Source organism: Zingiber officinale, chromosome 6B, assembly GCF_018446385.1.
Source record: "Zingiber officinale cultivar Zhangliang chromosome 6B, Zo_v1.1, whole genome shotgun sequence".
Classification (NCBI taxonomy): domain Eukaryota; kingdom Viridiplantae; phylum Streptophyta; class Magnoliopsida; order Zingiberales; family Zingiberaceae; genus Zingiber; species Zingiber officinale.
Window position 1 is genome coordinate 125,709,541 of NC_055996.1, and position 72,089 is coordinate 125,781,629.

The following is a 72,089-nucleotide window of genomic DNA, read 5'->3' on the forward strand; positions in this document are numbered from 1 at the left end:
GCATACGCCATTTGCTACAGTCCATTACTTTCTTCTCCTAGACTGAGCACTGACTTTAACATCGAAGGGCCAACGTCGGGACCCCTTCCCTGGCCCGGCACTAACGCTCCTAGTTTTGCAAGACAGCTCGGAGTCTTCATCGAGTCAATGTTCTTCACCGATTTCAGACAGGATCAATATTATTACCCAATATGAAATCCCTTTATAATTTACATATTTCCACATGAGCCCATAACAATCTCAAACAAATTTTCCCTTTAAAAAAAAGAAGTTTCTTCCATTTCTCAACTCTTCCTTATTTTAACATGTTGTTTGTTATTAGATCTAATGTCTTCACTCAAATAAAAAAATTAATTTCTATTGTCAATGGATTCCTTCTATTTCTCTTCCCTTTTCTAATGTCCTTAAATCTGCAAGTCTTTTTTATTCTTCTTTGCATGACACCCATCTTCTCATGAGGCCTTTCTCCATTCTGTTTAGTAGTACAAGACTCTCTTTTGATTGAGTATCCTCTCCCAATACATCTATGTGTTGTGTGCTTCTATATACGCCACTATAGTCTACAAGGAAAAACTCACTCAAGTGACTAGGCTTCTTGGGATCAATCTTATCATTTTAGTCTCTCTCTCTCTCTCTCTCGTCTAGTTTTTCCTTTTATTTGTTGCATGTTGTGGTATATGTCGCCTTATGGAAAGGACAATTCAAGATACCTATGCTGGCGCAACGGGCCGGCAAGAGGAGGGTGAACTACCTATAAAATAAAATTAACCTTTCTCGATCTTAGGACTCTAATTAGTAGCACAATTATACTAAATTAAATCAACAACTAAAAAGAAGAGGCAAAGAAATTACTTAGTTACAACCTACGTGGTTATTAATATAAGATAAAAGAAAGCACTAAAAATCTCCTTTAAAGGCGGAGAAGCCTCTTACACTCGTTGAATGCTCAAAAAGTTGCTAGGAAATGAATACAAGAGTTGTTGAATATTTCTTAACTCCAGGGGTCTTTTTATATGCCTTGAAAAACTCTATCCGCAGCTTGAAGGCGCCTTCAAGATGGTCCAAGGCACCTTCCATTAGCTAAGTTTTATTCGTTGAAGATAAAACTTATCTGTGGCTAACGACTACTAGAAAGCGCTTTCAAGAGCTGGAAGACGCCTTCGCACTGCTCATTGAAGGCGCCTTCTAGCCGTGGAAGGCGCCTTCCAACTGGTAGATCAACTCCACTCCTTAGTGGTTGATCTCTTCACGTGGGTAATTCTCCGGCTAACCGGAGTTGAGCTCACCCGAACCCAACTCTGACCTTCTCCTTGAGCAGGCTTCCTCCCAGGCTTCTCGTCCCTCGAACGTCGCACGCGTCCTTCTCGTCCACCGGTGTACTCTTCCACAGTATCTCGTCCCTCAGATGCACCAAGCCCGTCGGCTCCCTTCCCATGCCATCCTTCTCGCTAGCTGCGTCTTCCGCTCAACTTCTTGTATTTCTAAGCTCCTTTACACTTTGACACAAGGATCAAACACAACAAGATCTAACTAAACTTGGTTGACAACATCAAAACTACCAGGAATGCTTACAATCTCTCCCTTTTTGATGTGCATTAACCCAAGTTCAAGTTAGGGTTAAAAATGCAATAACATAACTAAAGTAGATAAATTGCTTGCGAAATAAGTAAAAATTCTAAATTCAAAAAAAAATCCTAACTCCCTCTCAACTTGTATCTATTTCTCTCCCTTTGATCACATCAAAAAATAGGGAAAAATACAATAAAGTGTTAAACAAATATTTTTAGGGCTACATTACAAACATTACTAGTAGGCTAATAATTAAGCTTCTATTTTGACACAAATAATATAAAAATTACTTTTCTATTTCGAAAAAATCTTGAAAATATCTGTCGCATGTAAACAGAATAAGTTAGAGTAGTAGAAAAATTTACATAGAAATACCTTGTATTTGAAAAGAAATAAATTATTTCAGTACAGAAACTAATTTTTGAAAATAAGTCTTTAAAAATATTTTTTCAACTCTATTATTTTTCCTGGATGTATGAGACACATTGTTTAACGGCAAAAAAGTAAAATTTTCAAAATTTCTATTTTTTTGAATTTTTAATATTAACAATTATCTTTTCGGAAAATAATTTATAATACATCAGACATAAAAAAAAATCAAAAATATTTGTAAGGATAGAGAATATTATGTTTTATCACATAAAAATGAGATTTTCAAAATTTAAATCTGCAAATAAATTTAAATTTCAAAGTATGATTTTTGTTAATAATTTTATACTCAACAGTAAACAAAATTTGAAAAAAAATCTATTTGTAGATTAAATTATCAGATAGCATAGAAAAAATTTTCAACTCGAAATAAAAATTTTAAAAAAATATATTTTTCTGATTGAGACAATTCTTATCCTAATAATTAAAAAAATTGGAGTTTAATCTAAAAAAGATTTTAGAACCCAATATAAGTTCTGTCTATTGGATTTACTAAAAATTTTGGAGGTACATAATTTTTAGAAATTTTCTGATTTCTAATGTATCAGTTTATTTACCATAATTTCTAAATTTTGATTTTTTAAAATCGTTTGAACATGCATGGTCATTTTTTAACTGTTCGATTTCTATTTTCAATTTTTCGTTTTCTATCTTTAAATTATCAAACATATCCAAGGAGCATGATTTTACTAAGTTTAATTTTAACCTACCATTCTCTCTTTCTAATTGTACTATATTCTTAGATAACATTTTGATAAATTGGAAAGACGTTTGGCTGCAACAGCATTTTCTTTCTCTTTATTTTCATCAACAACAAGCCACTAACAGCAATTCCAGCTTCTTCTCTTCATCTTTCCAACAACAGTAGCTCTCCCTCATATTTTTCCAGCGAGCACCAGAAACAGCACCATCTTTGTTGTTTTTTTTCCAACCACCAGCCCTTCTATTACCTATTTTATGTTTATCATCGGAGTCAAGAGAGAAGCCAGTCAACTACTTGATTTTCCTCATTTCGAATCTTCGTTCAATGAGCTTATCATTTCCAGGATGGCAACAGCAAAGTAAAGGTAAAATTGGTAAGGAATTGGCATAAATGATATTGGAGAAATAATTGATTCATGATTATATTTATTTAGGTTCAATTGGCTCGTTTAGTATCAACGAAACATCCCCTCTCCCAAAGAAAAGTTGTGAGGTTTAGATTTTATTTTATTAGATTTCTATTAAGATTGGTTAAATAAATTTGTTATTCAATAGTAGAAAGAGATGTCACGTAGGATCAATGGTGCAACGGTAGAGCGCCTTCTCAATTTCCCAGACATCTAAGATCAAATCCCAACTTCGGCGAATTAACGGATAAATTTTCCTTAATGAATGGTTCACTTAAGAACGCTGGGTTGATAGGTCGTCCGCTGCCAGCGCTTCTTGATTTATCTTGATGACCGATGGAAAATTTCCGTGGGTCGGGTTGGTCACTCCTAAGATTAGTCAGCGTAAGCTGAATACCTGATGCCAACTAAAACAAAAACAGAGTGGAATCAAGATCTGATCCGTCTTGTATTACTATGTTCTTATATATTATTTTGGGTTTGAATTATTTTTGTATTGTAGTTGTAAATATGAGTTCGATTAAAGCACATTGATTTTTTTTTTTTTTGACACTCGTTACTTTTTATTGTTTATAGAGGTACATATATCTATCCTATGACTTCCATACATTTATCCTTTTGCATGAATAAATAGATAAGATAGATTATATATATGTGCTTTATAGAGGTTTCTAAAAAATGGGATTAAAATAATATTTAAAAAAAGTGAAACGGGTTATAAAATAATTAAATATGGGTAAATAATTGATACTAGTTCAAGTTCACATATGGATTTTATATAGGAATTAAAATGGGAATGGTTGTTTTTAAAATTTAAAATAGATATTCTGAAATGATCTTCAGTTGTTCTCTATCTTTAAAGTGCTCAACCTTTCGTACTGTTAATATTTCATTCTTTTGATACTCGTAGCTTACCCTATGATGATACCTAAATGAATTCACATGACTCATATTAAAAGTTGACTTATGTTGGTTGTTCACACGAATCGATAAGATGTGAACTTGGAATTGAACAGTTGTGGTAAAAAGGAGTTAAAGTAAACTAATAAAAATGTAAATGGGAAATATTAAAAAGTGAAAACTACGAGTCTAACCTTATACTAGCCCGTACGTCGGATGACGTATGAAATTGCGATATGAAATTTAAAGAACTTATTGAACAATTTAAAATTGTGATATGAAATTGCAATGTACTTTACTTTCTTGACCTCTAATATGGGGAGTGTTAAAAGTTGCCACAAATACAAACGAGGATCAATTGGATGTTAAGTTGGATCAAAAGTTAAGAGATGTCAATGTGACCATCTCTATTCGACTGAGCCAACCCGCCAGTCTTCCAAGGCCTACCCAAGCCGACCCACCAGTCATCATGGCTAACCCACCGGTCTTCCTGGTCGACCCGTCAATTTTCCTGACCGACCAGCCAATCTTCCTAGTTGAGCCAAACAAACCAGTCTTCCTAACCGACCCACCAGGATTTCTGGTCGTCCCGCTAGTCATCCTGGCTGTCCCGCCAGTCTTCCTAGTTGAGCCGACCCGCCAGTCTACGGTTGGTCCTATACAGACCGAGGGGCTCAGCTTTCGAATCAAATATCTGGCTTATGTCCGACCGACTATGCTGCTCGAACACTCCGACTCACCTCCACTCTGACCCGACACCTCTCCCAGGCCCAAATATCCAGAATAGCACATGCCCCCCCCCCCCCCCCCGATTAGTTGTCAGAATGTCAGAATACATGAGTTATCAAAACGCATGTAGTATGCATGACATAACATGATCCCCTCGAGGTCTCCACAAGACAAGACATGGATGACATGACCACACTTTTGACATGACACATTCTTTAATGGGAACATGACATCTTGTCAAAAATGCAACCTCTCCTCTCCCCTCTCCTCTGATCATCACGGATGTGACACATCACTCCTTCGTGCTATAAAAAGCCCCGCCCCTGCCCGTGAGCCAAGGTATCCGGGATACTCCTTACTACATGCACTCACATTTCATTAAGCTTTTGCACTATTTATCTTCTCCATTTTTGACATCACAGAAGACTGACTTAAGCGTCGGAATAAAAGGTCAGGGAGCCCCCGGTCTCCCTGACTCCCTCTAACGCTCCGTCTATCTTTTCCTATCTTCTAGCAACCTTACAAGCACCATTGACGAGATCTTTTTTAGCACCTTCGGTCCCTTTTTTCTTGGCTTTCTTGGAGGTCCAGTGATTCAGTCAACCTAGAAGACAGCTCACCTTCCTCTACCTCTTCCTCCTACCAGCCACTTCACCGACATTACATCTCTCACCACTTCCAGACGGGATCAAATTTGGCACCGTCTGCGGGAACCTCTCCCCCTGATCTAGAATGTGAAGATGGATGATGCCGGAAAAATCTGTCATCACCATGACCGGAGAATTTCGATAAACACACCACCGCCATAGTAAAGAGCTTGGTTTTTTATTTATATTCTCTTCCCAACTCCGTAAATTTTCAGGAGTCAGAAGATTTAATTATTCACTCTATCAGCAATCCCGATCGGCAAATCATTTGGCAATTCTCCACTCAAGTTCCATTCAACGGGGTAAATTCCGGTAAACTTTCAATAGGCAAGTTACCCGGCTGTAATTGGCAATCGGTAGCCAAATCTGCCAATTGTAAAAGTCCGATTGGTAGTTATGATGGGCAAATTCGAAGGCAAATCAAATGCCCCTCCGAGCAACCAATCAAATTCCCATTTGACAGTAGAAGCTTCTCATCCAATCAACAGATGATTTAATCCGCAACAAATCTCCAAAAGGACAGTCTGATTTAATCCGATCGGCATCTCAAAAGGACAGTCCAATTAAATCTCGAACGGCAGCTAGCCATCTCCAATTATCATTCATTTGGCCATCCTAACGGCAGCTCCAACGAACAGTTCAGTCATCCCAAGAGACTCATTCGTATTTGCGTGGCAGCTTGAAATTAGCAGTTTAAGTCATCTTGATAAATAAATCTGAACTTGAATTTTGGAATTTAAATTCAGACTGTATCCATATTCTTATCAGACAGGAAGTTCATCTCCAAATGACCACTCGGCCAGTATCTTCAAATAGCCACTCGGCCAATATTTCAAAATCAAATGGTCACTCGGCCGATCAAAGGTCAACTGAGCAAGTCAGATTCTGAGCAAGCTCACCAAATGCCCATCAAAAGTAACATTGGCATTCGATTCGGCGAGTCCCAAGCAGGAACTCCATCAACAGGCCGAGCAGACCATTTTGTTTTTTCTCAAATTATTCAATCAGCAAAGTCCCATCAAATTCAAAAAGGCCAAGTCAAAAGTGACGGTCAAAATTGGCAACAACAAAGGACCTATCTTCCAATCACCTTTAAAGTGGCAAAAACCACTTGGCTCCAATTGGGAGCAAGTGATCAAAATAGATCGGCGTCTTCACCCGATCGGCAAGCGCAATTAAAAAAAAAATCATTTGACCAAACAGCACCAAATCCGTTCGGCTGCAAAGGGACAAAAAGTCAAATGAGCAAATCAAATTCCAACCCACGCGGCTTCACAAAGCTCCATCTCCGTTCCAAAACACCAAAATGGCAACACCAATGGGCAAAATCCGATCGGCATGGTTTAGTGAAATAATGGATGATTCTAGCGAAAGGGCAGAAATGATAGTCAAAATAATATGACAGTTAAAAATCAAGAGAATGTAACAGTTAAGATTAAAGACTACTTGTGCAGGCAGTCCACTCTCCTAAGACCAACTGACCTCTTGGCCGGTTGAACCTCCAGGGCTCAATCCCCTTCTCCTGAACATCATCCCAGTCTTATTCTCAACCGACCACTTGGCCAGTCGGACCTCCACCTCCAGGACTCAATCTCCTTCTTCTAGGCATCATCCCAGTCTTACTCCCAGTCCCCTTCTCCTGAGCATCATCCTAGTTTTACTCCTAGGCCTCTTGGCTAGTGAAACCTCCAGGGTTCAGTCCTCTTCTCGTCTTACTCCTGGCCGGCCTCTTCACCGGTCGAACCCAGAACTCAGTCCCCTCACTTCTACTAGGCATCATCCTAGTATTACTCCCAGCCGACCTCTTCGCCAGTTAGACCTCCAAGACTCAGTCCCCTTCTCCCAGGCACCATCCTAATCAAATCCCCGGACGGGTTTACGCAGATCGGACCTCTAGGGCTCATTCCCCTCACTTCTCCTAGGCACCATCTCAGCCTTACTCTCAATCGGCCTCCTAGTCAGTCGGACCCCTAAGAGGATAACACTGTCAGGGAATCGCAACAACTTATCAGGAAGTAACAGATATTTGACAAGAAATATTCCAATACTCTGTCACATACAAACCGCGAAACCCTCCTCTACCCAATGAAAGCCCATCGTACATCTTCTTTCACCCGACACCCCCTGATATGCGACATTCTCTAATGTCTTATGATTGCAGAGGTTACAAAAGGCAGTATAAAAAGGGAGGTCCTCTCCGTTGGCCAGGCACGCGCTAAACAGCAGTCTTAGGCGCACACATTTATGGTTCTTCATCTTTTTCCACTCGTCCTCTCTTCTGACTTGAGCGTCAGAGGGCCTGCGTCAAGGACCCCTTCTCTGGTTCTCGCTCTAAAGCTTCAGGGTACTTGGTATGTGGTGTTTGCAAGGCAGTGGGTACCATCAACAATCCTCTTCCTCCAAGCTCCGAATTTCCTCTCTTCGTCGACATTCTCGCCATCATCACCGGTACCCTCATCTAACTCAGCTTCCGGACGGGATCAAATTTAGCGTCGTCTGTGGGTACACATTCATCTGTTCTGGAACGTGAAAATGGAGGGCACTGATAAAATCAACCTCACTATAATGCTCGGGGAATACGAATTATTCATGGAGGCCAAGATACGAGCGGCCTCAGAAAAACAAACTACAGATTTTCACTCGCACCGCGCTCTTGTGGCCTCGAAGGAAGTGCTCTTCACCTCGGATGGAAGATCCAAGAGGAAGCGGTCATACGACTTCTCCCAAGAGCTGTATCGAACACCTAGAGAAGGTGGCAACAGAATGGAGCAATCTCAAGCCTCCTCAGCCGGGAACTCGCGTGTAAGAGACCCAAAGAGGGAAAAAGCCCTAGCCATTCAGGAGATGTCTGAACAACTCAGTGTCCTTTTCTCCCAAGAAGTGCTAGACGAGAATCTTCCTAAGGGTTATAAACCACCATCTATTGGAGAGTATGGAGGTAATAATGATCCAGAGGATCACCTCTGAAAATTCTAGAACACTGCTCTGTTGCATCAATCCAGCGACGTAATAAAATGTCAAGTGTTTCTGAACACTCTCTTCGGCTCAACGCAAAGATGGCTCGACGGGTTACTAGTCGGATTCATTACTTTGATCCATTACTTGTTTCCAAGAATTTAGGAACAGTTTCCTACACCATTTCGCTAGCAGCAGAAAATAACCAAAGACCAATCATAGTTTGTTTGCGCTTAAACAAGGGGCTATGAAGTCCTTAAGACCATACATCAAGCGTTTCAAATAAGTGGATGTCCCGTCCGCCACTTTTGAAATATTAATAAGCGCCTTCTCTTAAGGCCTATCAGAGGGAGATTTTTTTCGAGCCCTCATCCAAAAGCCCCTAAAAGATTTCAATGAGCTATTAGGAAAAACGGTCAAATACATTAATATAAAGGAAGCTCAGACCGCTCGAAAAAGGAAGTCAAGAGGCTCCAACCAGTTGAGTAGAGAGGAGGCCACCATCGCCTCCTGTTCGTCCTAAGGATCCCGCGTCGAATTATCCGTCGGTTCAAGAAACAGGGGTGGCACGGCAAGTCGGAGCCATTCGAGCTCCTGTCAACCAATCTACCCCATGGGAGGCCCAGTATTGCACTTACCACCGGTCACCCACTCATGACACAGGAAGTTGTCTCCAGTTCAGGACTTTCGCCGAGCAGCCGAACTAGGTCTTCCTCCGCTCGAGATCGCGCCTCAACTTCTGAGACAGGCCAGCAATCCTAACATCTCAGCCCGACCAACTAATTCGCCTCAAGGGAAAAAAAGATTCGGGTAGCTCATCAAGCGATAGACGAAAGGAAATGAGAAATCCGGGAGAATCGAGTAAATGCAGCAATCCGTGACATTATAAAGATGGGTTCTCTAATCGACAGAGAAGCTGTGTAGGGTCGATCGAAGATGTAACTAGGCTAGTATTGCAGGGAAGGCGATGTAAAATCCTCAAGAAACTTGTGTTCAACTACTACGGTCCCCGCAAAGGTCAATGGTGAAAAGCTGGATCACCCATGTAGTGTGGTTTAATTCTGGCCTTACCCTAACTGAGGAGCATTCTCTAGCTACATTAACCTTTTTCTAATAAGCGGATCCCAGACTCTCGCCCCGTGTGAATTATAAGCGAGCACGGCTCTCACATCCCAACGACCTCTGATCGGACTCCAGACTCTCGTCCCCATGCGAGTTATAAGCGAGCACAGCTCTCGCATCCCAACGACCTCTTGGTCGAACTCCAGACTCTCGCCAGCGAGTTATAAGTGAGCACGGCTCTCGCATCCCAACGACATCCCTGTCGGAAACCCAGACTCTCGCCTCCGTACGAATTATAAGCGAGCACGGCTCTCACGTCTTAACAACCTCTCGGTCGGACTCCAGACTTTTGCCCCCATGGTAGTTATAAGCGAGCACGATTCTCGCGTCCCAACGACCTCTAGATCAGACTTCAGACTCTCGCCCCCGTGAGAGTTATAAGCAAGCACAGCTCTCGTGTCCCAACGACCTCGGTCAGACTCCAGACTCCAGACTCTCGCCCCCATGTGAGTTATAAACGAGCACGACTCTCGAGTCTCAATGACCTCTCAGTTAGACTCCAAACTCTAGCGAGGACGACTCTCGCATCCTAATGACAATCTAGTCGAATTCCAGACTCTCACCTAATGCAAGTTATAAGCGAGCAAGGCTCTCACGCCTATAACTTCTCGGCCAGGATAAAAATCTTCTCGGCACTTATCTCCACAATCACCCTGTCCAACTCTTATCTCTACAGCCGCCTTGTTCGGTTCTTATCTCTACAGTCGTCCTGTCCAGCTCTTATCTCTACAGTCGTCTTGTCCGGATCTTATCTCTACAACCGCCCTATCTAACTTTTATCTCTACAGTCGCCCTGTCCGGCTCTTATCTCTACAACCACCCTGCCTGGCTCTTATCTCTATAGCCGCTCTATCATACTCTTATCTCTATAGCCGCTCTGCCCGATGCTCATCTCCACAGCCGCCTTATCATGCTCTTATATCTACAGCCGCTCTGCCCAGCACTTATCTCCATAGCCGCCCTATCAGGCTCTTATCTCCACAACCGCTTTATCAGGCTCTTATCTTCACGGCCACTCTACCCAATACTTATCTCGATAACCGCTCTACCCTACACTTAACATGATCGTGGCAACACTCAGCAATACACGCATGTGGTCAACCTTCAACACCATAGCCTCAACCTCATGATTCAATTAACGCTCAAGCACGAGAGTTAATCACTCGTCTATGAGAGAGGAAAAGTGTAAACTGAATGACGATTAAGAATAATAAAGTACACAGAGGTCAATGAACCATCAACAAACATACAACACAAAGTCTGATTAATCAAAACCCAAAAAGTAGTTTCTGGTCTCCCTCCTACAATTCTTTCATATTACAAAATATTCATCTAACAGACTAGTCGTTAGGCGTCCTTCCTCGCGAGGGTGCCGGACTGCTCCTCCCACCCTAGATACAGACGAGTCGCTGATCTGCAGCCCGAGCAGAAATAGGTCGCTTGCTCGAACGTTTGTTCGATTCACCCTGGTAGACCTGCAAGGAAGACGCCAGCTCAGATTTGGTTCGGTTTAATTCGGCTCGTAAGGAGCTCAGTTCGATCGCTCCCAGGTCCAGGTCTTGCTGTTGCTATAATATTGTTAGATCCTTGGCCTTTACTTCCCTAATCAGGCTGGAGATCGCGGAGGCATGCATCATTTTCAGGTCATATAATTCCGTAGTCCTTTGCGCTAAGTCCATAGAGACTTTGTTCTTTATGGCAAGTTCAGCTCGAGCTTTAGACTGGGAAGCAGATAAACGCACCTCGAGTTCCTTCCAGTTTGAGTGCAGGAGATTCAAGGCTTGCAACGCCTCTACTAAGGATTCCACCTTCTCGACAAGTAATTGAGTTCGTCTTTTTGCATCTTGTTGTAGCTGTTGGATCTCTTCAATCAGGATCTTAGGGTGAGATTCTGACGCCATTAATTAGAGAGATTCGCCAAGGAAGAAGCACAACGAGGTCGCTGACGAACAAGGAAGAAGCACAACAAGGATAAAGGAAAGGTAGGGGTTAAGAGCCGAAAGGGGGCCCCTTTGTAAAAGAATGATCGTGAGACAAACCATACGATCCCATGGGAAAAACATCCTCCTCCTAAGACATGAGATCAAAGGACAAGTGGATCCTTCTAAAAAGTTGTATGTTGACTGTATTGGGAAGGAGCGATAGTTAGTAAACAGACTATGGTCTAGTTAGTCGGGCATGAGTCTCCTTCGACTAGACTTGAAAGGAAGGCTTTTGATACGGAAAATAATAAATGACGCCGGCAAAAGGATAGAAATGATAGTCAAGATGACGTGACAGTCAAAAGTCAAGAGAATGTGGCGATTAAGGTTAAAGACTACGTGTACAGGTAGTCCACTCCCCTAATACCGACTGGCCTCTTGGCTGGTCAAACCTCCAGGACTCAGTCCCCTTCTCCTTCTCCTTGACATCATCCCAGTCTTACTCTTGACCGACCTCTTGGCCGATTGGACCTCCAGGGCTCAGTCCCCTTCTCCTAGGCATCATCCTAGTCTTACTCCCGATCGGCCTCTTGATCGATCGGACTCAGGACTCAATCCCCTTCTCTTGGGCATATCATCTAGTCTTACTCCCAGCCGGCCTCTTGGCCGGTCGAACCTCTAGGGCCCGATCCCCTTCTCCTAGGCATCATCCCAGTTTTACTCCCGGCCGGCCTCTTGGCCAGTCGGACTCACGGCTCAGTCCCCTTTTCTTGGGTATCATCCCAGTCTTACTCTCGGCCGACCTCTTGGCCGGTCAGACCCACGGCTCAGTCCCCTTCTCTTGAGCATCATCTCAAGTCTTACTCCCGGCCGGCCTCTTCGTCGGTCAGACCTCCAAGGCTCAATCCCCTTCTCCTGTGCACTATCCTAATCTAATCCCGGACGGGTTTATGCCGATTGGACCTCCAAGGCTCAGTCTCCTCACTTTTCCTAGGCATCATCTCAGCCTTACTCCCGCCCGGCCTCCTAGCTGATCAGACCCCAAGGCGAAAACACTTCAGGCGCAACAACTTGTCAGGAAGTAAAAGATATTCGTCAGAAAATATTCCAATACTCTGCCACATACAAACCGCAAAATCTTCTCTACTCAATGGATATTCATCGTACATCTTCTTTCACCCGACACCCTCTGACATGCGACATTCTCTGATGCCTTATCATTGCGAAAGTTATAAAAAGTTGTATAAAAAGGGAGATCCTCTCCATTGGCTAGGTACACGCTAGACAGCAGTCTTACTTAGGCGCACACATTTACTGTTCATCATCTATTTCCGCTCGGCCTCTCTGCTGACTTGAGCATTGGAGGGCCTGCGTCAGGAACCTCTTCCCTAGTTCTCGCTCTAACGCTTTTGGATGCTTGGTTTATGATGTTTGCAAGGCAGTGGGTACCATCAGCTATCCTCTCCCCCAAAGCTCCAAATTCCTTTCTTTGTCAACATTCTCACCATCATCACAGAACCCCCATTGAACTCAGCTTCCCGACAGGATCAGTCAGCAATTCCAAAATCGGCAAATCCAAATTGGTCGTCCAGCGTCAATCGACAGCTCAAAAGTCGATTGGAAAATTCCCCCAATTAGGAGCTTCAATCGACGGACTCCAAGCCCATTGAAAAACTCCCCGATAGCAAAAATCAATCGACAGCTCCACTAGCGGAGTTATCACAAACTGCGCATCAGGTTCGTGTTTATATAGTTCTGTCCTTCATATACGAATCATTACTCTTCTTCGCAGACACAGAGAGAGAATGCATTACGACGGGCACATCAGACTCTCACATCTCTCGACCGAGTTATAAGCATGATCCTCACGCACCCAACGACCTTCCGGTCAGCAAAAACCTCCAGACTCTCACGTCTCTCGAACAAGTTACAAGTGGATCCCCACGCGTATCCGCCGCTCGATCGACACTCACACAATTAGTCGCCCGCTCGAGTTTCGCACAGCCACTCGCTAGGCTCCACTTTTGCAAGCAGATTGGCAGCTCTAAGAAACACAAAATGTCAATCAGCCAATCTGTGGCCATTTCAAACAAGAATTTCAATTGGTCAAATCCAACCCAAAAAGACCAAGTGAAAAATCCAATTCAGCTTGGCAAAATAAAATTCTAACCGATCGGCAGAATTTAGGCAAATCCCAATCAAATTGGCAATCCGTGGCCATTTCAAACAAGAATTTTCAATTGGTCAAACCAATCCCAAAAGGTCCAAGTGAAAATTCCAATTCAGCTTGGCAAAATAGAATTCTAGCCGATCGACAATTTAGGCAAATTCCAATCAAATTGGCAATTCGAGCGGCAATCACATGCAAAGGGCATGTTAATGGGCTAATGCTGATCGGCAAAGTCCAAGCAAAATCACAAAGGACAATCAACTTTAGTCGGCCACATTCCAATCAAATTCCCATTAGCGGAATTCAAGTGGTCAGGTTGACACAGTCAAGGTCCTAGCCAATTTCCCTTGACTAGATTTAGTCGGCAACTAGAACGGCCCGGACCAACAAGCAAAAAGACTCGCGCGTCTCTTGATCACATTAGTAGCATGGTCCCCACAATCGGCAAAAACCTCCAGACTCTCACGTCTCTCAATCGAGTTATAAGCGTGGTCGTCACGCGCCTCCAGACTCTCACATGTCTCGACTGAGTTATAAGCATGGTCCCCACGCGCCTAATACTCCATCGCTCACTCGGCATTCATCTGCCGCTCACTCGGCACCCATCTGTCGCTCGCTCAGCACACGCTCCGCCGTCCACTCGACACGCGCTCCGCCACCTGCTCGACACCCTCTCCGTCGCCTGCTCGACACCTGCTCCGCCGCCCAATTGACACCCACTCAGCCTAGCGATATGCTTAGTCTAGTCAGTCGAACTCAGGGAGACTTGTGATACGATGAGTGTTGAAAGTCGCCACGAATGCAAACAAGGGTCAATCGGATGCTGCGTTGGGTCAAAAGTCCAAGGGAGATCAATGAGACCATCTCTATCCGACTGAGTCAACCCGCCGGTCTTCTAAAGCTGACTCGCCAAGGCAACCTGCCAATCCAATCTTCCTAACTCGACTCGCACCACCAGTCTTCCTGACCGACCCGCCAATTTCCTAGCCAATCCGAGCCAACCCGCCAGTCTTCTTGGCCGAGTCGACCCGTAAGTCTATGGTTAGTCATATATCGACCCAGAGGCTCTGCTCCCTGATCGAATATCTAGCTCATGTCTAGATGCTCCGGCTCACCTCTACTCCAACCTGATGCCTCTCCTAGGCCCAAATATCCAGAACAACACATGGCCCCCAATAGGTTGTCAGAATACATGAGTTGTCTGAACACATGGGTGTCAAAACACGTGGAGTAATATATATGACAGTGTGATCCCTCAAGATCTTCATAGTACAAGACATGGGTGACATGACCCTCTGACACTTTTGACATGACACATTCTTTAATGTGAATATGACATCTTGTCATAAATGCACTCTCCTTTGACAACCATGGATGTGACACATCACTCCTTCATGCTATAAAAAGTCTGGCCCCCATGAGCCAAGGTATGCGGGATACTCCTTACTACATGCACTCACATTTTATTATTCTCCTGCACTGTTTATCTTCTCCATTTTTAATATCGCCGATGACTGACTTGAGCATCGGAGTGGAAGGTCAGGGCACCCCCGGTCTCCCTCTAATGCTCAAAACAAAATTAAATTCATTCGAATCTTACATCTTTTCTTGATTACCTACTTAGCAATTTATGTTTGCTTTCTGCTTTCCTTAACCTCCAATTTTTGCATGCGCAAATACCCTTTTAATATTATAGTTGAGTTCAGCTTCTACATAGAGTTACTTAGAGATCTCGATCCACTGGTTCGTTGATTCCTTGTTTGATTTTTTGCTTTGTTGTCTTTTCATCAGTGTTCTAAAAATCGGCCTAAGCGGCTGCCTAAGTGGTAGGCATCAACCAGCCACACCTAAAACATGCTAGTTGGTCAAGCTAGGCGGCCTTGGCGTCTAGGCAGGATTAGGCGACCCTAGGCGCTGATTAATCGGTCGAATCGTCTAGGCGACGCGAAAATAGTGCAAGGTTTTCATGATTTCTTTTAGTTTAGAATTTTAAATTTAAAGTCCAATTAAAAAAACTAAAATATAACTCTTTTTTTTGTTGGGCTTAAGTTTTATAAGCCTAAACTTTGGTCCAACAAAAAAATTAATTTGTTGGCTTGCCCTGACAGCTAACACCAAACTTCATCTTCATCAAAGCGAATGAAGAAACCCACTTTTTGGAGAAATATAGAGTTAAACGGCTGGAGAAATCGATTTGAAAAAAAAAATTGTTGTCAGATCTTTCCTCAACTAAGCAATATGAAAGGGATTGAATTGAAGGTTGGCCAAAGCCTAGTCCTTTGGAAAAGTTATTTCATCAGACAATCCCGAAAAAGCTCTAGAGTGAAAGAACTTCATGTGGATGATTTTACATCCAAAGAAGAAGAAAAGGATCGCAATGATAATATTGAGTTTGTGTCTAATGAAGAACATGTCGTTGAAAATTATGGAAAAGTAGAATAAATTTGGGATATTTTATTAGTTGTATAATTTTGAACTCATTTTAAATTTAATGTTATTGTGTCGGAGTTATAGAATGTAAGTTATTATGTCATATGTTGATACCGTGGAATCTGCCTAGCAACGCCTAGTCCCCACCTAGGTGTCCCAGGCGCTAGGCATTGATTTGACGCCCGATTAGCATCTAGCGAATTTTAGAACCTTGCTTTTCATTTTGGTTCATTTGTTGTTTTATCTGTATAGTTTTCATTGTAAACAAAGGAAATGATATATAAATAAATAAATTTGATGAATTTCTTGGTTATCCTATTTATATGACTCCTAGGTCTCTTTTATTATTAGTGTCACCGAATGGGGTACCTCTTGGTGGAATTATGCCCTCGGGGCGTGACAATAAGTTCATCATGAAATGTGGGATCTAAAAATAAACGTAATGATATTTTTTGGTTTATTATATTGACAATACAAGTCAAAGTTAATAAAAGAGACGGTAAATAATTTAAATATATATATTATAAAAAAAAAAGGGAAACAATTATGTTTATCAGGTTATCAAACAAGAGAGCAATTTCAGACAAAGTTGTATAGGTTGGAACCATTGAAATTGACTCGCAAACAAAAGAATAAACATGCAAGAATCAGACTAGCAACTGGGAACTATTACCTAAGAATTATAAAGGTAGGATAGAGAATTGCAGATGTCGTATTTATCACATGAAAAGCGATGGCCAGCTGCATACAATCACAATGATGGCAATAAGTGGTATAAACTATATAATGTAATGCACAATAAATAACTTGCAAGAAGGTAGTGGAGCAAAGGAAAGAACTTAAATCAATCAAATCCAAGGAATGGGAATCAAAGCATTGGCACCTAGAATACCTAAATCTGCTGACAATAGATCTAGGCTACAAAAACACTATCCAAGTGGTATCTAAGCATGCAAGAGCACAGCCCACTAACATCAAACATGTTCATATCTTTCACCAAAACATTTTGAAAAGTTATCCTCTTTTCTAAATAAACAAAAGCAAGAGATTTTACTTGCCAATGTAATATGCAGACACATGCAAAGAAGCTCTGCTATGCTCATGATGCAAGCATGCATCACCTGTAATGTTAAAGCACACATGCTCGTTCAATAGCAATTCCAAAAGTAGGGGAAACATCTTCTTATATGTCTCCACTTTGGCTAATAAAGCAAAAGACAACAATTAAGCTTGAAGAAAGCCAGTATTCTATTGCATTGATTAAAGATGCCTATTATAAGGGAATACATAAGGACTAATGACACATTTAAACCACAAAGCAGTGTAGGATTAAATCCACTGCACCAATAATCATATTGACTCATTCCCTCTCAAGTTAGAACATATATATATCCATATTCAACTTGTTCCATAAATTAGAAAACTCCTCAAGATCATTAACTAAGACCATGATTATAAAAAAGAAAAACAAACAAAGCAAGACTTTGAAAAATTGTCAACGAAGCATGGAGACAATAATCCCTCCAACCTTCGAATAGCACATTGACAGAGAGGATAGAGAGAGATAATGGACTCTAATACAAAAACCCTGAGTGGTAATATAGGTAAAACAACAAAGTGCGACTGACCATTGGATGGAAGACACGTATACAGGGTTTGTATAAATTGTAGTTGATCCGAGGAATCAATAGTCATTCCTAGAGCAACACAAAAGGGAAGAAAATACATGAACCGACCTCATCATCTCCATCCCGTAAGAACTATAAGATCAGCCCAAGGATGCCTTCGGCATCCAGGGGTCATGGACAACAGAATTAAAACAACAAAAAACAGCTGAACCCACCATTCTTACAGGATCACCCCAAAGACGCCTTCGGCATCCAGGGTTCACGGACAACAACATAATTAAAACAACAGAGAACAGCTGAACCCATCAATGTTAAGCGACACCTGGCAAGAGGCTCTGGGATGGGCACTCAGTTTTAGAAACTATAAAAGACAATACCACCAACAAATTGAGGCTCTCTTGGAACACGTGCAAGGCATCAAGTTTTCTCTAGCTCACACTCTTCTACCTCACTTTGGAACGTAGCACACTTTTAACCTCTTTTCAACCAATGAGTCAACCCCAGTGTTTAGAATGGATGTATAAACTTGATGTGCATGTTTGCCCTTTATCCAGATAAAGGAATGAATATATGTTATGCTTGTTCTATGATGACGAACTACCCTCTAAAGAATGGTTTTTTAGTCGATTGTTTCAAGTAATTCAAAGAGAGAATAAGGAATGAGCCTTCAACTACCTTCAACATCCTTTAATGTAATGCATAATGTCACTTCCCAACTCCTTTCTTTCGGCTTACACCCCCTCTTAAGGCATTTCCTTGGCTCTACCGAGCTTACTCAAACTCTATAGTGTGTCTCTGTGGAAGCCTCTTTTTCCATTCAACAAACGAAGGAACCCAAGCTTCACCAACCATCATAACTCTTCATTTTTGTTGAATAACTAGGTTAAACTCCTAAACAACTTGAACCTCATTCGAATAAATCCAAATTCCAATCAAATTGACTTCTTCTAGTCATGTTCTCTATTGCAGTCGGGGCTGGCATATTGTAATCTGTCGAGAAAATACTACTATAAATTTGGCACAATTTGTGAGAAAATTGCAGCAAAAATTGAGTCAAAAGTGGAAATGGTTGGCCACAAAAAAGTTTGTTTGACACACCTATGAATTAGATTCCACAGGGAGTAGGGCAATGGTGTGGAGAAGAGACAACAACTTCTCCCATACTAATGAAAGATTTGTTCAAACCCACATCTTAGGTAGCGTAGTAATAATGAATAGGTACCCACGGGAAATAATGGATTCATAATTGTCAATGATGACCCGAATACTGAAAAATGCATTCTCGAGATTGGAGACAAACATTAAAGGTTAGAAAATCTGGGAACCAAGACTAGCATGAGCAAGATGATTATATATTTGCATTAGTGACTAGGTCATGAGAAGAGCAAAAGATGATAATAACGCATTTAACTAGTAGAATCTGTGAGACTCATGTCCTATATTAATCACCTTGCTCGTCCTCAAATCCTTAATGACAATAAAAATGACATTAAATGTTACAAGACAATTTAAGAATTTAACAAGTTTACGTATAATAAGCTCAATCAAAACTAAGGCAAGGATTGGTTAGTTTTTTAATGGATAATAAACAAGAATCTAAGAGGAAGATCAAGATCTATGAAATAAGTAGGTTATAAATACACCTACATGAACCACATAGATAACTAGTCGACATGAGACACTAGCAATAGCTTGAAATTAAACATAGCTCCACAGGAATTACATTTATGGAACTAAATCTAAAGTAGGTTGGGACTAATGGATCCTCTTGGGAAGCAATATTTGGCTGTCCATATAAGCTAATGTTAAAGGATAGTCGAGTGGGCAGTCATGGAGAGAGTAGCAAACATCCTTGACACATCTAAATCTCCTTCAAGGTGAATGCTTAGGCTTGCCTTCTCCGCCAATAAGCATTGCTAACAACCTCCAATACTATGAGGCAGATCAAATGGCAATTAAGCTACAAGAATGATCTATCTTGCGGGAATAGAGATAATAAGGATGTAGCAAAAGCCCGCAACATCCATATGTAAATATCCAACATGGGTGGAATGGAGGAGTTGCCTCATGACGGGCAATGTGAAAGAATATGATGGTGAAGAGTTTGTCAAAGTGGCATGATCTAAAAATGTCTCTGAAATCAATATGAAATGCTTGAAATTAGTGAATATGTAGTCATCTCAGTGCTTGAATGTCACAATCGCAAGAAATCATCAATCATATCATATGCTCAAGAAAGGTTACCAACATGCAAGTCTCAATTCTAGTTTCCAATTCTATGTTCAAGTCTTATAGCAAGAGAAAAAGAATAGGATATACTCATGAGTTCATGAGACAAAATCAATCAATTACCAAAAGGAGTGTGGTTAACTAGGTATTAATCTTGTCCACAAGGCTTTTGTAGCCTCAAGAACTTAGCAAACTAGATAATGAGTTGATCTACCAGACCCTGAAGCAAATCTGGATTATGCGAGCCTGTAAAGCATAATTCTACTTTATCATCTTCTAAGTGATAACCAATACAGAGTTAAAAAGGCTTGGGAGATCAACGCTAGGAGACAATCGTGAAGTATCACAGAATCTAAAATTTAGGGATTGAAGGAAGTTGTCGATGAATGTACCAAAAACTAAAGACAGACGAGAAAGCAAGTCAATACACTGCAGTTGTTGTTCATATATAGGCAATAGCTAATAGTGCAGGCAACAGCAACTACAAGAGGAAGCAAATTTAGCAACGGTTATTGTGTGAACTCACAAGGGGAAGCAAATTTGCTTTCTACAAAAGCAAGGATAATTGCCATGCCAATCTAGGCTGGTACAAGAATCAAGCAATTATTTCCAAACTTGGACATGCAGACATTGAAATCACAAGCTACATGTGCATTGAAGGACCTTGTTTAAGAGGAGGTTATTCATCAGGGAAGGCTCGGCTCAGGATAGAGATGATATATCAGTCATAGATAGTTCTGATACCATGTTTCATTATTGTAACTTTACACTTTGCACCTTCAATATATGGTCATTACAATTAGATCCCTAACCAAGTTTTGGGCTAATTCAACTTGGCCCACAACATTCAATCAATAAATTTGTATGATTCTGCAAGTTGAAATTCCATTTTAACTAAATCATGGAAGTGGCTTTCAAAGACAAAGCCATTTTATCTACATTTGGAACTTGGAAGTGGCTTCAACAACAATAGGCTAGAGGTTTTTTTAATAAGATCTTGGAGATTTAAAAAACATACACTCAATGGTACTGCCAAATGCAAGCAACCAAAATTTTAGAATATGATTCTTATTGCATACAACTAATGGTATATGTCATCCAGCAATATAATGGAAAAGAAACATTCTAGTATAGTTCTATGCATAGGCAGGACGAAAATTTTGATGATTCAATCAATCCTTTAAGCATTAATCACATTTCCAATCAACTAATATGATTACTCTATTTGATAAACAATGTAAACCTTATAATTTGATCATGTTTTTCTAATCCATTAGGGTTATACATGGAGGACCTCGCGTCATTTATCATTTTTAAAAAAAAATCAAACCATATAACTTAGTAAAATGATCAAAAAAAATTTTTGATTTAAAAAATATACTAGTTGCTGATGATAAAATAAACACATCTCTGAGACAAAATTTGTAGTTCAGAAGTGATCCCATGCAAACACTCATTCATCCAAAATGAACTAGTAATTGGTGAAGATAATTGGATACATTGGAAGATAACCAACTTACTGGTTCAGATATAAGCTTTCTCCATGCCAGTTTTTCGATCAAGAATGCAGCAAGAGGGAAAAGGGACAGAGTAAAACTGGAAATTTGAATGTCAGATAAAACATAACTGTGCTAGGAATTAGCAGTTGAAACTGAAATTTTACCAACACATCAAAAGTGGCCAATCTCTCAATGATTTTGAACTGAACCAAAACCCAGCCTGAATAAGTAAACCATACTGCAAAAGGCAAACAGTGTCAACTGATCAGTGTACGTCATGCAGTGCACAAAAAAAATATGAAGAGCCACAACACAAAAACTATTCTGCTGAATTCTACTGGCATTTGAAACTACAAGAAGAGAGAGAGACAAACTTTTACATTCAAGTTGGGAAAAGGAGCAAGAAATAACCAACCTTCATCAAGTTCTCAATGATAAGCCTTCCATTGACTGCAATCAGCACTACTATACACAGGTTAAGAAGACCTGCATGGCTCTATAATGCAAAAGGAAATTAGTTAGAATAAATACTTATCACAAAACAGAGAAAATTAAAGAAAACAACAACATGTCTTCCTCTGCAAGTTGCCATGTAGACTATATCCATATGTCTGTCGGTTTGTAACAATCTCATAGTGAACAAACTTTTCAGCATACATTGTCTTCCATTGCGAAGTTGAAGCTTAGACTATATCCTTCTTATATGTATTAGTTTATAAGAATCAATTACATAGCAAATGCACTATCCAGCAGCATGATGTTTGTATGTCTTACTCTTTGGCGCTTGATGTAATTGCATTGTCCAAGAGGCGAGTGAAGTTGCGCAGGTAGTTATTTGGGAACTCATGTTTAGATAGTTAAGGTGTTAGTTTCTAAGTAATGGAGTTGACAAGTCAAAATTGATGTATCTGGTTTCTTACAAGATGATTGTCCACAAGGGGAGTGGTGAGAGGGAAGTGAGTGTCCTCTAGGTAGTTATCTAGGAACTCATGTATGGATAATGGAGGTGTTAGTTTCTAAGTAATGGCATAGACAAGTCAAAATTAATGTAATTGGTTTCTGAATATAGGTACACCAAACAAAGAAAAGAAAGCAAGCTTTAAAATCTTTCAAAGATCACAGTTATGCATCAACTTGAGATGTGTAAGAAATCATAGTATTATCAACTTAAAATATGGAATTCTCTTACACCAACACATGTTAGTGTTACGAGATCCTTTTGTTCTCTCCTTCACAATGAGCCTTATGTTGGGATCACAAGAACTTTGTGATGAGGTTGGTGATTGCTCTAGCACTGCTTGCTATAATTAGCAGGCTCAAACTACACAATTGTAGATGCAAATTTGGTGACTCTAAAATGTAAAATCGCCTCCACAAAATATAATGTAATGGAATCTTTGTCAATCATGGTAGAATAGCACAATCACAAAAGAAAAAATTGATAATGAGAACAATTTAGTATGGTTTGATGTAAGCATACTCCACGGAAAGAATTCATCTATATAATATGGGGAAAAAAGTAGTGAAAACTACACAAATCAATGTACAAAATCTTACAAAAATGCCTTCTTGATCCAAACTATTCAGGAAAAACAAACAAAAATCTCAATACTAGTGCTCCTCGCCAAAAAAGCTCCCATGTGAAAAAAAAAAGTTCTTTTTTCAACTAACAATATGATATTTAGTATACTCCAAACACATCCAAAGACATCTCCTAAGATCTAGAATGCATCACTGGTGAAGAATTGTAGCCCTTCAGAAAACAATTGAAAAGTTACTAAAATCATGAGGAAAAAAAAAGTAGCAAAACATCCTACTTCAGCTTCCCAAGCAATTTGGGCCATAATTAGAACAAATCTAGCCCAGTATTAGATCCTAAATGACTTTGAAACCTAGAGCAGGAGAATGGTGGGCCTGGGCAGCCATCTTGCTGAAGTCTTGCAGGTGGTGATGCGGACTCTGGAATCTGGATAGGTTAGTTTGCCCAATATATACATAACTAGAGTACTAGGGACGTATGTGCATGGAAGAACCCGTATAATCAAAATATAATAATAACTAGAAGCTAAAATATTCCTCAAATGCGTCTTAAAGTAACATGATCTCGTTCATTATGTTTTTTTAACAAATGTTGGTCGATGTCAGTGACCACTGACTTGATCACATAGAAATGCAGAAAAGTAGTCTACCTGCTTGAAGATAGCATCCGAGCTCAATGGACTCTCCTTGATTCTTTGGTGAGCCGGAGCCGACGCCCGGTACAAGAACATGGCCCGGACCTCGCCATCGGATGCCGGACCCTTTCCCCTTCTGATTCCATCTTCGTGCTCTTTGTCGTTCGAAGCCATCGGCGTCCTCTCCACTTCGTCCACTGGACCATCGCCTCCCCCCACCCGATGGGACACCTCCCCATCGGAGCTGCTCTCTACGCTGGATTCCTCTCCGAAAAAACCGCCCGAGGTCGACCTCGCGGGGGATTCTGCCACCACTCCCGGGGTGGCGGTGGGGGTGGGACGTCGGCGGAGAAGGTCGGAGGACGCCGTCGCGGATCGTGTTACGGTTGGCGTCGCTTGGTCAAGTGAAATCGCCATGAAATGGAGGACGGCCAACACCCAACACGGCCTCGCTCAGTTTCCGAATTCCGACGCACATCGCAGACGGACGGTTTTATCAACACGGGCATTTGCACGGAACCACCGGATTTCAAATTAATTACCAGGAAACCATGCGCGCACGGCTTTCCCGTTTGAGGTCGTTAATTGGAAAGCGACTAATTAATTATAGATTAGATTGGAGTAAAAATTTAGGGGGTGTTTGGTTCTTTCCTACGAATATGAATCGGAATGGAAATTATTGTATTATGGAATGGAAATGGGTATGAGCATGGATATCACTCTTAAAAGCAATGTTTGGTTAGTTGTATACCTTCTATCGGAATAAATCAAAGTTTCCTTTTTTACCCTTAAAGGAAAATAAGAGAAAAAATTAAATGTGAGAGAAAGATTAATGTGAGAAAAAAATATGATGAAAGAGAATGATGAGAAAAAAATACTATGAGAGAGAAAGTGTGATAAGAAAGAATGAAAAGAGAGAAAGTGTGATGAGAGAAAATGAAAAAAAAAAGAGTGTGATTGGAGAGAGCATGATGAGAGAAAATATGATGTGAGAGAAAGTATGATAGGAGAGGATAAAGAGAGAGAAAATATAGTGAGAAAAAATGAGGAGAGAGAGAGTCATGAGAGAGATTGAGGAGAGAGAAAGTATGGTGAGAGAAAAAGAGAACAGTGAATATGATGAGAGAGATTGAGGAAAGAGAAAGTATGATGAGAGAGAAAGTGTATTGAGGAAAAAAGGAGTAAGTGTGATAAGAGAGATTGAGGAGAGAGAAAGTGTGTTGAGGAAAAAAGGAGGAAGTGTGATAAGAGAGATTGAGGAGAGAGAAAGTATGATGAGAGAGAAAGTGTGATGAGAAAAAAAAGTGTGATGGGAGAGATTAAGGAGAGAGAGAAAGTGTGATGAGGAAAAAAAGAAGGAAGAGAGTGCGATGGAAAAGATTGAGGAGAGAGAAAGTATGATGAGAAAGAAAGTGTAATGAGAAAAAAAGAGGAAAGAGAGTGTGATAGGAGAGATTAAGGAGAGAGAAAGTGTGTGATAAAATGATGAGAGAGAAACTATGATGAAAGAGAAAATATAATGAGAGAGAATAAAGAGAAATAAGTGATATGAAAGAAAAAATAAATAAATATATTTTGATATTTGATATTAATGGAGAAAATTTTAATTTTAAGTCAAGGGTATTTTTGGAATAAGGGAATATTTTGATTGATGAAAATAGGGTAATGACTCATTGAAGAGGAGGTACATGGGAATGAGTTATTACCCAATTTTAAGAATTCATTCCCTTATTTGTATTCCAATTCCTATAATCCAAACATTAACAATGGGAATCATTGATTCTCATTCTCATTCCCCACTTCTATTACCCTAAACCAAACACCCCCTTAGTATGGCTCATCTTAAGTTTTTCAGTGTCCTACGATACGATACGATAAGATAAGATAAGATAAGATAAGATAGTTAAATTACGAGTGGAATTAAACTGATAAAAATATTTAATTGGATAGGATCGTGAATCACTTGGAAGTTGGAACCGAAACAAAAATTGATGGTTGTTAAAACACTAATCCATTGGTTATTAAATCATATGAGTAACCAGCATAGCAGACTAAAGTTGGCCGGGCGCCAGCACAGCAGACTTGGAACTCCCAATCCATCAAAGTGGTTTGAGGATTAGGTGATAAGTTCATGATCCCATAAAAAAATTAAAATATATATATATATATATATATATATATATATATATATATATATATATATATATATATATATATATATATATATATATATATATATATATATATATATATATTAAAAAAATAATATTTTAAATTCGGATGGCATATTGGACGGATCAGATCATAAGCCCATTAAATTTTTATTTTAATTTTAAGTTTTAAAAGGTTTTTCATCTCAACGAATGGGCCAATACGAGCCTGTCATGGATCAGTCCATCTGATCCTAACCCGTACAAGGTGGTCCATTTAAATGTGTCGAATGATGGATCAATAAAATTTGAATCTAATCTATTTGAATTATTTTATAAAGTGGATTAATACTACGGGCCTAATCTAAATTCTAGAAAAAAAAGGTCTAATCGAGTTTCATTCTAAAGTAAAGGAAGATTGAGATTTCACCCAAGACGAACTCTAATAACATTCAAAAGTTACAAAAACTAATAATAATAATAATAATAATAATAATAATAAAAAATAAAACAGAGTTCAATAGACTTGGAAAAGCAATTACTTGGTTACTACGTAATTGTTTGAATATTAATATAAGACACACTCCTATTGGATGTATAACAACAAAAACAATTTATTGTTTTTATATTTACAATCAATAATTTTTCTCATGCTACTTGTCTACTTTATCATCTGTTAAAGTGTTGTGTGAGTTAGGATCTATTAGCTTGCTGGTAGGGTGGTAAATGAACTAAATTGAGTTAAGTTTTGTGATATTTAAATTTATTTGATAAGATAATCGAATTAAGTTTAGTCGAGTCTAAAATAAATTAAGCCGTTTGATTTTATCCGAGCGCTGAGTCGATGGACGCTGGGGACGTGGCACGCTCCGCTGTCTCCGGCTGTTGGTGTAGATCTCCGGCGAACCTGCAAAGAAGCCAAGTCGGGAGGGGTTTCCCGGCGACGACCCTCCGACGCTCAAGTCAGGCAATGAGGAATGAGAGAGGCAGTGTAACTGTGGCTACAGTAAGAGATCGCGCATACCTTCATCGAGGTCTGGGGGTCCTTATATAGGACCCCGGGGAGGCGCGGTCACGCTTCTTGATGCGTGCACGCTTCCCCCAAACATACCTTAACAAGCCCGTGTCGGAAAAGTACATCTGACGTCATTCCGCAATCGTCCGAGCATATCCCGGATGTGACGGTGGAAGCTTCCACCGTATGACCCTGTGTACGGCTCGGTCGCCAACTCTGCTGCTTATCGGCGGCAGATGTCTCGAGGATGATGTTATCCCCTGTCTCCTTAGTCCTCTTGCATTCCCTGTCTGTTCCCGGACCGAGCGGTTCAGCTGCTCGGCAGGCGTGTCACTTCTGTCGCCGGTTATAGGTATCGGTCCGACCAGGAGGACTCCCGGTCGTATGCTCGGATGAGATTGCTCTTGCCTGTCTCTGTTGCCTTGTGCCCCGGCCGAACGGACAACCCGCTCGGCCTTGAAAACCTCCTTACCTTAAGCATCGGAAAACCCGACCCTTAGTCGGGTTGTCTTTCATTCGGCGAGGGGATTCACGGTCGGTCGGCATGCTGCGTCCTTTGATCTCCATGTACCGTTGACCTTCCATCAACGAGGATCCCCCGTCCTTACCACCGGATCACCATTAAAATAATTATTTAAGTTTGGCTTAATGTTTTTCATGAGGTTGAGCTTAGTTTAAGCTTCGCTTGAGCTTAGTTGGTTAAGATATTATCGATCAAGTTTATTTGTTTGTTTGAAATTTTACATTTAACCTTGTTTGGTTGGTAATTGAATTTGATAATAAAAATTTATTTATTTAATTTAAAAATTTCTTTATTTATTTAATATGTTGATAAGAGTTTTAATCATGGACATTGTTCACAAATATTGTGGCAAAAAAGTGAATACGCTCGCCCCAGTGTCTCCACCAACCCGTCCCAAGGCCAACATGGAGGAGGTAAATCACAGACGGCTACTAGCCTTTGGAATACTGATTAGCACATAAGGGAGGTATTTACCTCAGCTTTGTCGAGATTCAAACCCCAGACCTCATTGTGACACCACCTCATGCGCTAGCCACTAGACTCATCCAAGATGACAACATTGTTCACAAATATGTTCTATACAAATGTTGTTTATAAACATGTTTTACACAAATATGGTTCGAGAACGTTATCCACGAATTTTGTTCATGAACATTAATGAACTGAACATATATATTCAAGGTTAATTGTTTAGTTTAACAAGTTGTTCAAGTTTATTCATTTTATTAATCTTGTGTATATTAAATAAATTGTTGGGATTCAATCAAAATTCCACATTTAAATGATTTGAAAATTATCATGGGTTTAAAAAATATAAGATATCTTCATGGCATGAAGACTTTTGGGAAGAGCTCAAACGTAAAGTCATAAGAACTATGCCAAAAGTTGAAAAATATCATTTCATTATAAAGATATATGAACATTCTTTTACTTGGGTTACTTTCCCTTCTAGGGATGTTTGGTACATTTATTCATAATATGAAGTTAACTTCTGAATACCTATCAAAAATAAGATATCCTTACACGAAAATATTACTTTTTTATTTCTAATTTCTTAATGATCCATGATATATTACTAAGTACGAGATTATGGAAAGTAACTCAATTATATATTAAAAAAATTGATTTGAGTATAGAAATTGAGAAAATTACGTTTTTAGTCCTGTAATTTATATTTTTTCCAATTTTAATCATGTTATGAATCAATTTATATTTTTAGTCCTGTAACTTGTAATATTTTTCAATTTCAATCTATTTTCCTCTAAAATTAAAATTTTTCAACGGAAAATGATGAGTTGTAAATTTAATTTGGAAATTTTGATTTTTTATGACTCATGTGTTTTTTATATTCTAACAACAAACTAGACATTTTCCGTTGAAAATTTTCAATTTTAAAGGGAAAAGGGCTAAAATTAGAAAATATTACAAGTTACATGACTAAGAATATAAATTAACTTATAACAGGACTAAAATTAAAAAAGATGTAAATTATAGGACTGAAAATGTAATTTTCTCATAGAAATTAGAAGAAACAAATTTGAGTAGAAAATTAAGTTAAAGTAGATGATTGAAAATATATAATTTTATTTTTAAAACATATCATAAAATACATTTATTTAAAAAGATAGAAATTAAAATGATATAAATTATTTAAATATAAGAGAATTTAAAAAAAACTAAATAAAATATAATTTCAAAATAATAACTTTGGCCAAAAGTGACTATGTACAAATTTTGTCCAAAAGCTAATATATAGTTATTTTTACGTGATTTGGGCATAGACAAAACTCGAAACAAACTTGATCGATGGTGACTGATGGCGAAATTTAATAATCAAGGTTCATCAACTTGTATAGTGGCCCATAGACGGATGGATACAACATATCATCATACGCAACCACGGAAGGTAGGCCTTGGGTCTGTTTACTTGAGATGACACCAAAATAAAAATAGTGAAAAATTTATATGACAATTTATTTTCCTATTTATTTCGTAAAAAAATGAATTACTTTACTCGTGAGGCACGGGCAACCCCCCGCACGGCCGCCCCATGCCGCGGGCAAGTTCATTGGGTTTCTTCTTCCTTTTCTCTTCTCTGTGTTTTTCTTTCTCAACCATTTCCTTCTCTTTTTTGTCTTCCCTAAGAATTGTTCTCTTTCGTCGCTGCAGGATTTTTTTTCCTTCTTGAATTTCTTTCTCTCCTCCATTCACAACTCAGAGTAAACAGAGATTGCTATTTCCAGTAGTATGGAATCATTAATTACTTCTCCAACGTATAGATTTGATCATCATGCATGAAATGGTTAATTCAAGTTCAACTAGAACTTCAATCTTACATAGTTGCTTTCTTAGCAAAATCTACGTCACAATAGTACGGTAAAAAAATGATAATCCTTATTAAGGAGGTAGAAGTGAGATAAATCATGAGGATATTTATCCAATAAAATGGTCTTTTGTATGGGGTCAGGTGGCTTGTAGAGGTGTTAAAATTGAATTCAACCTGCCAACCTGACCTGAGTCGACCCAAAAATCAAGTTTGGATTAGAAATTTTCAGATTATAGTTGAGAGTTATTGGATTGATTTAGTTTAGGGTCGAATTTGAGTTGATCCAAATTGACCCGGGCTCATGGCGGAGCTAGAAATGATAGTCCATTTGGACTAAAAATGCCATCTGAATGCCCCTAGCTAAAATCCCTTTCTTCCCATTTAAAAATTCAAAATGCATTGTGTGAATCAGTCAAATTAACTTGATAATCAGTTGGGCCCCCGGGTTATAGCTCGGGTAAGCTAATACTTGGCTCTGTCTCTGCTGAGGTTGACCTAAATTCATGATTTAGGTGTTTTTTAATATTAAATTAAATTTTATTTTTAAAATTAAAATATTTTAATGATGAAATATCAAGATAAAAGTAAGAAAATTATAGAAAAATAATAATAATAAATAGATTTTTTTTTGGATTGAGAGACTTATTCAGGTTATCTGAGTTCAGACTCAAATTTAGGATTTTCAAGTTGAGTTCGAGTATGAGTTAGATTTGGATTGAGATTTTTTTTAATAATTGATCTTCAATCCATCCCGAACCCACTCAATTTATTCGAATTGATACCCCTAATGATCTGTGATACATTTCACATATATTTAAAATGAATCTCATGATCTATTATAGTAACATTATATATAAGTACCAACCGTGTTAATTCTAAGGGGCAAAATCTAAATCACACAAGAAAAAAGAGGATGGTGGCAATTATTATGGATGACTAAAAGCTTAAGTATAGTTCATATAGAAAAGTAAACAAGAAAATACTTATGAAATATATTTATGCAACGTGTCTCCATAAATAAAAACGTGTGTGAATTAAAATTTGAATATCACCTACTCTATCTTCATCATGAGTTTCACTGTCAATTAGTTGTGAATTCAGAATGACACATGAGTTTCACCGTCAATTAGTTGTGAATTCAAAATGACACATGAGTTTCACTGTCAATTAATTGTGAATTCAGAATGACACATATATTAGTTTTGGAGACATCTCCAAACAAGTCGATAGATTTTTTTTTTCAAGAAAATGACAATGTTGATAAAATTTTAGATGATATTTGATTTTCTCTTAGGAATCGAAATAGGAATAGGTATCATAGTATTATGGAATGAGAATAAGTGTGAACTTGGGTATCATTCTTAAAAATAATGTTTGGTTAGTTAAATATATTAAATCAGAATGAACCTAAATTTTCATTTTTACCCTTAGAGGAAAATATGAGAAAAAATTAGATATGAGAGAAAGTTAAATGTGAGAGAAAAATATAATGAGAGAGAATGATGAGAGAGAAAGCGCGATGAGAGAAAAAGTATGATGGGGAAAATGAAGAGAAAGAAAATATGATGAGGAAAAATGAGGAGAGAGAGCGTGACAGGAGAGAAAAGTAGGGGTGTAAATTGTAGGGGATCTTGTGGTCGGCTAGAAGGGGGGTTAGATAGCTAGGTCACCCCCAAATCGATAGCTTCCCACACTAGTTAGTTTGCGCAGCGGAAATACAAACTAATATGAATACAAAGAAAGTTAAAGACAAAGAAAAACAAGTAAACTAATACACGCCGATGTAACGTGGTTCGGAGATAGCTTGCTCCTACTCCACGGTTGTCCGTAAGGTGGACGATCTCTATCTGTCAGTGGATGACTCCCCGACAAACTCTAGCTGGCTCACGTAGCTCCTTGTGAGTGGAGAAATCTCACCACAACTCTCACAAGAACTCTTGAGATGCTAGGGCACAGGTAGACTACTAATAGGGGTTAACCACCTTTATTCCGTCAGTCTTAACCAAGCTCCAAAGACTTGGTTTTATAAGCCACGGTTTAAAAAACTCCGCCTACCAGTCGACTGCCAAAACCATCAGTCGACTACTCTCCATAGAGATTCGACCATTACATCCCAACGGCTCGATACCAGTCGATTGGTAAAAGTACCACTCGACTGCACCACACTGGTCGAGTGAACAAAAGCATTATATTCGCTCACAGTCAACTATATAGTTGACTACACCAGTCGACTGATGAAACCACCAATCGACCGGTACTTGAGTTCAATCTCTTAGCACTCGGACTCTCACCCTTTCGACTCACTTGACTCTTTGTTACAGCTTTGACCTCTTGTCTTATGCCTACTTCCTTTGACTCTCGTCCCTCAGATGCACCCAAGCCCGCGGCTTGTCCCAACGCCATCCTTCGCGTATGCCTCAAAGTCGTTTCCCGCGGCCCTTGTCCTTGTTGCCTTGTCCACGGTCCCTCGGATGCTCCATCCTTCACCGGAACCCGAAGTCATCAACCTGAGTCATATGTGTATCTTGCAAACCTGTAAAACTCAAATACATATATCAAATACAAGGGTGAAGCTAACTTAAACTCTTTGCCCAAACACCAAAACACATAGTCGCACAGACCATTGGGATTGCTCCAACAATCTTCCCCTTTTTGATGTTTAGCAATATGTTTAAGTTAGGGAAAATAAACATGCTACAAACAATGAACTTACATTACCAAGGTTAAACACTTGGACTTACACCATTGAATGGACTTACGTTGCCAAGGCTACACACTTGAACTTATACCGCCGAATGGAAAATGCAAACATGCATTGAACCTATCCCAAGACTCCCCCTACACCTAGGCTCCCCAATGAGCTAGGATTTTACCACATGAATTTTTAAGAATCTATCACAAGGCTCCCCCTACGCAAAGGTACCCTCCCCCTACGCAAAGACGCTCAAGGTTTTCCTAACTAAACCATATTTCTCCCCCTTTGCCTAACATTAAAAAGCTCCAATAATATCCCAATTATTGAAAACTTGGTCACCAAACAAACCCTAAACTCGTGTATTTATTCCCCATGGATCTCATACACCTATAATAGTTGACCCGGTCAAAATCCAGTGCTGAAAGTAATTTCATGTTGGTATCAGTCGACTACTGTTACACACCGCAAGTATACGGTTACGTCGTCAGTAATAATAAAAGATATCATATCCACAGGGATTGGTTATAAGCACTAAAGATTTCTCAAAATGAATTAGCTAAAAAAATAATTAAAAGATCATTTACAACTAAGATCAGAGGTAAGGGTTAAATGCAAAGATTTAGTTTTATAAAGATTCTAGGAATCTTGGTTTCTTTGTGATAATCATTGATGTAATGTAATCTACCAAACCTTGCCCTCAATTGCAATGTATTCGTAAGAAGTCACCGGTTGTTTTTTTGCAGAAAACACCGGTTAAGGACTTATATCTAAACCCTAAGCAATCAAAGAGTTATGAATCCCTATGAGGTCCGTTACGAGGCAGCCCTGTCACGACGCCCCTCGGTCATACGACATAGAAACCCATCCCTAATCAATTAGCATTAAGATATAGAATTAAGCATGTCCGTGCTACTCCCTTGCAAGTTCTTGTTTTATTCCTAAAGGTAATCCCCTAAAAGGTCCGTGAGCGGGGCAACCCTGTCATGACGCCCCTCGGTCATACGATTTAGCGAATTCCTCTACAAGATTCCACAAGAGATACAAACAACCAATCAAGAATAGGAATTAGGCACAAAACACAACAATCCAATACAAGATTGATTGATATAAAACATAGCAATATCCTTGGATCAAGAAGATGGCAAATCCATTGACTCTTACATCAAATTACATCACAAATATTCCCTCCTTCCTAGAACAAGAAATCTACTCCATAAAGAATAGAAGAAGGACCGAAGACAAGAAAATCCAAGACATTCCAATCCAAGAACAAAAGAATAGAAAGGAACGCTTATCTCTTTACGATGAGTGATCTTCGGAACCAATCCTCCGCTCTTCGAGTCGAATCTTGGACAGAAATCCCCCTTTGAATGGCTGGAAACCGCCCCAAGAACATATCTCCCCCAAAGGGAGAGCCTCCCCTTTCAAAAGGGAAGAAGCTCTATATATAGAGGGGGCAAATTTGGGCGCCACACGACCCAGGGCATGGCCATGTGAGATCCACACGGCCAGGGCAATCCTCCTCTCGGCTAGGGTCGCACGACCGTGTGATGGTCACACGGTCATGCCATGTACTGCCTCTGCTTGCTTGTGCGACCGTGTGAAACCACATGGCATAGCCATTTCTCCTATCTGCAAGTGTTGCACGGCCATGTGGCACACACGACTATGCCAATTTCTGGCTCTGGAAAAGCTACACGGCCGTGTGAAACCACACGGCCTAGGCAATCTTGGTCACTGGAGGGGTTACACGACCATGCAATTATACACGGCCGTGTACTGGTTGGCTGAAGGAGGGTGGCACGACCCCTCATCACCACACGGTCGGGATCATTCCCCTTTGCAAGGCCGTGTGGCAGTCATTGCCCAGGTCGTTCTTCTCCGTTTGGTTGTAGAATCATCCACGGACATCAATTCTTCTCCAAATTTGACTCCTGAAAGCATAAAATACACAAGAGCAGATCTCCAAACAAAGAGAAGTATTTATGCTAAAAGCAAAGCAAGAAGCATGAAAGTGCATAGACAAAGAATGCACAAAACATAAGAATGTACGTCAAAATATGCTAAACAAGTGTATAAAATCTATGCACATCACACCCTCAGACTTAGACTTTTGCTTGTCCTCAAGAAAAATGTCGCAATCAAGATTTATGTATTCAATAATGCATCATAATCCTTAGTGCACATTCCTAATTCTATCAAGAAGTTTCATTGATGAGCATGCTCATGGAAACAACTCAAGTATGACTTAAGCATAAGTATCTTGTGCACAGTGCAAAGTAATCCCCAAACTCTTAAAGTTTTCAATCTACGTCCTAGCCAAGTCATTATCCAATTGAGTTCCTAATATTTCTCGTGATAGGCACTTACCTGCCACACATTTGGTTCATATTTCTCAATCAACCCAATGTCTCAAAGACGTGCTCGATATCAGGAGAACCATAAGAGTCATTTCCCCAGTAACCTAACTCGGTCTCAAATGGATGACTAGCTAGTTTTCACTCACGACAACTGTTTTTTATATCCCTTTTTCAATACTTTTTTTTCATTTCACTTTTTTTTTTATTCAGCACCCCTTTTTTACATTAAGTGATTGCATTATGCAACACTTAACACACATAAGCTCATAGGCACATAAGTTGGGATATTTTGATTTTTTTTCAAATGAGCTTTTCAAGATTCGAGCCTCATCCAATAACCAAAATGAAGTTTGAGAAATCACCATGGAAACCAAGTACTAAACAAATAGGATGAATCATGGCTATTTCAATGATATCAATTATTCAAGTTCAAGTAAAGTGAAGTGAAGGTAAGATTCTTAAGGTTAAGCCAAAACTCCAACTTATTTTCATATGATACTTAGCTTATTTCATGATACTTAAGATAGAGAACAGAAGTACATTAAACATACTAGCATCATTTACAATATCATGAATCAAGATAAAGAACGTTCTAACAATTTTACTTTTGAACAAGAAAGCATAAAAGTGAGGATTTGATGTTCTCTTCAATGGGGATGCCACAAAACTTTTCAAAAATAGACAAGTGACTATCAAAACAAAATAAACTGCTAAACAAAATAGAAAATGCAAATTTTTTCAGGTTTTCAAACCACCCCCCCAAACTTAAACTCTTCATCGTCTCGATGAAATCAATATAATGGAGGAGGTGGACGAGGGAAAGAAGGTCTACGTCGTTCCCCAATAGGAAAACTAGGAAACCCAGGGGTTTCACTCAGGAATCTATGATATTCATAAAGGGCATCTATTTGTTGGCTAGTAATACTCATGCCTGCATAAAATCCCTCATTCTAGCTTGGTCAATATCATAGTCCTGAACAAATTCAACCATTTGACCTCGAAAATTCCTCGTAAACTGAAAGTGATTTTGTACTTCTCTGAACTGGTCATCAGATAAAGAAAAGCGACTTTCCAACATTCTTCGTTGGGCATTTTGCTTCTCATGAAGTGAGTCCAGAGATGCATAAAAATATGAAAAATTGAATCTAGAGGAACCCGTACCATAGGCAAAAGAATGCCTAGCGGGCTCTGGATGTCCGGAGGGCTGTGGGTATCCAGATGATGAGGGCTCAAGGTGTGGCTCTGTGTCTCCGGATATAAAAGGGACATTCTCAGGGCCTAAATCAGTAATTACCCAATTAGCTAGGTTGCGAATAGAAGTTCGCTCAGGACAAGGAAGAGGTAAAGGAAAACTATTCGTCCTAGGAAATGCAAAATCATTCTCATCCCGACAAATTATTTTCATAGCAAGACATGCATCAATGTCTATCATGTCATTGCCATGGATGACTTCCAACCCATCTAAATCAAGCTCCAAATTAATAGTTATTTAGTAATCAAACCACAAAAAACAATTGACCCCGAGGATGCCCTCTCGGCTCTTACTAAGGTTTGTAAAAAATGAAAACTGGAATCAAAATTAACTTTATGCAACATAGCCCACAAAGCGTAAAGCTCTACTTTCTTGATGACTCCATCACTTTTCCCTCTACCAAAAATAGTTTTACTCATAACTCGATGTAGGTATCTAAAAATGAGGTTTTGTATGTGAGAAGTCTTAGCTCTAGAGGGCTCATAAGGTTGTTCTAGTCCAGTAATCAAATTCCAAAATTGATTCCAATTAACCCTAGAATCAAACCTACGAGAGTTATCGGTAGACAATCCAAAACAAGTGTTAAATTCACTAAATGCCCACTGAAACTCTTGATTCATAAGCCTAAAAGCTATCTTACCAACATAGTCATCCTCATTGGCAAAGTGAACATCTAATGAACTTAAAAACTCCAAAATAATGCGAGGATAAGAAGGTATATGTGTATACAAAATGTCATTCCAATCTAGGAACTCAATATCCAATCTATATCATCTATAATCCCTAGCATATCCAAAACAGTTGGGTCTATATATCTTGTACACACAATCTTTCTATTGACAAGAATCTCAAATCTAGATTTATGATCTGCATTTCTAAAAATGATATTGAATTCATTGTCGTTACCTTCGTCGCGTGCTATCCTCTTTCCTTTGCCTTTTGTTGGTTGTTTTCCTTTTTCCCTTATTGGCTCCTTCCCTCCGCTCGATCCACCACTTCCCTTACGAAGTTTCTTCAGAATATTGGACATGTTGTCAAGATTAAGTGGGGAAAGGTGCTGTTTTTGGTTGGAGAAGACAGATTTTGAAGGAATAGATCTTGAGAAACAAGATCTTTAGATATAGGAGAAGAAAAAAGAAAAAAAAAAGTCTAGATCTTGATGAAGTTTGTGGAGAAGAAAGAGTTTGAGATCTAGATCTGAGCAGGTTTAGGAGAAAGGTTGAAGAAGAAGGGAATTTGGGAGAAAAGGATGCTTTGAGAGGGTGAGGGTGTGTGGCCGACATGACCCAGGTATGGTCGTGTATAATAGACATGACTAAGGCAATTGCTCCACACGGCCTCATCCTTCCTCTCCTCGGGAGACCTTACACGGTCGTGCTAATCAGCACGACCACAACCATCTCCTCTTCGGATTAATTTGCATACCCGTGCAAGGGACACGACCGCATCCTTTTCTTTGTCGGGTTGGTTCATACGACCTTGCATATATGCACGGCCTCAACCTTCTTCTTTTCAGTTCAGCTCACACGGCCGTGTATGGGGCACGGTCGAGATCCCTTCCTCCTCTGGAATCACCACACGGTCGTGTCTGGTACACGGCCTGACTCTTTTTCTCCTCGGGTGGCCTTACACGGCCGTGCCATGTAGACACGGCCCTAGCATCCTTCTCTTTTGCAAAATGTACCTGGTCGTGTATGGCACACGACCAATCTCTGTTTTGCTCCAAATGAATGTTCTACTCCTTCCTTGCTTCTCCAATACTTCCATGCCTATAAAGAAGTCATGGCCAGCTCATGGAAGCAAAATTTCAACCTGAAAATAAAAGAAACAACGAATTTAAAAGTATTAACTATTGAAATGAAAACTGAAACTAAAAATACTAAAAGAACCCTTGAGTTGCCTCCCAAGAAGCGCTTGTTTAGGGTCTTTAGCTTGACCGTTCTCCTTGATCATTTCATCTTTTTCTTGCCCTAGGAGGGCAAACATATTTCTCATTTTTATTGGGAGGCCTCCTCCCAATATCGCTTGCCGGATCATGTTCTACATTTGGTGGCCTACTATGAGGATGAAAATTCCAATCCTCAAGTTGATAACCATCTGCCCCGCTGTGAACACTTAATAATAAAGAAGAGACATGGTTAGAAGCATTAGACAAATCATATTCTAACCTTTCCTTATCAATTACCAAAGAAAGTTTATGGTTTTTTACATCAATTATTGCTCCAGCTGTGGCAAGGAAGGGTCTTCCCAATATGATTGGAATCTTCGGGTCTTCTACCATGTCCAGAACTACGAAATCTGTGGGAATAGTAATCCCACCAACTTCTACCGGCACATCTTCAAGTATTCCCATAGGATATCTGCAAGAATGATCAGCTAGTTGTAGTGCCATGGTAGTAAGTTTCATGTTTTTGAGACCTAATTTATTACAAATTGAATACGGAATGAGGCTAACACTTGCTCCCAAATCACAAAAAGTTTTTTCTATGAATTCAGATCCTATATTGCAAGGAATGTAAAAGCTTCCTGGATCTTTAAGTTTCAAGGAAATATTCTTTTCAAACAAAGCGCTGCATTCCTCAGTAAGTGCAATGGTCTCAATGTCTCCCCTTCTTCTTTTATTTAACATAATGTCCTTCAGTAATTTGGCAAATTTTGGCATTTGTAGAATTCCGTCAATCAAAGGAACTTCCACACAGATTTCTTTAACTTTGTCCAAACATCTACCAAACTCTTCATCCTTCTTTAGCATCACTAATCTTTGAGGAAAAGGGATTACTTGACTTTGTGGATTAAGTGGAAGAGTCTCTTCAACCTTAATGGTACTCTCCTCATTTTCTTGAATCTGATTTGGTTCAAGTGCTGGAGGAGAGAGCTCTTCTTTAGCTTTCATCCCTTTTGGAGCAGTCACTTGAGGATCCCCCAAGGTCCGTCCGCTCCTAAGTTCGATGCGATTGCAATGCTCTATCGGATTTACATCAGATTTTCCAGGAAATTGCCCTGGTGCACTTAAAGATGATGAGGCTAGCTGGGCAATTTGGCTATCTTAGATCTTTTGATGCTTTTCAGAATTATCCATTCTCTGAGTCAACTTCAAAATATCTTGCTTCATTTCGTTTTGATTAGAGATAATTTCCTCAAGCATCTTTTCAATTTTAGAAAACTGATAGCCTTGAGAAGATTGTTGTTGTTGCTGAAAATTTTGTTGTCCGGATTGGAAACTTTATTTGCCTCCCATGGATGGTCCTTGTTCTTGATTATTTCTGTAGGAAAAATTTGGATGATTCTTCCACTCAGGATTATGTGTTGGAATATGGATTGTTCTACCTTTGATTAAAACTCATGATGGTGTCACATTGCTCTAATTGATTTATTTGTGCAGATATAGCTCCCAAAGGACATGAGTCTTGTGAATGATCAGAACTACCACACGTTTCACAACAACATACTATGACATTGACTGTATTAGTGCTAGCCCCCATACTTTCCAACTTCTTTGTGAGAGCATCCAACTTTGCAGTCATTAAAGTGACTGCATCTACATCAAATTTCCCTGATGTTTTAGTTGGGTTTGAATAAGAATAGCCACCACTTCTCTCATTTGTCCATTGATGATGATTTTGTGCTACACTTTCAATTATTTCCTCAGCTTCATCTAGACTTTTATTCATGAGTGTCCCTCCAGCAGCTGAATCTAGGGACACCTTAGTATGATAATTAATGTCATTATAAAATGTGTGCAACGCTAACCACTTCTCCAAACCATGATGTGGGCATTGTCTGAGCATGTTATTATATCTATCCCAAGCTTCAAATAGAGATTCTGAGTCAGCCTGTTTGAAACTTGCAATGAGATTCCTCATATGAGCCGTTTTACTAGATGGAAAGAATTTATCCAGAAATTGTTGCTCGCATTGTTCCCATGTGATGATGCTATTTGGAGCTAAAGAGTTCAACCATTGCTTAGCTCTATCTCTTAAAGAAAAACCCAAATAATAATAAACGCACCGTTTTAGAAGGAACACCATTCATTTCATTGTACCACATATCTCATAGAAGACCTCCAAGTGTTGACTTGGGTCTTCATGCGGTCATCCACCAAACTGATTTTGCTGCACCATAGAAATAATAGCCGGTTTGATCTCAAAATTATTTGCTTCAACAGAAGGTCTTGAAATGCTAGATCGAAACCCTCTAGCGTAAGGCGCTGCATAATCTTTTAATGGTCTATTTGTCATGCTAGAATGATCTTGTTCAGTTTGTTGTCTTTACAGAATTTTTCTTTTATGAAATGTTCTATCTATTTCTGGGTCTAGAGAAAGAAGTTCTCCTGCAAAGTTAGATCTTCGCATACACAAAAACAAGATATGTTTGCTCAAAAAGAAAAGAAAAGGATAGAAGAATAGAGAGGATGTAGTTTACAAGAAGAATTAAAGAACAAATGAATGCAAAGAATGTAATGAATGAATGCAATGAATGGATACAATAAAAGAATACAAAACAGAATTGGAAAAGTAGTTACTAGTTAGATGTAAGAAAGAAAAAGAAAAGTTTAGTCTAACTCAATTGATAATCTCTAATGTTATAAGCGCAATCCCCGGCAACAACGGCAAAACTTGTTATGCACCGCAAGTGTACGGTTACGTCGTCAGTAAGAATAAAAGATATCGTATCCACAGGGATTGGTTATAAGCACTAAAGATATCTCAAAGTGAATTAGCTAAACAAACAATTAAAAGATCATTTACAACTAAGATCAGAGGTAAGGGTCAAATGCAAAGATTTAGTTTTATAAAGATTCTAGGAATCTTGGTTTCTTTGTGATAATCATTGATGTAATGTAATCTACCAAACCTTGCCCTCAATTGCAATGTATTCGTAAGAAGTCACCGGTTGTTTTATACAGAAAACACCGGTTAAGGACTTATATCTAAACCCTAAGCAATCAAAGAGTTATGAATCCCTATGAGGTCCGTTAACGGGACAACCCTATCACAACACCCCTCGGTTATACGACATAGAAACGCATCCCTAATCAATTAACATTAAGATATAGAATTAAGCATGTCAATCCGTCCTACTCCCTTGCAAGTTCTTATTTTACCCCTAAAGGTAATCCCCAAAAAGGTCCATGAGCAGGGCAGCCCTGTAACGATGCCCCTCGGTCATACGATTTAGCGAATTCCTCCACAAGATTCCACAAGAGATACAAACAACCAATCAAGAATAGAAATTAGGCACAAAACACAATAATCCAATACAAGATTGATTGATACAAAACATAGCAATATCCTTGGATCAAGAAGATGGCAAATCCATTGACTCTTACATCAAATTACATCACAAATATTCCCTCCTTCCTAGAACAAGAAATCTACTCCATAAAGAATAATGGAAGGATCGAAGACAAGAAAATCCAAGATATTCCAATCCAAGAACAAGAGAATGAAAAGGAACACTTATCTCATTATGATGAGTGATATTCTGAACCAATCCTTCACTCTCCGAGTCGAATCTTGGACAGAAATCCCCACTTGAATGGCTGGAAATTGCCCCAAGAACATATCTCCCCCAAAGGGAGAGCCTCCCCTTTCAAAAGGGAAGAAGCTCTATATATAGAGGGGGTAAATTTGGGCGCCACACAACCTACAGCACGGCCGTGTGAGATCCACACGACTAGGGCAATCCTCCTCTCGGCTAGGGTTGCACGGCCGTGTGATGGTCACACGGCCATGCCATGTACTGCCTCTGCTTGCTTGCACGACTATGTGAAACCACACGGCCTAGCCATTTCTCCTATCTGCAAGTGTTGCACGACCGTGTGGCACATACGGCCATGTAATTTCTGGCTCTGGAAAAGATGCATGGCCATGTAAAACCACACGGCCTGGGCAGTCTTGGTCACAGGAGGGGTTACCTAGCCATGTAATTATACACGGCCGTGTACTGGTTGGCTGAAGGAGGGTGGCACGACCCCTCATCACCACACGGTCGGGATCATTCCCCTTTGCAAGGCCGTGTGGCAGTCATTGCCCAGGTCGTTCTTCTCCGTTTGGTTGTAGAATCATCCACGGACATCAATTCTTCTCCAAATTTGACTCCTGAAAGCATAAAATGCACCAGAGCAGATCTCCGAACAAAGAGAAGTATTTATGCTAAAAGCAAAGCAAGAAGCATGAAAGTGCATAGACAAAACATGTATAAAACATAAGAATGTGCGTCAAAACATGCTAAACAAGTGTATAAAATCTACGCACATCAACTGCCAGAAGTACTAGTCGATTGCCTTTATCGAAATCAATACACAGAAGCATTCTATGTTCGATATTCATTATTACCAGTTGACTGGTAACTATATCAGTCGATTGGTACCCAAATTCCAGCCTATCCTATAATTTTGACCCGATTTCAGAAATACGCCAATAATTTTACAGACATCCAAAAATCTCCAAATTTTATGGAGAGGTCTATTTTACCCATGTTTACTTGGGAAATATACATTACAAAATATATCCATCATAAATCCCAATATTAACACAAAGTCCAAAACTAGCTTAATAATTCAATTGAACATTGACCTAAAGTCTTAGTTTTGGCTTTCTCTTGATGTATTTGCTCATACTAACCTACAATACATCCCTAGCATTGGTTTATATGGCGTCCATATATCCAAAACCAATTATCATGCTATATAACCCCAATATCATATTTCCAAACATAAAACATAACTCAATTGTGTCAAATCCCTAGGTTTGAGACTCAAGTCCGTCTCCAAATCACTTGGCACATTCCATAACCTAACATAGACTCCCAAGTAAAATCAACTTGAGATCCATTGGTCATGGGTCCCAATTTGACTCTTTGAGCTTCTCCTAGAACTCTTAACCTTAGTCATCTTCCTAGGTGACTCATCCACAATTGTTAGGCCACATCGGTGCACCTCCGGTTACACTTGGCCTACAAACCTAACCTTTTTAACCTTAGATACCTTGTCCTTGGTTAACTTCTTCTTACCATTAAATAGCTTTCCTTTTCCATTTATTGTCTTCTCCTTGCTATAGTCATATGTAACCTAGCATAAGCTTTCCCTTAGTATTAGAGACACTAAATCGGTATCCTAAACCCGATCTATCATTGTTGGGTCTTTGACTACCCAACATTATACCTAAACCCTTAGATCCAATATTGAATCTTTCTAGGGTTTTCTCCAACTTGTCAATCTTTGCCTTCAAAGCTTGATTTTCCCTTTCTAGGTTCCTAAACCTAGAGTCAACATGTCCACCATGGACATTCCTATACCTACCATTTCTAGGCATGTGTCTCCCATTATTGGGATTAATGCCTAAGTTCTCCTTAGGTTTACCATTTCTAGGTTTATCATGCATATATCTCCTATGGTTATGATCTATATTTACCCTATTTCTATCATGATATTTAAATCCAAAATTTTGCATGAGTAAATAATAAAAATTATTTCTAGTATACATAGGAGTATAAGAATCATAATTGCAATTCAAGTTAGGGTATACCTCCCTTACCCTTGAAGTTCCCCCTTGACTTGAGCTCCTCTTCTTCTCTTTCTCCCATTTTTTTAATTGCGCTAACTTCTTGATCTCCCTCTTCTTAGGGCATTTGGTATGGTAGTGGCCCTTCTCCCCACACGTGAAACATCTAATGCACATTTCCTCCTTTGGGATTCTTCATTCCTACAACCCTTGTTAGTTTTTAAATTAACTTGAATGAGTTTAGGATTTACCTTCTTCTTACCCATTGGGCACCTACTCTTGTAGTGCCCCTTCTCATTGCACCCGAAGCAAATGATGTGGTATTTTGACTTCACTTCGGTGGAGATGCTCACTAGGTTGGCTACTTCCAAGACATCTTCATCCGTCTTGGCTTCTTCTTCAACTTTTGAAGATGTAGATGATGCCTCATCTTCTTTCTCCTCCTCGAATGTTGGGCATGACTCAACTTCCGTTTGCTTCTCCTCAACTTAAGTAATTAAACTCATCTTCTTGGATTCTTCTTCTTCTTGTGTAGGTTTAGGTTCTTCCCGTAGAACCATCTTCACCTTGCTCCATAACTCGTGGGCATTCTTATACTTACCTACACAACTCATAACATCATTAGGCAAAATATCAATTAATATTGATATTACCTTTGAATTTGCCTCCGATTGTGAGGTTTGCTCTTCCGTCCAATATCTTGGTCGAAGTCTCTTCCCTTTCTTGTCTTTTGGGACTTCAAATGGCTCCTTGGTCGCCATCATGGTAATCCAATCCGTGTTGAAGAAGACCTCCATCTTCATCATCCAAAATGTGATGTCCCCTAGGCTTCCTCCTTCAAACTTTGGCGGATCTATCAAGTCGGTCATCTTTGCTTCCTTGGTGGTTAGTCCAATGGAGAGCGTCTTGCTCTAATACCACTTGTAGGGGATCTTGTGGCCAGCTAGAAGGGGGGTTGGATAGCTAGGTCACCCCCAAATCGATAGCTTCCTACACTAGTTAATTTGCGTAGTGGAAATACAAACTAATATGAATATAAAGAAAGCTAAAGACAAAGAAAAACAAGCAAACCAATACATGCCAATGTAACGTGGTTCGGAGATAGCTTGCTCCCACTCCACGATTGTCCGTAAGGTGGACGATCCCGATCATTGATGGATGACTCCCCGACAAACTCCGGCTATCTCACGTAGCTAATTGTGGATGGAGAAACCTCATCATAACTCTCACAAGAACTCTTGAGATGCTAGGATACAGGTAGACTACTAATAGGGGTTAACCACCTCTATTTCGTCAGTCTTAACCAAGCTCCAAAGCCTTGGTTATATAGGCCACGGTTTGGATTCTTTGGAAAACCCCGTCCACCAGTCGACTGCCCTCTGTGAAGATTCGACCGTTACATCTCAACGGCTCAATACCAGTCGACTAATAAAAGTACCAGTCAACTGCTCCACACCGGTTGAGCGAACAGAAGCATTTTATTCGCTCCCAGTCGACTGATGAAACCACCAGTCGACTGGTACCCGAGTATAATCTCTCAGCACTTGGACCCTCACCCTTACGACTCAGTCGACTCCTCGTTGTAGCTTTGACCTCTTGCCTTCAAGCCTTCCTTTGACTCTCATCCCTCATATGCACCCAAGCCCGCGGCTCGTCTTAATGTCATCCTTCGCATATACCTCAAAGTCGCTTCCCTCGGGCCTTGTCCTTGTTGCCTTGTCCATGATCCTTCGGATGCTCCATCCTTCACCGGACTTGAAGCCATTAACCCGAGTCATATGTGTATCCTACAAACCTGCATAACTCAAATACATATATCAAATAAAAGGGTAAACCTAACATAAACCCTTTGCCCAAACACCAAAATACATGGTCGCACGGACCATTGGGATTGCTCTAACATAAATAAACCAAGCCGATCGTGAGCTACTCGAAGCCAAATTTGATAAAAGCTCATTTGAACTCGTTTAATGAGGCTCGTTAAGATAAACAAACCAAGCTCAAGCTTCACAATATTCGGCTCGTTAGCTCATGAACATGTTTGTTAAGCTCATGAATTAACTTTTAAATTAAAAAATAATAGTTTTAATATTGAATTTATAGATTTTATATTCTACTTATAAAAAATATAGACAAATATATTAAATTTATTTATTAGAATAAAATTATAAATTTTAATAAGAATATTATAATTTTCTCTAAATATATAATTTAGTTTTTAATAAATACTTAAATTTATAATTTATATTTATTAAGCTCGTTTAGACTCGATAAAAGCTTGAATAAGCTCGTGAGTCATGAATATATTCGTTAAATAAAGCTCAAGCCCGACTCCATTATAAACGAGCCAAACTCAAACATTCAAGAGTTCAGTTCGGCTCGACTCGACTCGACTCGATTACACCCCTAGGGAAAAGGTATGATGAGAGAGAAAGTATGCTAAGAGAAAAAGTGTGATAGTAAAAAATGAAGAGAGTGAAAGGGTGATGAGAGAAAATGAGGAGAGAGAAAGTATGATGAGAGAAAATGAGGAGAGAGAAAGTATGATGAGAGAAAATGATGAGAGAGTGTGTGATGGGAGAGAATGAAGAGAGGAAAAGTGTGATGAGAGAAAATGAGGAGAGAGAGTATGGTAAAAGAGAATGAGGAGAGAGAAAATATGATGAGAGAGAAAGTATGATAAAAAATGAGGCGAGAGTGTGTAATGGGAGAGAAAGTGTGATGAAAGAGAAAGTGTGATTGAAAAGAATAAAGAGAGAGAAAATAAGGATAGAGAGTGTGTGATGGGAGAGAGTATATGGGGAAAATGATAGAGAATGTATGATGAGAGAGAATGAGGAGAGAGAAAGTATGATGAGAGAATTGTTGGAACCGAAATGTAGCTAGAGGGGGGTGAATAGCTCGTCGCGCGCTTCGTGTTCTTCGTTGCTGTTGGTGCAGGAAGCATCCGACGATCGAACCTTAGTTTTGATAATGGCAAAGGATTCAAAGTTAAGTTAGTGTGTGATCTAACATGTTTGAATGAGTGTTTCAGGAAAGTCCTAGCTGCGGTTAGGCAGGAGAAAAACCCTAAGGGGCGGTAACCTTAGGTCCTAGGGGGCGGTAACCCTAGGTGGAGGAAAACCCTAAGGGGCGGTAACCTTAGATCCTAGGGGGCGGTAACCCTAGGTGGAGAAAAACCCTAAGGGGCGGTAACCCTAGGTCCTAGGGGTGGTAGCCCTAGGCGAAAAGTCTAGTCGGTCTGGAAGACCGGACTGGCATCAGGTAATCTCTCCTGAGGGGAGTAGGTGAGGACGCGTTCCCCGTAGAGGGAACAGTAGGCGTCGGGTCGACCTAGGGTTTCCGGTAGGAAATCCGAAGTCAGACTCGGACAGTCCGAAGACTGTCGTTTATTCTTTACTATGTTTTATCAGATTCTAACGCTGTCTTGCAGGGTATTTTGCTCGGACTAACCTTTGTTTGCTGGTGAGGAACCTGCTGGAAAAAGGTGGTCCGGGCGCCCGGGACCAAATATTATCCCCTACGCGACTTCGCCACGTGGAGCAACCTGGTTGGCTGGCCACGTCACACTCCAGGCGCCCAGAAAGGTCCCAGGCGCCCGGAACCTCATATAAAAGGAGGGTCGAGGGTGCATCGACAAGCTTTCCTTCTGCTGTGTGCTGCTCAAGAAACGACTCTAAAGTGCTGTTACAGTCGCCGACGACCCGAAGCTTCAGTTATTACTTTGTTGTCGGTATTATTTCAATTCCAGTTGTACTAATCTCCTTGTACTTATTTACGATATTATAGTTGTTGCCCACAGGAAGCGATCAAGGATCGCGGGCCTTCGAGTAGGAGTTGCCTTAGGCTCCGAACGAAGTAATTCCCTGTGTCTCTGTGTTTGACTGTTTTTATTCCGCTGCTTATTACTCTCTCGTACGACTTACGATTTCGAAAAAGAAATAGCCACGAGCGCTATTCACCCCCCCTTCTAGCGCTTTCGATCCATCAGTTGCTTGTTTCTTTGATGGTGTGCAGTGGAAATACAAGAAACAAAAACATACAACGCTAACACTTAAGGATTTACTTGGTATCCACCTCACAAGAGGTTACTAATCCAAGGATCCACACACGCACGCACCCTCCACTATTAAAACACTCCTTTAAGGTAACTACTGAAGGTGGAGAAGCCCTACAAGACTCTCAATACAAGAAGAAAGAAAAGGGCAGTAAATAACAAGCAAAAGCTTACAAGAAGTGCAATAAAAGCTCTAACCCTAACTTCTCTTCTTCGCCTCTTGACTTGGATAAAACTTCCAAGAATCTTCAAGATCTAGCGTGGAGAGATCTGTGAGAAGCTGTAAAGATCGGAGCTGTATGCGTGAAGTTCTGCTGAAGGAAACGCTCGTCTGAAGCTAAATACGACGCCAATGGTCGGATCCCGATCGATTGGATTGCTCCCAATCGATCGGGGAGGCTTTGGATCGATCCACTAATCGATCCAGAGTGCCTCTGTACTCTCGGGAAAATGCCTGGATCGATCGACCGATCAATCCAGAGCTTATCGCGCTAAATCAGCTCTCTCCAATCGATCCACTGATCGATTGGAGCCTCTGGATCGATCGGCTGATCGATCCAGAGAGGTTCTATTCGTGCGACATTCCTCCCCAATCGATCCACTGATCGATTGGGAGGATCCCTGTCATGGGGATGTTGGTTGCTACTCGGAAAGCCTATAGGTTCCACTGTACAAAAATTTTGTACAAAGGTCTGAACCTTTTCCTAGCTACCATGTGTTCTTTTAAATTAAATTTTGGATCTCCTGCGGAACTTAACACGTTTGATCCAAAACTTAATCAATTTGTTCTTTTAGGTTTTGACTTGGATCTCCTGCGGAACTTAACACGTTCGACCCAAGTCTCCTTAAGTTATTAATTCCATTAAATATCAATTTCCATAAAAGGTTCCCAGTACTGACGTGGCGAGGCACATGGCCTTCTTGGATATGGGAGCAACCACCACCGACTAGACAAAACCTTTAATAGAAAGCTAATATTTAATTTCCTAAAATAACTTTAGGTTAACCAAAGAGAACAATCAAATCACAAGGAAAAGAAAGAAACAAAAGAACACAACTTCGAAAAACCATATTCGAAATACTAGAACGTAAGCCTCTTGTATTTGGTATTATTTCCATAAATAACTAGCATGATGCGGAAATAGAAATTACTAGTTATACCTTGTAGAAAAACCTCTTGATCTTCTACCGTATTCCTCTTCTAACCTCGGACGTTGTGTGGGCAACGATCTTCCAAGATGAGAAACCACCAACCACCTTCTTCTCCTCCAAGCAAGGTTCGGCCACAAAGGGAAACTTCACCAAGGAGGAAAAACAAAATACTAACCAAGCTCCAAGAGATGCTAGCTTTCTCTCCTTCTTCTTCTTCTTCTCCGAGTAGTATCCGGCCACCACAAGAACTCCAAGGGAGAGGGAGAGGTTCGGCCACCACAAGAGGAAGAGAAGGAGATGATGGCCGGCCACACCAAGGAGCAAAAGAGGGAGAGGAATAATAGATGTTGTGTCTCATGAATGCACCCTCACTCCTTCTTTTATATTCCTTGGCCTAGGTAAATTAGGAAATTTAATTACAATAAATTTTCCTTAATTTCCTTGACATGATTTAATTGAGAAAAATAAAATAATATTTCCCCAATTAAACAATGATGGCCGGCCAAAACAATAGGAAGCAAATTTGGACAAGTTTCAATCAACAATTAAAACTTTCCTTATTTGTTTCCGGAAATTTTAAAAAATAAAATTTCTCTTTAAAATCTCTTCATGGTTAATAAAAGGAAATATCTATAATTTTAATTTTATTAACATGTGAATAATTTTAAAGAGAAAATAAAACATCTCTCCAATCTACAAATAAGGAAAGAGATCTAATCTCTTTCTTTAATCTTTTGTAAATTTTTACAAGAGAGATATTTTAATTTTAATTCTCTTTTAAATTAAATCTTCCACATAATAATAAACATTAAAATTAAATTTTCTTTTTAATTAATTATGGCCGGCCCTACTAGCTTGGGTTCAAGCTAGGGCCGACCACCCAAGCTTAGGCCCTAGCTTGGTTCCCAAGCTAGCTTGGCCGGCCCCTTTAGGTGGGTATAAAAGGTGGGTATATGTGGGTATAGTACTCTATAAATAAGAGGCTACGATAGAGACCGAGAGGAGGAATTGGTTTTGGTCTCCGATAAAATTAAGCATCCCATGTTCGCCCGAACACACAACTTAATTTTATCAATGATAATTCATTCCACTAGAGAACTATCATTGAACTACCGCACCAATCCCAAATTACATTTTGGGCTCCTTCTTATTATGAGTGTGTTAGTCTCCCTGTTTTTAAGATATCGAATGTCCACTAATTAAGTGAGTTACTGACAACTCATTTAATTAATATCTAAGTCCAAGAGTAGTACCACTCAACCTTATTATCATGTCGGACTAAGTCCACCTGCAGGGTTTAACATGACAATCTTTATGAGCTCCTCTTGAGGACATTACCAACCTAGTATCACTAGGACACAGTTTCCTTCTATAATCAATAACACACACTATGAGTGATACCATTTCCCAATTTATCGGGTTTATTGATTCATCGAACTAAATCTCACCCATTGATAAATTAAAGAAATAAATATCAAACATATGTGCTTGTTATTATATTAGGATTAAGAGCACACACTTCCATAATAACTGAGGTCTTTGTTCCTTTATAAAGTCAGTATAAAAGGAACGACCTCAAATGGTCCTACTCAATACACTCTGAGTGTACTAGTGTAATTATATAGTCAAGATAAACTAATACCTAATTACACTACGACCTTCTAATGGTTTGTTCCTTTCCATTCTGGTCGTGAGCTACTGTTTATAATTTATAAGGTACTGATAACATCATCTTCTGTATGTGACACCACATACTATGTTATCTACAATATAAATTAAATGAACAACTACAAAACAAATGTAGATAATTAGACCAAATGTGATTCTTTATTCATAATGAATGTTTACAAAGCTTAGGCTTTCAGTATACACTCCAACAGGGGACTCATCCGATCGATCGGCCGATCAATTGGACATGAGCCAATCGATCGGCTGATCGATCTAGCTCTTGGTTTTTGCCCTAAAACCAAGTCCAAAGCCCCCTGAACCAACATTCGGTCAACCCTTGACCTGTTGGTACATGTGTCTAGCATCCGACCATCCTTAGCCTGCTAGGACTCCCTCACCAAGTGTCTGGTCAATCCCTTTGACCCACTTGGACTTTTCTTCCTCGTACCAAGTATCCGGTCAATCCCTTTAACCTACTTGGACTTTCACTAGATGTCTGGTCAACCTTGACCCATCTGAATTTTCTCGTGCCTGGCTTCACTCACCCGGGCTTCCCTTCTGCTTAGCTTCACTCACTAGGACTTCTCATCTGCCTGGCTTCACTCACCAGGACTTTCCTTCTGCCTGGCTTCACTCACCAGGACTTTCACCTAGCTTCACTCACTAGGATTTTCACCTGGCTTCACTCACCAGGATTTTCCTCTGCCTGGCTTCACTCACTAGGATTTCCTCACTACCTAGCTTCACTCACTAGGTCTTTCACCTGGCTTCACTCACCAGGATTTTATTCTGCCTGGCTTCACTCACCAGGACTTCCTTTGCCTAACCTCAAAGTTAGGACTTTCACCTGGCTTCACTCACCAGGATTTTCCTCCTGCCTGGCTTCACTCACCAGGACTTCCTTTGCCTAACCTCCAAGTTAGGACTTTCACCTGGCTTCACTCACCAGGATTTTCCAGTCAAGTATCCGGTCAACCTTGACCTACTTGACTCTCCATCACAATCTCCACACATGAACAATTATACTTGTAATCTCCATATGTTATCTACATGTATTGTCAAACCATCAAAACATAAACATTAAAACTCGAGCTTGACCCAATTCAAGCTCAGTCAAATTAGGTCAACCTTGACCTGGGGAATATTGCACCAACAATCTCCCAACAATCTCCCCCTTTTTGATGTTTGACAATACCTTCTTTAAGTTAGGCTAATCCCATAGCCTAAACCTCCTTCATGTCACTAGGTAATGAAGGCCTAAGTTAAATCCTTCATTCTCCTCCTAAGAGCAAACTCCCTCTTAGATAATGAAGTCCTAACTTAAACCCTACATTCTCCCCCTATTGGCACACATCAAAACAAACTCTCCCCCTGAAGAGTTACTTAACGTTGTTCACAACTTCACTCGTTGTGATCAACCCGATAATGAAAGTCTCATACCTTTTATTTATCTTTAACCCTACATTCTCCCCCAATGTAGACAAATGCCCAACCTTGAGCATTTACAACTTAAATAATGAAGATATCCACTCTCCATTGTAATCCAATGCTCAACCTTGAGCATCTTTCACTAAGGAAGGTTAACCACCTTCCACGGTGTATGAAAATTTAGTTTTCATATCCTTAAAGAGTAACTTCCCCTAAAGACATGGTCATGACTTCTGTCATTGCACCAACAATGACTTGGAATCCCTAAATCTTTAGGAAACCCACTTTAAAAGTTTTGAGGTTCAAAAATTCAATAATGAAACCAAACCTCAACCTAACTTCTACCTAGTCTCCCTTAACCAATCCATCCTTATTTTCATCATGAAAACTTCCCCTAAATGTATACAAATATGTTTTTGAGGGGTTTAGAATGGTTTCCTAGACTAAACAAGGGTCAAACCACTGAAAATCAGCTTTCCTAGCTGAAATCAGGTTCCCCAATCGATTGGAGTTGGGTCCCAATCGATTACACTGCCTTGAATCGATCCACTGATCGATTCAGCCAGTCTGGATCGATCGACTGATCGATCCAGCGAGCTTCTACTCGGGAGAACAGCCTTCTCAATCGATCGGCTGATTGATTGAGGCACTCCAATCGATCGGGTGATTGATTAGAGACCTGAAATTGTTGAAATTCAATTTCAGCCAATTTCAAAAACCCCTAGAAAATTCTACAAAATTTTAAAAATCATGAAAATCGTTTTAGACATTATTTAGGGCATATATTATCATGGAAAAATAGTTTTATAAGAAAATACTTCATATTTTCCAAGATTGACACAAACTTGAAAACTTGCAAAAACCTTAGTGTTTTCTTCCAAGTTTGTGCTTAACTTTTCAATGATGATCACTATCAAAAGATAGCCTTCACCAAGGTTTTCCAAAAGCTTTTTAAAATGATTTTCAAAACCAATATCCAACCATGTTCCTTGAGCTCAATGCACATGACTTGTACATTAGTTTTTCCAATGATTGAAAAACACATAACTATGTGTTTTGATAAACCTAAAACTCAAAAGAATGTACTAAATCAACATCTTGAGTTTTGTTCATCATCCTAACATCTCACTTATATTTAATGTGTACTAAACCACATACAAGTCACCTTATAGTTTGTGTGAGATGTTAACTTTTGGTTATGCCCTAATCTAGGGATCATGCATATCTATCTAGGCATTCTTGGGGTTATTTACATCCACCAAGGATGTTACTTGTTGATCAATGTCATTTGTCCTTAATTGTAAGGAATTAAATTCAATGCATGATGTGGTATGACATACATCAAAATAGAAATAATTTTCAAAAGAAAATTTCCTATAACTATATGATGTATGGATGACATGACATGGTATTTTTGTGTTTTTCATAATAAGGCATGAGTGCAAACATAAATAAATAAATATGATGTCATGACATTTGATGGGCAAGCGAAGCATGGCAAGTTAGCATAGATAAAATACCTAGATTACCTATCTAAGTATCCTTAACCCTTAGCTAACTTAAAAATTTAAACCCTAGATTGCCCACTATTTCCCAAGAAAATGTCAAAAACCAAATTTGACATTTCTTTTGCTTTTCCTAATTTGTGCCAATTTAAATTAAGCATATTCCTCAAATTTTGGCACAATTTACTCTTTTAAAGAGTAATCAATTGAGTTAAGGCTTAAATTTGCTTTTAACTTCCTAATAACATACCAAAATCCCAACTTGGTAGTTCTTATGATTTACTCAAATTGTGTCATTTAAAATTTCATCCAATTTATCAAATTGTGACACATTTTACTCTTATAAGAGTAAATAAAAATTCTTTTCATTTTCAAAGGTTAACAATAACCTTGAAAATGCTCCCCGAGTGTCAACTTCATCAAAGTTGGGTTAACTACCCTTCTAATCGGAGTTGACACTCTCTAACCCATTTATGGGGTAGAGAAAATGCTCCTAGGAACCCAACATCTATTGGTGCTCCTTGGATGCTCTAGGTATTCACTAGGGATAACTTCCCTAGATATCTTCCTAGTGACTTTGTTTGACTTTTTAGAAGCCTTGGCCACTTTTTCTAGGTTAACTCTAGGGATTCCTACTCTAGTGACATTGTTAGTGACTTTCTTGGACTTTTTAGACGTCTTAGTCACTTTTGTTGCAAAAATACTCTTAGGAATAACCTTCCTAGTATTTTTGACTTGACCATTTGACCTAGACTCGGTTCCAAAGCTATATGGAACCCTATTGTAAGAAATTACATCCTTCTTAGCCTTTGGTTTGTATCTCAAACCTCTATGGCCATTGGATGACTTTTGTTGTCCTAAACCTAGGTTTTGACTCCTTAACCCTTGTGTATCATTTGTGATTTTTCTAAGAGTCCTTTCCAATTTATCAAGTCTTGACCTTAAGACTTGATTTTCTCTCCATAACTCCTCAACCTTAGATTTTTCATTTACACTTTGATTTTTTCCTTTTCTTAGGTAAATATCTAAAATCCTTAGGGTTATTTTCTAATTGGTTATCTACCTTCCTAGCCTTAGGTTTGGTAGTTTTAGCATGAAGAGCCACATGATTTTCATTAATTTTATCATGCTTCTTATTTTTATGATAAATAGCATTAAAATGATATAAATTAGAACTAGCATGCTTTTTACCATTATTTAAAAGGGTAGGCTCAATAAATGATATCTTTCTTTTTACCTTGGAGGCTCCCCCTTGACTTGTGCTTCCTCCAAGAGCCTTGACCGCCTTCTTCCCCTTGGGACATTGGCTCCTATAATGCCCTTTTTGATTACAAGAGAAGCACACAATGTATTCCTTGCTCTTCTTTGTTGCGGGAGCGGTCTCCTTAGGCTTCACCTTGCCCTTTAGTGCCACTTGGCCCTTCTTCTTGGCCAGTTTGGGGCACTTGCTCTTGTAGTTCCCATGTTCCCTACACTCAAAACATATAATATTATTTTTATTTTTAATTGAAACATTTTTACCTTCATGTGTAGGGATGACACTTGCTCCTCCATTTGATGTCTCTTGATTTTTGGAGGATGCATCGTCTTCTTCTCCACTTGACTCGGATGTAGAAGCTTCTCCTTCTTCTTTATCCGATGTCACCAAGGGTTGCTCCCCCTCAATCCTAGAGGTGGAGGCTTCTTCATCTTCATCTTCTACATGGAACAAGGAGTATGTCCTCTCCTTGCCCTCTTCATTGCATTCCTTTGAAGATGAAGCTTCTTGGACTTCTTCTTTGGAAGTTGAGCATCTCTCAACCTCGGAGTCCTCCTCTTCTCGGTCTTGCTCCAATGAGTCACCCTCTTTGGATTTATCTTGACTTGGTACAGTGGAGGGTTCTTCGTGAAGCAATGCCAATTTACTCCAAAGCTCCTTGGCATCCTTGAATTCTCCAACTTGAGCCAAAATATTGCTTGGCAATATATTGACCAAAAGCTTGGTCACTTTATCATTTGCCTTGCTCCTTTGAACTTGCTCTTGACTCCATTTCCTTTTCTTGAGAGACTTGCCCTTGGAGTTTGTTGGAACTTCAAATCCTTCCATGAGAGCAAACCATTGCTCTATCTCCATCATCAAGAAATTCTCGATCTTTGATTTCCAAAGATCGAAGCTTGTTGAAGTAAATGACGGAGGCACCCTTGTATCGAATTCCAAGCCCGTCTTGGAATTCCATTTGAAGTTGAGCTTCTTGTGATAAAGTCTTCGACTTGTAGAATTGCTCCAACTTCTTCACCCTCTAGCTTTTTCCCTTTTCGGTGATGATTACGGTGAAGAGTGGCCTCAGTCTGATACCACTTGTTGGGACCGAAATGTAGCTAGAGGGGGGGGTGAATAGCTCGTCGCGCGCTTCGTGTTATTCGTTGCTTGTTTCTTTGATGGTGTGCAGCGGAAATACAAGAAACAAAAACATATAACGCTAACACTTAAGGATTTACTTGGTATCCACCTCACAAGAGGTGACTAATCCAAGGATCCACATACGTACGCACCCTCCACTAATAAAACACTCCTTTATGGTAACTACTGAAGGCAGAGAAGCCCTACAAGACTCTCAATACAAGAAGAAAGAAAAGGGCAGTAAAGAACAAGCAAAAGCTTATAAGAAGTGCAATAAAAGCCCTAACCCTAACTTCTCTTCTTCGCCTCTTGACTTGGACAAAACTTCCAAGAATCTTCAAGATCTGGCGTGAAGAGCTCTATGGAGAAGCTGTGGAGTCACCTGTGAAGATCGGAGCTGTATGCGTGAAGTTCTGCTGAAGGAAACGCTCGCCTGCAGCTAAATACGACGCCAACGGTCGGATCCCGATTGATTGGATTGCTCCCAATCAATCGGGGAGGCTTTGGATCGATCCACTGATCGATCCAGAGTGCCTCTGTATTCTCGGGAAAACGCCTGGATCGATCGACTGATCCACTAATCGATTGGAGCCTCTGGATCGATCGGCTGATCGATCCAGAGAGGTTCTGTTCGTGCGACATTCCTCCCCAGTTGATCCACTGATCGATTGGGAGGATCCCTGTCGCGGGGACTCATCCGATCGATCGACCGATAGATTGGACATTAGCCAATCGATTGACTGATCGATCCAGCTCTTGGTTTTTGCCCTAAAACCAAGTCCAAAGCCCCCTAAACCAACATCCAGTTAACCCTTGACCTGTTGGTACATGTGTCTAGCCTCCTACCATCCTTGGTCTGCTAGGACTCCCTCACCAAGTGTCCGGTCAATCCTTTTGACCCACTTGGACTTTTCTTCCTCGTACCAAGTATCCGGTCAAACCCTTCGACCTACTTGGACTTTCACCAGATGTCTGGTCAACCTTGACCCATCTGAATTTTCTCGTGCCTGGCTTCACTCACTAGGACTTCCCTTCTGCCTAGCTTCACTCACTAGGACTTCTCATCTGCCTGGCTTCACTCACAAGGACTTTCACCTAACTTCACTCACTAGGATTTTCACCTGGCTTCACTCACCAGGATTTTCCTCTGCATGACTTCACTCACCAGGACTTTCACCTAGCTTCACTCACTAGGATTTCCTCACTACCTAACTTCATTCACTAGGTCTTTCACCTGGCTTCACTCACCAGGATTTTCTTCTGCCTGGCTTCACTCACTAAGACTTCCTTTGCCTAACCTCCAAGTTAGAACTTTCACCTGGCTTCACTCACCAGGATTTTTCTCCTACCTGGCTTCACTCACCGGACTTCCTTTGCCTAACCTCCAAGTTAGGACTTTCACCTGGCTTCACTCACCAGGATTTTCCAGTCAAGTATCCGGTCAACCTTGACCTACTTGACTCTCCATCATAATCTCCACACATGAACAATTGTACCTGTAATCTCCATGTGTTGCCTACATGTATTGTCAAACATGTATTGTAACATGTATTGTCAAACCATCAAAACATAAACATTAAGACTCGAGCTTGACCCAATTCAAGCTCAGTCAAACTAGGTCAACCTTGACTTGGGGAATATTGCATCAACAATCTCCCAACAAGAATGAGGAGAGAGAACAAGAAGCGAGAAAGTGAAATGAAAGAAAAATTGAATAAATATATTAGGGGTATTTTTATCCAATACTTAATTTTCATTTTCATTCCAATCAAAAACCCAAGGGAAGAGGTAGGTTTCATCAATACCTAAGTTTTTAGGTTTCATTCCAAAATCTTGATTCCATTTCCATCAACCAAACACAAGATTTGAGAATAAATCCATTCCCTCATTCTCAAACCCCTAAACTAAACGCCACTTTAGTGTATTATTGGATTGATGAGTTGATATATTTTAATTAGTAGTGAAAGTTATGGTTATAGATATTGTTTATGTTTAATATATTTGGAATAGTAAGTATGTAGTTGAGTTAGTGAATAAGAGACAATGAGATAATAGTTGCATTGTGGAATTAGTGATTAATGTTGAAGGGTTAGTAAGTTATGTATTAGCTTATAAATAGGTGGCTTGTTGATTTACATCGAGAAAAATTATTTTATCCTTCTTGTCTATCCTTGACCTTCTATTATTGTGTCAATCTTTTCTATTATTTTTCTTAACATTAGTATTAAAGACAAGTTTCAAGGAGAGTCATGGCTTTCAAAAGTCTGGTACAACTAGTCATTCCTGTTGGTGCAACCATAGGTCAAGGTTGACTTGGTTGACCTGACTCGAGTTGACCTGACTCGAGTTGTATTTTGATGTTTGACCTAGGAAGATTGTTGGTGCAACCTTAGGTCAATGTTGACCTAGTTGAGTTGTATTTTGATGTTTGACACTCGTGGAAGAGTTGTATTCTTGATATGGGACAAGAATAGATGTTTGGGAGATTATTGGTGCAACCGTAGGTCAAGGTTGACCTGGTTGACCTGATTCGGGAAAGAGTCCAAGTATGGAGACTTGGCAACGGAAAAAGTCCAAGCAGGGAACTTGGCACTGGAAAAGTCCAAGTAGGGAGCTTGGCACGCGAAAAATCCAAGTGTGGAGACTTGGCACGGGAAAAGTCCAAGTATGGAGACTTGGCACTGGAAAAGTCCAAGTATGGAGACTTGGCACGGAGAAGTCCAAGCAGGGAGCTTGGCACGAGGGAAAGTCCTAACTGGGATGTTAGGCAGGTGGAAAGTCCCGGTGAGTGAAACCAGGCAGTGGGAAAGTCCTAACTGGGATGTTAGGCAGGTGGAAAGTCCTGGTGAGTGAAACCAGGCAGTGGGAAAGTCCTAACTGGGATGTTAGGCAGTGTGGAAAGTCCTGGTGAGTAAAGCCAGGCAGTTGTGGAAATCCTGGTGAGTGAAGCCAGGTGAAAACCCTAGTGAGTGAAACTAGGTGAAAGTCCTGGCGAGTGAAGCCGGGCAAGGGAAAATCCAGATGGATCAAGGGTGATCGGACATCTGGTGATGGGAAGTCCAAGTAGGTCATAGGAGTGACCGGATACTTGGTACGGAGAGAAAAGTCTAAGTGGGTCAAAGGGATTAACCGGACACTTAGCGGGGAGTCCTAGCAGGTCAAGGGAGTGACTGGATGCTAGGCGCAATATACCAACAGGTCAAGATTGACTGGATGTTGGTTTGGACTTGGTTTGGACGAAAACCATGAACTAGATCGATCTGGTGATCGATCCAGTGATACCTCGAATATTCTGATCGGTCTGGTGACCGATCGATGCTATCGATAGCCTCGTGTGATGGCGATCGATCGATGACCGATCGGAATCGTCGAAGCGAGCGAGGCGGGCGCAGGGGCTGATCGGTGCGGGGACCGATCGGCCTGCTGATCGGTCCCGGCCGATCAGGAAGTTCCTGATCGATGCGTGGACCGATCGGAGCCTGATCGGTCTGTGGACCGATCAGGAGGTTCCCTGATCGGTCCATGGACCGATCAGAGATGAAACAGAAGCGAAGGCTAGGAATGGATCGGTGTGTGGACCAATCCACATGGAGCCTGATCGGTCCACAGACCGATCCAGGCACTAGCCGTTGCGACACAACGGCTAGACTTCTTCTGTGTTTTCTTCGCTTTCTTCGCAGGTTATAAAAGGAAGGCTGCTGCTGCGAGCTTCGACCCTACTTCTTCCTGTCCCTAAGTGCTGCTGTGCTTGAGCTTTGTTGAGCTCCTCCAAAAGCTTCGCGTGAGCTTCTTCCTTCGGCTGGGACTCCGACTGAGCTGCTGCTGTGGTTGGCGTCTGAGAAGCTGTTGCTTCTTCAACAGTCGACAAGAAGGCAAGGGTTGTTTACATTTGCTGTGTATTTACTTCTTGCTTCTCTTGTATTTGTACTTCTTATCTTGCTGTTGCAAGAAGTAGTTGTGGCGAGGTTTCTCCACCCATAAGGAGCTCATATTTAGCCGGTTCTCCGGGGACTCATCCACCGACGGATTGGTAGGCTTCGTCCACCTTACGGACACGCCGAGGAGTAGGAGTTCATCTCCGAACCTCGTTACATCGGGTTTTTTTTCTTCTCCTTAGTTTCTTCCTTGTATTTCCGCTGCGACTAACCCTAACTGTAGGAAGAACGCGAGAATTTGGGGTGGCTATTCACACCCCCCCTCTCTAGCCGAGTACGAACGATCCTAACAAGTGGTATCAGAGCGAGGCCGCTCTTCGACGGATCAACACCCGGGGGAGCACGGGCTAGAGATGGATCTCTATAGAGAAGATGTCACGATTCAACCCTTCTACGAGTCTCACGACAACTTCACGTATTGGAAGGTAAGGATGATGTATTTTCTTAGGACTAATATGTTAAATTGGTTTTGTGTACAAGAAGGGTTTTCCCCTCCGATGGATGAGGAAGGAAAACCTATCAAGAAGAAGGAGTGGACGAAAGAGCAAATCCGACAATCCGAAATCAATGACGAGGTAACAAAAATTATTGAATTTGTTTTACCTAATAATGTTTTGTGCAAGATAGATAGGTACAACAACGTCAAGGAATTGTGGAACAATTTGGCAAAATTCCATGAAGAGGAGCCTAGTGAGCCAAGTAGCTCACATCATGGAGGAAGCGAATTGGGAGTTGAGGGCTACTCAACATCCAAGGAAGAAGAGGAGGAGAGCTCTTGTTCAAGATCGGAGCAAGAAGAGGCATCTACCTCCGGAAGGGATGAAGAAGAAAGCTCATCTACATCCACAACCCTAGGTAACTCAAACACTGTGATTTCAAGCAAATTACACATAATGTGTTTTGAGTGTAGGAAGTTTGGGCACTACAAGAGTAAGTGTCCAAAGAGGGTTAGAAAGACTCCACCGGCACCAAAGGTCAAGGAAGTCGGAGTCTCGACATGCAAGAGCAAGAAGCACGTGGTGTGCTTCCAATGCAAGCAACAGGGACACTATAGGAGCCAATGTCCAAGGGGGAGGCAACCTCACAAGGACAAAAGACCAAGTACGTGTAAAGGGGGAGCGAAGGCAAACCCTAAGGTATCCTCTAAGGTTCATTCTTGCACTTCTAATAAGATACATGCTAGTAGTCTTATTGCAATTGTCAAGAATGATAAGCATGTTAACTTTAGGAACCAATATATGTGCTTAGGTGCTAAACATGTTAGCCTAGATAAGGATAACACTAGGAAAGCCAACCCTAGGATCAACTCATCTAAGGCTAAGGAAAATCTAGGTAGAAATCCCAAAACTACTCGACATATGCCTAGGAGTACCTCAAGGAACAATGACAAATTAAAACTTGAGGTATTAGAAAAGGAGAATCAAGTCTTGAGGTCAAGACTTGATACTTTGGAAAAGGCTCTTAAGAACTTGGAGAAGTCATCTCTAGGGTTTAAGGGTCAAAAATCCAAGTCAAAGGACAAGAAAGGTTTGGGTCACAAACCTAAGTCCCAAACGGCCAAGCCCACTTATCACAATGTTCCATTCGATTATGGAACAAAATCTAGGGTTATGAAGACCAACACCAAGGTCACAAGGGGAGTCACCCCTAGAGTTGATCTTGATGAGTCCCAAATGGCCAAGGTTTTAAAGCCTAAGAGGGTCATTAGGAGGGTTGCTAGGGAAGTTATCCCTAGTGAATATTTAGTGAACCCAATGAGCTCTAATAGGTATTGGGTTCCTAGGAGCATCTTCTCTACCCCATAGATGGGTTAGAGAGTGTCAACTCCGATTAGAAGGGTAGTTAACCCAACTTTGAGGAAATTGACACTCAAGGAGCATTTTCAAGGTTTTGAGAACTTTTGAAAATGAAATGGAATTATCATTTACTCCTTTGAAGAGTTAAATGTGCCTAAAAGATTGGAAATTTCATTTTTAATCTCAATTGGCATAATTTGGGAAAATCTAGAGAACTCTCGAGGAAAACTGAAACATGCCAAGTTTTGAGGATAAATTTGATCTTTAAGTGGCATGAATTAATCTAGAGTTCAAGAAGTGTCAAAATTAGGATTTTGGCATTTTGGGGCAATCTACGATTAAATTTGAAGTTAGCCAAGTGGTTAAGGATACTTAGATAGGTAATCTAGGTATATTTATTTATGCTAAATCTTGCCATGATTATTTGTCCTCACATGTCATGACATCATGTTTAGTTTTATTATCATTTGAAATGTCATGATAATGCTTAGGCTAGTTTTTATGTCATGTTTATTTAAGTTTCAAACTTTATGCCATGACATCATAACATTGGCACATATCTTCATTTATGATACCATTTTATGCCATGTCATCATCTCTTGCATTAATAATCAATTGAATTGATTTAAGGATGAAAAACACATTTTGATATTGAGATCAAATTTGTGTTTAGAAAATGCATGAGACCTTAGTCTAAGATATCTAAACCCATATCTTACATCAAAATTGCCATGGATGTGTTTGATACACTTTAGATGTGTGTGAGATATTAGGATCATGAATTAGGATCAAGGTGTATAGTGCTTGTACCTAGATGAGCCTAATTCAAGAAATGGAGGATCATAGGGAAAGCTTGTGTACAAGTCATGTACATTTAGCCCTAAGATTATGGTCCTAAATTAAAAGGTTTAAAATCATTTTAAAATTGATTTGGAAAACCTTGATGAAGCCATCTTAGTGATTGCATTCATCATTGAACATTGTGATACAAAGTTGAGTTAAACTTGAACTATTTCAAAGTTTTTGAACTTTGTATCAAGATTGAAAAATGGAAGTTATTTTCATAAGAAACTATTTTTCCATGATAGTATATGTTATGAGGAATGTATCCTCAAAATTTCACAATTTTTCGAATTTTATAGAATTTTCTAGGAGTTTCTGAATTTCGGGAAGGAAATTTCAGAAATCTCCTGTCAGAGTCTGGATCGGTCTGGGGACCGATCCAGGGAAGTCCTGATCGGTCTGCAGACCGATCCAGTGAAGCATGGATCGGTCTGCAGACCGATCCAGTAAGATCCAGAGGCCTGAAATGAAGCATGGATCGGTCTGGGGACCGATCCAGGGGGCTTTTGATCGGTTTGAGGACCGATCAGTGCGTGCCAGTTTCTGATTTTCAGCATGTGTCTGAAATTTCAGTTTTTGGGAGTTGAGTTTCGGGTTTCTAAAGGTTTGAAACTCTCCAAGACATTGTTGGTGCAATGGTCAAGGGGGAGTTGACCTTTAGGGGGAGTTTTTACCTAATTGTCAAGGGGAGTTGACTCTTAGGGGGAGTTTTTACTCCTTAAGACTTTTGAGGATTAGTGACATAGGATTGTCACTAAGTTGATTGTTGAGTTTAGTATCAAGGGGGAAATTAAGAGTTTCAATGAAAGGTATGAGACTTTCATTAGGAGGAAACTCTTGACCTTGATTCTCTCTTTTTGATGTGTGTTAAAAAGGGGGAGAGTGTTGGAGAATGGGAGAATGTTCTAGATAATGTTCAAGGAAGAACATTGAAGAACATTGGGAAACCTAAGTTAGGTTATCGGATTAACCTAACTTGATTATGGTTTTGTCAAACATCAAAAAGGGGGAGATTGTTGGTGCAACCATAGGTCAAGGTTGACCTGGTTGACCTGACTCGAGTTGACCTGACTCGAGTTGTATTTTGATGTTTGACCTAGGAAGATTGTTGGTGCAACCTTAGGTCAAGGTTGACCTAGTTGAGTTGTATTTTGATGTTTGACACTCGTGGAAGAGTTGTATTCTTGATATGGGACAAGAATAGATGTTTGGGAGATTATTGGTGCAACCGTAGGTCAAGGTTGACCTGGTTGACCTGATTCGGGAAAGAGTCCAAGTATGGAGACTTGGCAACGGAAAAAGTCCAAGCAGGGAACTTGGCACTGAAAAAGTCCAAGCAGGGAGCTTGGCACACGAAAAGTCCAAGTGTGGAGACTTGGCACGGGAAAAGTCCAAGTATGGAGACTTGGCACTGGAAAAGTCCAAGTATGGAGACTTGGCACGGAGAAGTCCAAGCAGGGAGCTTGGCACGAGGGAAAGTCCTAACTGGGATGTTAGGCAGGTGGAAAGTCCTGGTGAGTGAAACCAGGCAGTGGGAAAGTCCTAACTGGGATGTTAGGCAGGTGGAAAGTCCTGGTGAGTTAAACCAGGCAGTGGGAAAGTCCTAACTGGGATGCTAGGCAGGTGGAAAGTCCTGGTGAGTGAAACCAGGCAGTGGGAAAGTCCTAACTGGGATGTTAGGCAGTGTGGAAAGTCCTGGTGAGTGAAGCCAGGCAGTTGTGGAAATCCTGATGAGTGAAGCCAGGTGAAAACCCTAGTGAGTGAAACTAGGTGAAAGTCCTGGTGAGTGAAGCCGGGCAAGGGAAAATCCAGATGGATCAAGGGTGATCGGACATCTGGTGATGGGAAGTCCAAGAAGGTCATAGGAGTGACCGGATACTTGGTACGGAGAGAAAAGTCTAAGTGGGTCAAAGGGATTAACCGGACACTTAGCGGGGAGTCCTAGCAGGTCAAGGGAGTGACTGGATGCTAGGCGCAATGTACCAACAGGTCAAGATTGACTGGATGTTGGTTTGGACTTGGTTTGGACGAAAACCATGAACTAGATCGATCTGGTGATCGATCCAGTGATACCTCGAATATTCTGATCGGTCTGGTGACCGATCAGTAACTATCGATAGCCTCTTGTGTGATAACGATCGGTGCGGTGACCGATCGAGATCGTCGAAGCTGAACAAGAGCGGCGCAAGAGGGTTGATCGGTGCGGGGACCGATCAGCATAGCTGATCGGTCCCGGACCGATCAGAAGTCTGACCGGTCTGCATATCGGAGTTCTGATCGGTCCATGGACCGATCGGAGAACAGAAGCGAAGGCTAGGAATGGATCGGTGTGTGGACCAATCCACATGGAGCCTGATCGTCCTGACCGATCCGGGCACTCAACGGTCGATTAAGTTTCTTGGCTTTCGCAGGTTATAAAAGGAAGGCTGCTGCTGCGAGCTTCGACCCTACTTCTTCCTGTCCCTAAGTGCTGCTGTGCTTGAGCTTTGTTGAGCTTCTCCAAAAGCTTCGCGTGAGCTTCTTCCTTCGGCTGGGACTCCGACTGAGCTGCTGCTGTGGTTGGCGTCTGAGAAGCTGTTGCTTCTTCAACAGTCGACAAGAAGGCAAGGGTTGTTTACATTTGCTGTGTATTTACTTCTTGCTTCTCTTGTATTTGTACTTCTTATCTTGCTGTTGCAAGAAGTAGTTGTGGCGAGGTTTCTCCACCCATAAGGAGCTCATATTTAGCCGGTTCTCCGGGGACTCATCCACCGACGGATTGGTAGGCTTCGTCCACCTTACGGACACGCCGAGGAGTATGAGTTCATCTCCGAACCTCGTTACATCGGTTTATTTTTCTTCTCCTTAGTTTCTTCCTTGTATTTCCGCTGCGACTAACCCTAACTGTAGGAAGAACGCGAGAATTTGGGGCGGCTATTCACACCCCCCCTCTCTAGCCGAGTACGAACGATCCTAACAATTCCTCGGTTCGATAGTCACTATGACCATTGTGTGGGATCGAGACATGCTATAGGGGGGTAAATAGACTCATGGTTTTTTTTACGTTTTCAGAAAACACAGAATGCACAGTGGAAATAAAGAAGCACAATCGCAAACACAAGTAATTTTACTTGGTTCGGAACATTTGATGACTTCTACTCCAAGGCCCACAATCGTTGGTAGCTTTCGTTGGACAATCACTAATAGCTCGAATAATATTACAATTTGAAGTATAATTACTATATAAAAGAATAAGAAGATGTTCATCGATTATCGGAGCAGCAGTTGGGCGTTTGCTGAATTGTTCCAGAGGAGCGCGCAAGAGTAGAAGTTGTTCTAAATAATCTGTCTTCAAAGTTGCTGGTTGAATCCCTTTTTATAGCTGAGCTAGACCTAATTCAGATCCACTGATCTCAGGATCAATGTTTGATTTGACGTTGATCAGTCGACCGATTCCCCTGATTGGTCGACTGATCTTGCCTGAATCCGCCCAGCTTTTCATCCAGATGCTGCTGCTTGGATAAGAGTCTTCATTCGGTCGACCGATCCAGTCGTTCAATCAACTGATACGTTGATGATCCCTAACTTTTCTTATCTAATCGACCCGGTCCGATCAACCCGCTACTTATCCATTGTTTAGTCAACTGAACCCAAGGTTTGGTAGACCGATCACTTGGTCGAGGTTAACCATGAGTAGATCTGATCACTAGAGTTCGGTTGACTGATCCCAACATTCGGTCAACCGATCAAGGCAAAATTCTAACTTGCAAAATGTTAGTCTTCCTACAAAATAGAATTAGAATAATAGACAAACAGTATATATATAAATTAACTTTTGACAGCCTCCGGGATGTCCGATCCTGTCTTTGAGTTTTGATGAAATTCTAGGTTGGACCAACTTCTATTGTTCCCTCTTCAGGGAACGCGTTCTCACCTACTCCTCTTAGAAGAAATTATCTTTTAGCAGATCAGTCCTCCAGACTGTCTGGACTTTTGCTTAGCGTCTGAGACTTCAGGACTTCATGCTTAGAGCTGTCAGACGGGCCAACCCGTGGCAGGGCGGGTCAGCCCGTGGCAGGACAACCATTTGGAGGGGAAGGGCGGGCCGACCCGTTAACTTAGCGGGTTAGGAAATTTCTAACCCAACCCAATCCAAGGTGGATTGCGGGTTTGGCGTGCCAACCCACGAGCCCATCAAATTTTTTAAATTTTTTTTAAAAATATTTCATATCTTCAACATTTTACTTCAGAAAGGTGTCATCAATCAAATGTATCCATAAACATGTATTTTAAATATAAATGAACACAAACGAGTACTTATGTGGGATGAAAAGTATTATTTTTATTTCAAAATTATAATAAAAAAAGATAATAAATTGATATAAAACTTAGCTTACATGTGTTTCTCAACTCGCGAGCCAACCCAAGCCCGTTGCGGGCCGACCCGTGTGGATCGCGAGCCTAGGCGCGTCGGCTCGTGACGGGCTTAGGTTGATAAAATTCCAACCCAATCTATTTAAATTGTTTGGCAAGGCGGGTCAACCCGACGGACCCAACCGAAATTGACGACTCTATCATGCTGAACGCCCGATCTACGACCCATCAAGTCTTCCACATGGTGTCCGCGACCCCCAAGATTTTCACCTAAAGTCCTCGACTCTAGGTTTTGGCCCCAAATCCTTGACCCACCAAGTCTTCACCTAGTCCCCCGGAATAGGACTTTGTTGTCTAATCATAACTAGGACTTGTTAAACCCCGTGGTTGTTTTGATATGATCAACCAAGTTAGGTTATGTCCTGCTTATTATTTGATCCCCGTGTCTAAGTGTGTAAGAGCTTAGGAGCACAGGAAGTCGAGCAGAAAACGCAGCTAGCAAGAAGGACGACATGGGAGGGGAGCTAACAGGCTCGGTGCGTCCGAAGGACGAGAGAGCTGCGGAAGAGTACACCGGTGGACGAGAAGAATGTGCGCAGCGTTTGAGGGACGAGAAGCCGGGTCGGAAGCCTGCTCGAGGAGAAGGCTAGAAATTGGGTTCGGGTGAGCCCTATTTCGGTTGGCTGCAATCACCCATGCATTCGGAGCCTCGGAAGAAGAAAACAAGCCAAAAGGAGCTGGAAAAGCTAGCTGGAGGCGCCTTCAACGAAGTGCTGAAGGCGCCTGCGCTACCTGCAGTCTTGGAGGTGCCTTCATTTCCTTGAAGGCGCCCTCAACCTTGTCCAGGGCACCTTCAAGGCCATTGAAGGCTCCTTCGACCCAGTCTAGATAACTGTTGCGAGTTCAGATAAAGTTTTATCCGTTGACTCGGCTGGAGGCGCCCTCAACCTCGTTGGAGGCGCCCTCAAGGCTCAAGATAAGTTTTCCAGGAGCTATATAAAGGCCCCTGGAGCTAGAAAATTAATCAATCAACTCTATAATCAATTCCTAGAAACTGTTTGAGCTTCTAGTGTGTAAAAAGGCTTCTTCGCCTATAGTGAAGGAGACTTTCTTAGTGCGCTTTCCAACTACCTTGGATTAACAACCTTCTTGGTTGTAACCAAGTCAACTCGCTGAGTCTTCCTGCTTTTCTTTTTAGTTATTTTGTTTTAATTTTTATTGTTGCTATTATTTTTGAGTTGAAAGTTTTGAGGAGGGTATTTTTTTAATTTACAGGCAATTCACCCCTCCCCTCTTGCTGGCCCCGCTGCTCCAACAATTGGCATCAGCGCCCGGACTGCCAAAAGGTTTAACCGTCGATTGTGCACAGAGCTATGGTCTGATTGAGCCATGTGGGTACAATATTAACCTCGAACAAAAAAAGTGAGGGCTCCTATGTTCAGATCAAGAGGACCAGACACCAGATAGGAAGTCGTAGTTGGGGCTAGGCAAGGAAATCCTAGTAGGTCGGGTGGACCGAGGGGCAGGAAGACCTGGTGGGTCGAGGATCAGACGTGGGAAGCCTGTGGTCCTTTATCTGAGGGGGGGATTGTTGGGGTTATAAAGTTACAAACATAGTCCCACATTGAAAACATATGGGAAAGATCATGGGTTTATAAGAGAAAAGATATCTCCATTGGTATGATGCCTTTTGGGTAGAGCCCAAGAGTAAAACCATGAGGACTTAGACCCAACGTGGACAATATCATACCATTGTGGAGATATCTAAATTCTTTTCGATCCTACAAGTGGTATCAGAGCGAGACCGCCTCAGAAGGAATGACCGCCGACTGAAGCACAAAAATCAAGACGATGGTCGAAACAAGCATTCAACCCCCAAAATTCGACGGAGACTTCGCTACATGAAAGCGAAGAATGGAGGTATTTTTTAAAATGGATTTCGATATTTTACTGACAATGAAATATGGTTTTCCAGTCTCAAAAGATAAAGAAGAGTACCAATGGACAAAAAAGGAGCAAGCCAATTTCGTGGCCAACGAAAATGCAGAATTTCACTTGCTCAACGTTCTACCGCCCCAGGAGGTAAGTCAGATCGGAAGCTATGACTCCGCCAAAGACTTTTGGGAAAAATTCCTGGAGCTCCACGAAGGCACCTCAGAAGCGAAACTAGCAAGGCACGACATCCTCCGGACTCAACTGACAAATCTTCGGATGAACAACGGTGAAAAGATAGCGCAACTCCAAGCGAGAATCGGTAACGAATCGAGATTCTATCCGGTATGCGCTCAATGCCTTCCCAAGAACTCCAGAGTGGGCGCCCTTAGTAGATGCTTATTACATCTCTAAGAACTTTGAGGTAAGTACTTTAGAAAACTTATTTTCTACTTTCGAATTTCACGAGTCTTGAATTGCAGAGCCAAAACAAATAGAGAAGATAAACCTCAATGTTGCCCTACAAGCCGAGATGGACGATCCCGACTCCGAAGCGTCGATCGATGAAATTGAAGCAGCACTATTGGTAAGGAAGTTAAACAAATTTATTAAAACTAATAAATTTAGATCACAGTCGAGGAAACATCAACACAACAAAAGGACGGTCTGATGCTACAACTGCAACGAGGAAGGACACATCAAGGATGACTGCCCAAAGATGAAGAAAAAGAACAACAAAAAGGAAAAGTACAAAAGACCGACGTCCTCGAAGTGCAAGAGTCTGAAGTCTACATGGGATGAATCATCATCCTCGGAATCAGAAGTCGAAGCATTCTCAGGATTAGCACTGATGGCCAACCATCAAATAGAAGAAGATGAGTCCAACTCAGAAATGAGCATAGATGAAGGGGGAGGATCATCAGAAGAAGAAAGTTGCAATGAAGGAGGAGCATCATAATAGAGGTAAGTAAGGTATGTTCTCTGACTCCCAAGCAGTCCTTTCAGTTTATTAAAGTGCTCACTAAAGATTTAGTTAAATTAGAAAAAGAAAACAATGATTTAAAACTAAACTTAGCTAAAGCATGTCCTCTTGAGATGTACGATAATATAAAATCAGAAAATGAAACATTGAAAATTGAAATTGAAAAATTGAAAAATTGAAAAATAATACATGCTTAAATAAATTTCCAAAATCAAAACTTATAATTTATGGAAAATTGAATTGGTATATTAGAAAACATCAGGGACAACTTAGAAAAGTTCCCAAAAGTTATGTACCCCCTAAGTTCTTAATTAATACAGTAGGAAGGAACCTATCCGGGTTCCAAAATTGTTTCTAGTTTAGTTTTTAAGTTAAACTCTTTCAGCAAGAAAAATTAAACGGTTAATTTCCTTTGAGGCTTTGTCTAAGAAAGTGGTTGTTGCTCCAACAACCAAGAATCCTAGTACCTCGCCATTGTTTGGAAGTCAATATATTGAAATAAAATGTTTAATTAACTTACTGATAAAGCATTGAAAGTAAATAATGCTTTAAAATGGTTTTCAAAATTGCCTAAGTTAGATTTTTTTTTTTAAATTCTTGCTTAAATTTTTTTATTTCTCAAAAATATTTATGTTGGCATAAACTTAAAGTTTTTTTTAAACTATTTTCGAAAATGATTTATTCTAAAAGAGTTGAACTTTTACTTAGAATTTTTTACTTGAAAATTATTACCCCATTTTTTGATGTGATCAAAGGGGGAGAGATAGGTACAAGTTTAGGGGGAGTTATAGGGGAGTTAATATTTTTTAAATTTTTAATTTTAACTTAGTGTTGAAAATTCTATTATTGTAATCTTTTTGCTTAAAATGTTAGTTTAGTAATTTCTTTAAAATTACTACTTGTCTGTTTTTCCCCTAACTTGAACTTGGGTTGATGCACATCAAAAAGGGGGAGATTGTTGGACCCCGTGGTTGTTTTGATGTGATCAACCAAGTTAGGTTAGGTCCTGCTTGTTATTTGATCCCTGTGTCTAAGTGTGCAAGAGCTTAGGAGCACAGGAAGTCGAGCAGAAGATGCAGCTAGCAAGAAGGACGACACGGGAGGGGAGCCGATGGGCTCGGTGCGTCCGAAGGACGAGAGAGCTGCGGAAGAGTACACCGATGGAAGAGAAGAACGTGTGCGACGTTTAAGGGATGAGAAGTCGGGTTAGAAGCCTGTTCGAGGAGAAGGTTGGAAATTAGGTTCGGGTGAGCCCTATTTCGGTTGGACGCAATCACCCATGCATTCGGAGCCTCGGAAGAAGAAAACAAGTCAAAAGGAGCTGGAAAAGCTAGCTGGAGGCGCCTTCAACGAAGTGCTGAAGGCGCCTGCGCTGCCTGCAGTCTTGGAGGCGCCTTCATTACCTTGAAGGCACCCTCAACCTTGTCCAGGGCGCCTTCAAGGCCACTGAAGGCGCCTTCGACCTAGTCTAGATGACTGTTGCGAGTTCGGATAAAGTTTTATCCGTTGACTCGGCTGGAGGCGCCCTCAATGCTCGAGATAAATTTTCCAGGAGCTATATAAAGGCCCTTGGAGCTAGGAAATTAATCAATCAACTCTGTAATCAATTCCTAGCAACTGTTTGAGCTTCTAGTGTGTAAAAAGACTTCTCCGCCTACAGTGAAGGAGACTTTCTTAGTGCGCTTTCCAACTGCCTTGGATTAACAACCTTCTTGGTTGTAACCAAGTCAACTCGCTGAGTCTTCCTGCTTTTCTTTTCAGTTATTTCATTTTAATTTTTATTGTTTCTATTATTTTTGAGTTGAAAGTTTTGAGGAGGGTATTTTTTAGTTTACAGGCAATTCACCCCTCCCCTCTTGTCGGCCCCGCTGCACCAACAGGACTTTCCACCTACCTAGTATCAACTAGGACTTTCTTTTACCTAATATTACTTAGGAATTTCTTACAAACTCAGTCAACCTTGTTAGATAACAAGAGACCTTAACTTTGAATCACTTGCTATAATCAAAACTTAGGTTCGATCGTCTAGTGTTTTCTGCATCAATAATCTCCCTTTTTTATTATGACAATACAATTCAAAGTACGTAAAGCATAACAAAAAATTTAGCATAAGTACATAAATTGAGTATAAATAAACCAATTGAGCAAATAAAAGATGCTCCCCCTTAATTTAGTCCTCAAAAAAATTATTAAGTTATGTTTGACTTAACTTTTAACATTTCTCTCATCCTTTGACATAAATCAAAAATAATACTAAGTAGAGAGAAAATTAATTTGTAAAAATAGTAAAAAAAAATAACTTTTAATCTCTTTCAAAAATTTAACTTTAAGCTCCCCTGAATTCATCACTTTAAAAAGGATTTAAAAAGATTTTAAAAAGGAGTTATTTAGCTTTTTGAAAAGGATTTTAAAAACTTAGTTAAGTACTTAGCTTTTAAAAACTTAGGTAAGTAAAACTTAGTTAAGTACTTAGCTGAAAAGATTTCAAACAAACTTAGCCAAATATATATAAAAAAATATTTAAACCCACTTTTTCAAAAACATTTAAGCTTGCCTTTCAAAAATGGTTTTAACTTTTTTTTTTTCAAAAATAGTTAAACCTTAAAAAGCTTAACCTCCTTTTTTTAAAATACTTTGACCTTTTTAAAGAAGTTACTTTTAAAAAATTTAACTTTGAAATTTAAAAAAAAATACTTCAACTTAAAAGGATATTTAATTTT

At 40.3% G+C, this 72,089-nt stretch overlaps 2 protein-coding genes across 2 annotated transcripts; both read right to left on the bottom strand.

Annotated features, from left to right (window-relative positions):
- Positions 1 to 16,599: 16,599 nt before the first annotated feature.
- On the bottom strand, positions 16,600 to 23,996 carry LOC121989375 (diacylglycerol O-acyltransferase 1-like). The gene is made up of 5 exons (XM_042543383.1): positions 23,528 to 23,996; positions 21,754 to 21,834; positions 21,503 to 21,576; positions 21,360 to 21,435; positions 16,600 to 16,723 (listed from the first exon to the last, which is right to left on the bottom strand). Exons 1-5 carry the CDS (start codon positions 23,927 to 23,929, stop codon positions 16,652 to 16,654), a joined length of 705 nt encoding a protein of 234 aa, XP_042399317.1. The 5' UTR covers positions 23,930 to 23,996; the 3' UTR covers positions 16,600 to 16,651.
- A 13,791-nt stretch (positions 23,997 to 37,787) lies between these two features.
- Positions 37,788 to 38,225, bottom strand: LOC121991500. The gene has a single exon (XM_042545493.1). It carries the CDS (start codon positions 38,223 to 38,225, stop codon positions 37,788 to 37,790), a length of 438 nt encoding a protein of 145 aa, XP_042401427.1.
- Between the last annotated feature and the right edge of the window lie 33,864 nt (positions 38,226 to 72,089).

Bases quoted from the DNA above. Each gene is read 5' to 3' on its own strand.
- LOC121989375 (XM_042543383.1), bottom strand. From the start codon at position 23,929: ATGGCGATTTCACTTGACCAAGCGACGCCAACCGTAACACGATCCGCG. The intron at 21,436-21,502 runs GTAAAATTTCAG...TCAAATTTCCAG, and splicing joins TGGCCACTTTTGATGTGTTG to TTTTACTCTGTCCCTTTTCC. The intron at 16,724-21,359 runs GTAAGTTGGTTA...GATTGTATGCAG, and splicing joins GAAAGCTTATATCTGAACCA to CTGGCCATCGCTTTTCATGT.
- LOC121991500 (XM_042545493.1), bottom strand. From the start codon at position 38,225: ATGGCACTACAACTAGCTGATCATTCTTGCAGATATCCTATGGGAATA.